At 36.3% G+C, this 68,325-nt stretch overlaps 3 protein-coding genes across 4 annotated transcripts; 2 read left to right on the forward strand and 1 right to left on the reverse strand.

Annotated features, from left to right (window-relative positions):
• Positions 1 to 1,377: 1,377 nt before the first annotated feature.
• LOC145764964 (cAMP-dependent protein kinase type II-beta regulatory subunit-like) lies at positions 1,378 to 11,779 on the forward strand. The gene is made up of 9 exons (XM_082576682.1): positions 1,378 to 1,508; positions 2,000 to 2,038; positions 4,094 to 4,227; positions 5,368 to 5,474; positions 5,787 to 5,946; positions 6,136 to 6,237; positions 8,361 to 8,507; positions 9,128 to 9,254; positions 9,742 to 11,779. Exons 1-9 carry the CDS (start codon positions 1,439 to 1,441, stop codon positions 9,879 to 9,881), a joined length of 1,026 nt encoding a protein of 341 aa, XP_082432808.1. The 5' UTR covers positions 1,378 to 1,438; the 3' UTR covers positions 9,882 to 11,779.
• A 10,116-nt stretch (positions 11,780 to 21,895) lies between these two features.
• Positions 21,896 to 26,337, forward strand: LOC145765363 (protein TEX261-like). Its single transcript, XM_082577172.1, has 6 exons — positions 21,896 to 22,061; positions 22,625 to 22,704; positions 23,191 to 23,344; positions 24,193 to 24,260; positions 24,665 to 24,782; positions 25,558 to 26,337. The coding sequence occupies exons 1-6, from the start codon at positions 21,992 to 21,994 to the stop codon at positions 25,665 to 25,667; spliced, it is 600 nt and encodes a 199-aa protein (XP_082433298.1). The 5' UTR covers positions 21,896 to 21,991; the 3' UTR covers positions 25,668 to 26,337.
• Positions 26,338 to 34,449: 8,112 nt separating this feature from the next.
• On the reverse strand, positions 34,450 to 49,872 carry LOC145788243 (E3 ubiquitin-protein ligase XIAP-like). 2 transcript variants are annotated; one of them, XM_082600019.1, is made up of 16 exons: positions 49,052 to 49,872; positions 46,297 to 46,451; positions 45,882 to 45,910; positions 44,620 to 44,912; positions 44,245 to 44,321; positions 43,719 to 43,812; positions 43,020 to 43,072; positions 42,625 to 42,707; positions 42,030 to 42,215; positions 40,998 to 41,109; positions 40,434 to 40,687; positions 39,325 to 39,493; positions 38,989 to 39,101; positions 38,098 to 38,252; positions 36,048 to 36,113; positions 34,450 to 35,417 (listed from the first exon to the last, which is right to left on the reverse strand). In XM_082600019.1, exons 1-16 carry the CDS (start codon positions 49,533 to 49,535, stop codon positions 35,218 to 35,220), a joined length of 2,523 nt encoding a protein of 840 aa, XP_082456145.1. In that variant the 5' UTR covers positions 49,536 to 49,872; the 3' UTR covers positions 34,450 to 35,217. The 2 variants fall into 2 exon arrangements, with proteins under 2 accessions (XP_082456145.1, XP_082456144.1); XM_082600018.1 differs by having other exon boundaries at positions 38,098 to 38,255.
• Positions 49,873 to 68,325: the final 18,453 nt, after the last annotated feature.

Genomic DNA, 68,325 nt, shown 5'->3' on the forward strand with positions numbered 1-68,325 from the left:
TTAAAAGAAAATTTCAATGAAAGTAAACAAAATTTTAAAATCTCACTATCTCAGTGATTTTAAGTGAAAGAAAATGTAACTTTGTTATTAGGTACTTTATAAGGTTGACTGGAAACTTGAAAAAGTACGTTTCTTAAAAATATCTATGCAAACGTTTGGCTTTATCAACTGAAAGACAGTGCACATCTCAAGCTTATTGTTTTCTTTAGTAAACTTTTATTTCACATAAGAATGACATCTCAATTGCGTGTACGTGATGGACTTTACGAGATGCTCCAGGTTTGAGTGTGAAAGATCACTAGATAGCACTAAGATTATACCACTTTCACATGGCTGGTCACAGCGGTAAACCATAATTTCTTCGTGGGAAAATTGTAACTTAAAGTTCCCGGATCCTTTCGTCTGCATATAATGACCGAAGAAACACACACTTGAACTTCTTTTCAAAAAGTGTATTTCTGTAAAAATTAGCCCACGGCTACCGAACACGAGGGGGTGCAACGCGTACACCACTGAAAACTGTCACTACAGAACAGATTACTTGGATAAAAGACGGAACCTTTGTCCAGCTAGCAAGCACTAAGCCAACAGTTAAATGTGCGGCCAACTTTCAAACAATCATTTTACGAATGACCAGAATAGATAGCAATATCTCAAATTCACGTATGCAGTACTGTGACGCAATAATGAAAGACAATTATGAAGTCATTCCAACAGGTGTTTAAAGCTGATGTAATATTTCCTGTTTAAACAGGCCCAAACAGGCCCAAACAGGCTTGACACAATTCTTATGAACGCTGGTGCAATTTTGGCACATGCTTTAGCAAGTTCCATGACGTAATATTCAGTAGACTTGAACGGTTTTATATGACGTTTGATTTGTACAGAGATTGGCCGTAACAATGGCCTAATGTAGTGTTACGACAAAAAACATCATAGCTACCGTATTTCTAGTTTTAGAGCTACCCTTAGCGAACTGCAAGACCTCTGGTCCTACTTCGTTTACTACTTCATTTACTTCGTTTAGTACTTCATTTACCATTTCCCACTGACCGCTAGGATTGTTGCTAAATGTTTATTACGTGCTATCGTACTTATTTGCTAATAGCGTGTATTTTTTATCAAAAATTAGCAATTTAAAAAATGTTTTAACTAAAATTTGTACTTTCCATGAATATATCAACTCCACCATTTGTAATAAGTCAAAGCGTGAGCCATTCGTGAGCTCATTTGCGAATCTGAAATGTGTGCGTTCCTCGATGAGTGTGTCATGGAACTAGCTTGTGCTATAAAAGACTTCTTTATTGTGTATAACTACTGAGCTGCAATCCAGTAATTCAACTTTTTAACGCAGAACTTTGTGGTTAGAGTTCTGAACATACTGCCGCACACCCTCGTAGAATACGCAAAGGCGTACTTTTGTGATTTAGCTGAAGGGATGAGAGACGATTCTTTAAGCGATTATGACACAAGTGATACGGATTACGGTGTAGAAGATATTGATGCGGGTAAGTGACATATTTACAAAAGATATTTACCTTAAGCAAAAAACAAATCAAAACTACATCATTGATTTTATAATCCATGCACAATCGCACTTGACTTGTTCACAACAACAAGAAATAGCTAATGAAATTTTTATACGATTTCGAATTTTGTTATGGTTTTGTTTTACAATAGTTTTTAGGTTATTTTATGTAACCCCATTTTAGTGAATAACTTATCACTATGTATTTATAGTGTATGGTCAAACACGACCGCAACAATCTACTGTAAGTAGAGTACGTAAACATTGCGGTAGATACATAGGTAAACCACAATCTCTAATCTATTAGGCAATTATTATAGCTTTTGGGTTTGGAGAATTTGTGCGCTGACGTCTAGCTGATAGGCTACTCGGTTAAGCTACGTAAATTTTTGTTTTATTTTTTTTTCTTATTTTTCTTTTTTCCTATTTTATTATTATATTTCTTATTCTTATTTTTATTATTTTTTGCAGAAGAAGACAAGAAATTCAAATTCCTCAGAAGGTCTTCAGGTATGCTCAGTAGCGTTGACATGGGGTGTAGGGGTACTTTTGGACTGGGGCCCGGAATAATTTTAAGGGCCCGAAAATATAAAGAAACTATCTCATATTCTTTGGATACAGTGCGTTTTTCTTATAACTGTCTTGATTTGGGGCCCAAAGATCTTATCGGTACCAGGCCTAAAATATCCTCCCGCCCTTGGTATGCTAACGATTGTCTCAGAAACTTACACTAAGCTTCATCATTCAACATAAACAAACATCCGACCTCATGAGGCACATTCCCTCATACATATTATTTGGGTAACCAGCAGGAGTGTTCCACTGTCTTAAGGTAATTTTATTTGGTTGTCACAAAATTCTTCATTCGGAGGGAAACAAAGTTTAGTTTCAGACAAACGTAGGTCCCTTTGATAAGAACATCTCAAAACAAGGTAGTGTAAGGCAATTTTGACAAGATTTGATTTTTAATAAGCTTCAATTTAAAAGCCGTGTTTGCAAGATGCTGTTTTTTTTTTCGAACAACTTTGAAACAATTATTTGCAACGGTAATTTAATCAAAGAATTCAGCAACAATTCAATATGTCTACACTTGAGGATATGGAAATTTACAAACAACAAAAGTTGTTTGAGAAGCAACATTAAAAAAAACAGGCCAAAAGTGCAGTAATTCTGTTCTACATCTGCATGTTTCTGAATCCAGAGACCCAGATGAACAAAAAAGAATACAGTTTGTTGTTACTGCGTAAACCTTTTCAACTCGTCGAATATAGCCTATTGAGGCCCTTTGGTTAATTTTAGAAAATCACTAGACTTTCAGAGTAGGCTACTAGTAGGCCTAGTTTGACTTTAAACATCTTCTTATATAGCTTGTGTTGCATTAGCAGTTTTCTTTTTATTCTAAAAATATATTGTTTCGAATGGATTTATTTCCTAAAAAAATTCTTGAAGACGACTGCCATTTTATTTGCTGCATCCGCATTTATTCTATGTAATAGGCAGTGGCGCACGGTGACCATTTTTTGGGTATTCACATTTTGTTTAATTTCAAACACATGCTTAATTTGCACAGTGACTCTCATGTGACATCAGTTTATTTTGCTATGATCTGAACAGCAGCATTAAGCAAACTGCAAACCTGGCGTGCAGTGGCCTACGCAGGGGGAGCCATTGGGCCATGCCCCCCCCCCCCCCTTAAAAATGGTTTAGTAGTTAACGACGTAGATTAAGGTATTTAATATGCTTTGCATTGCTTTGTCAAAGCAATCACTGTAACAATGTTGTTTTATAGACTAAGCCAATGCGAAATACATGGCCCAATCCACCTACCCCACCCTAGGTATGCCAATGTAGCATAGTGTTCTGTAAGCCTATTATAGTGATTAGTGAGAGAGAAATGGATAAAGTCTAAACTAAACCCATACTGGGATATCATGAAGACGTCTGGGATATCAATGGCCAGTGGCGTAGCCAAAGGAGGGGGGGTTGGGGGTTACAACCCCACTTTGGCACGCGTGTGACGTCACGATATTGAGAATGATGCTTTCTTGCCTAATTTTAAACAAAACTGCATTAAAAGAGCGAGTTTTGCCAATACCAAACATTCAAACATCTCAGCCAGGAACTAACAACAACAAAACATTGAGACTTAGCTTTATTTCCGAAAAATGCCGAAGAAAACATGATCTTATCCTTTTGCTATGCCACCTGACAGCACCATTTTACAGGAATATTCATACCCACATTTTTGTTGAAAATGCTCTCAGAATGCACCAAATTCAAAGTAATTTTTCAAAATCTTTTGGGGGAGGCCCCCCAGACCCCCCGCCGCTGGGTGTCCTCTTAAGAGAAAGCGCCGACGGGCTTTGCCCGCCAGTCGTCAAAAAAAAACCTTTCAAAATTCCTAGCTACGCTACTCTCAATGGCCCCCCCCTTGAGAAAATCCTGCGTACGCCACTGCTGGCGTGTGTGTTTAAAGCTTGCTGAAAAAAGTAAACAGCCAAAGAATGGCCACCATACGCCACTGGTAATAAGGTAATATATAAATTCATTCATTTTTATTAAAAGTGTTAGGAGAACGCATTGATCCTTCAACTGACCTCGTGGATGACGAGAGGGTGGTATTCCCTAAGGGTGAGAAGCAAAGAGAAAACTTGAACAAAATCATTAAATCGAAAATCTTGCTTTCTGGCTTGGATGTAGTAAGTATCAATATTCGGCACCTCACATTGTGTTTTTGCACGTCTCAGACCAACAGTGACTTAAAACAAAATGTAGCCATCATGGCTTCGTCTCTAAACATTTTAAGAAAACGTATTCTGAAAAGTCGACAGTTTATCTTTTTAGGGAGCTGGTGGTTTTGCTTTCCAAAAATGTTAACAATTATTTTCCAATACATGAACGTTTTTTTGGACTTCAGTGATGTTTTTGTTTGAACAAATACTTTGTAGTCTATGTAAGCACGATCATTAAATGGAGGAGTTATTCTGTATTTGGGTAGTCTGAGTAGCTTGAAAACAAATAATTTTACCTTTTTTATCAATATTGCTTAACCTTGTAGACTTCCAGATCAGATCTTACCAAAGGCTTAATACTGCAAAGGGTGGCGATTGCGTTCTTAAGTATCTAACGATCAAAGCAGTGTTTCAATTAAGGACGTTACTACACAATATTTTATTGATAAAACGCTTTGTTGGAGAGAAACTAGATTACTAGAGGTTATGGAGTTACATAAGATGTTTAAAAGAAAGAGAATATAACGTTACAAGCAGGTCTTTTTTTAACGGCTTCGACTCCGGACAGTGGACACGCCAAAACCCCTCCGACTTCGACCCCACAGTCCTGCTTATAACCAGCTTGTTTAGTATAGCCTACTTGGAAATCAAGAGGAAAAACTTGTCTGAGTTCATGACCTCGAAATCTGTGCTTGCTCACATCGTTAAAAATATTCTCGGTTCTTTGCAGCTTTTGTAGACGACTAGTTTTTCGGCAAATCAATAAAGCAGAATAACGGATGGTTACGCAATGTCAGACAAATGTTTATTTTTGTAGAAATTTAACTGCTCGTTTAAATTGTGTGTGCAGGTGCAAAACCGCCTTATAATTTAATCGACCACAAATAAACGCAAGACAGCGGTCATTGAAATTAATGGTTGAGCTGATGTTTCAAATTTTCAAAAATCTGAACTCTTCGCATCCTTTACATCGAAAATCAGGCATTATGGGGCCATCACTGTGATCGTCAAAAAGAACAAGCATGCTTTGGTGATCAATTGATTTTTTTAAGTCACTGCCGTCGTAGCTATTGCCATATTGCACATGAAATATGTTTGTGTTTCAAGGAACAGATTAACTACGTCATCGACGCAATGAGAGAGCGCAAGGTGACGACAGGCGAATGCGTCATTAATGAAGGAGACACTGGCGATCACTTCTACGTCATTGAAAGGCATTGTTGGACCGTTGCTATATTGACCTACTTTTATTAGATATGCATTCATTTTATTTTTCACTTGTGTAATGCAAAAACAAACTTTCATTGCAACAATAGTTGGAAAAATGAATGAAGTTTAATGCAGTGTGTGAAATTTAGATAAGCATTAGCCTAAGTAAAATAGACTAGGCCATGGCCATCTAAAGATGACTAGGCTATGGATTTTCTGTGAACGCTTTGTTTGAAAATATAAGCGAAAACGATCGAAGCTGAATGACTTCCTTTCACGTAACTTTCGTTTGTGTTAAAAAAGTGTTATCTTCGCAGTGGAAACTTCGACATCTTTGTCAAAGATCCGATAACAAAGGAGCAGATACACAAAGGAAGTTATGACGGAAAAGGCGAATTTGGAGAAGTCGCACTGTTGTACAATTGCCGTCGAAAGGCCACGATCACCGCTGCCACAGACGGATTATTGTGGGCCATAGTGAGGATTAGATATTTGATATTAAAAAGAAGTTAAGGATTATCGTGCATTATTAATCAATGGAATTCGCTGTAACGAACTCACTTCGATTTTTTCAACCGTAATGTGTGGATAGCCTACTTTTAAATTTGGTAGCCCATGGCCATGGGTAGCCTATTAGATTGCGCTTAGAAATTTTTTTTTAACTAGGATCGTCATACTTTCAACCGGATTGTAGTTAAAGACACTGCCAAAAAGAGGAAGCTGTACGAGGAATTCCTTGCATCTGTTCCATTGCTTTCTACTTTGACTGTAAGTATACGTTCGTGGTTAGCAGTCTGTTGCCTGAATAAACACCCGGGGGTGGTAATTGTGAATGTGACTTTTTTCCAGATATGACAGATGTTATTTTCTTGTCTTTGCTAAACAATCAACACTTTTTATATTTGTGCAACGTACAATTCTGTTTAAACAACGTAAAACCCTGAAAATATGTTTGGAAAAAAGCATTGGTGTTGTGGTGTTGAATTGTCTAGGTCTGTAAATTAGTAGTTTATCTAAAATACGTGATTTGTTTGTTTGTTAAAGAAACAAATCTTCAGTGCTTAAATTTTATTGCAATTTGTCTAAATGTAAAGACACTTGTCGTTAAAAAAGTATGGTAGGCCTGCCAACCCCGGTGACGTAGGCCTACGCAGAATTGTCTTGAAAGGGAGAGCATTTCTATTTTTGTTGTTTTAGAGAAACGCTAATTTGCTAAAATAATTAGCATAGGATCACCATCGTACATTAATGATACCAATTTTTGAATTCAGAACACTTAAAGCTATTTGGGAAAGATTGTGTATGAAAACGAATAATATGATAGCAAACAGGGCAAAGAAATTTGGCTAAATCATTAGCTCAAAATTTACTTATAAAAAATTGAGAAGGGAAGGCCATTGCCCAATAACTCCTTTGGGTATAGGCTACTGACCATCCCATTCAATTATTTTATGCCGTGGCGTACAGTGTAGTGCAGTCGCTGAATATTCAGGATTTGAATGTAGGTTTCAATACAATCGCATAAAAAGGCTTGATAAGGTTGGCGAACCAAACACTAATAATAACTATAAAGTAACATTGTCAATTAGCATGTAGTAGGCTATTAACGCTGCTATAGGCATACCACGACAGCACAACTTTTTTAGATTTGGAGTTCATTTAGTTGCACAACTTCACCAGATGAGCTCTTTCATGAATCGGAAGGCTTACTCTTTTTGAGTTTAGAAATTTTGCTAGGCTGGCCCTGCAGCTTTATTTAGTTCAAATAGGTCGTGGGTGTTGCTCTTTGAAAAGTCACAACTATTTCAGCATGCTTAAACACGACGAAAATACCAACCAAACTACAAGACAGATCAGTTTTGTGGGCAATTTTGTCTCCAATATGGGGCAATTTAAAGGTTGTTGTAAAATAAATAATGGAATACGTTTTGAGGTCCTGGAAAGGAAAATTTGAAAGAAAAGATGTGGACTGGAATAAAGAAAACGCCGCCTTTTAAGAGGACGAACACCTTTTGTAAATGCCTGGAAGCCACTCAAGGATGATAATGTGTAACGAAAAAGCACTGATGTAATAAAATTGTAATCGGGAAAATTTTCGGAGCGGTTACAGGAAAAGTTGTTTTGTAACGTCTGGCAACATTAAGACAAAATGATTGCGTGTGAATTTAGCAGTTGGTTGGTTTTGAATTTTTATCCTCGGCCTGATAAAGTTGATAGGGGATTCCTGGTAGTTTTGCGTACTTGCAGAGGCTTTTGACGCAGGCAGGCCCGTAGCCAGCCGGGGGCCAGGGGGCCTTGCCCCCCTGAAAAAAATTTTGCCCCCCTCTGGCAAAATCCTAACATTCTCGAGCAACAGCTACAATTATAATGATTCGATTTTTTCGGCCCCCCCCCCTAAAATAAGTTGGCACTCCTTGCTCTGCGGTCTGGCTACGGCCTGGACGCAGGGCTATTCACCGAGATTGGCAAAGCGAAACTTTCGATTGTTGAAATGTTGTTGCCAGAGAATTATTTCATCCACTAGGTGCCGCTGAATGGAGAGCAGTCCTGAAATGAGTTGCACAGGAGCACACCCCGAGAGTCGAACCAGCACCGCGTGATCTTAAGTCGGGTGCTTAATCACAGAGTTAACGGGGCGGCTTGTGCCTTTTGTAGGGTTCACTTTATACGAGAACCAAGAAGAAATATAAATTGATGGACTGACTTATCTCAACATCTGGCAGGCCAGATTGGAAAACCCAACTGAGCAGTTAATTGTCCATGGCTGGCGCTGGACTAAGCCAGTTCTCAAATTCTGTCAATCTAAATGAGTATTAAACTGAAGAAGAATAAGTTGTGTTCAACAAAACTAGTCAAATATTGCCACTTTATTTTTCGTTTGTTTCTTGCAGGAGCAAGAGCGCGCGTGCGTTGCTGACGTTATGAAAACGATGATTTACAAGAACGGCGAAGTCATCCTTCATCAAGGGGATTTCCCCCGTTACTTTTACATCGTTATCGAAGGACAAGTGATTGTCAAACGCAAAGGCGACGATCCGGTAAGTTTATCTTGTCCGGTCAAGTTAAAAAGTTCGAGTTACATGTTTTAATCAAACCTACAGTGGCTTACTGCATAGTTTTTTAAGTCGTTTTGATTCTTTTATATTGACCTGGGGCAGTATGGGACTTAGAGTCACGAGTCACGCAGTATGGCAATGACGTCACGACACAAGTAATCTCTCACTTGAGTATGCAAGTTGAATCTTGGCGGCTTGTGCGTAGCTACAGACTTACCTGAAAGGTGCATTTATTTTGTGGACTTCAAATGTTATATTGTACATTTTGTTTTACAAATTTTACTTTGTTGAAACTTTGGTCCTCTCTCCCAAATTGTATTCTAGATCAGCTACTGGCACTTGTCTGGGACATATTTTATTTAATAACATTGCAATGACAAAAGCTTTATAAAACATAGCTAAACATAAACATAAAGTAAGCACCTAAACTTTTTACAACCCCCACAACACAACGGAAAAGTGGACAAAGAGAAATGTGAACAAGAGCTTCGCGAATCACGCCAGAAGCCAACAGGTCGACTGTGCAAACTGCAAAGAACACGCAAGATCAATTAAACATAACCAATCTGAAGTTTTACAACAGTCTGTTTATGTTACCATAGAATAATCCAGACCGAGAGGTGATCTTAAATCGGTACGGCAAAGGAAAATATTTTGGAGAACTTGCTTTGATCACAAAGCAACGAAGAGCTGCTTCTGCTATTGCCGATGGATCGTGTTCTTGCGCAGGTCGGTTATACAATATGCTTGTATGTGGTTTACTTAAAAAAAGTTCAAGTAAAGTAGTCTTTCAATTAAACTAGCTTATATATGAAGGGAAATACTTTGCATCGATGCTCACCTTGAGCATGCAGCTGTGTCTAGACGGAACGCTTAATGATGTGCTTGAAAGTGAGGACCCCCTGTAGATTGGCTCCCTGCCTTTTTTCACTTTAACCTAAATGCCTTTTTTCACTTTAACCTAAATTCTTACTAGTGGTCATCAGCTTGAGTAAAATATCACGGTCCGATGATATACTGGGCTGAAAATAGCTTCAACATTTATGTTTACAGAGAAATGATAATTTACCTACAGACGCTGTTGGTTTAATGAATTCCTCCGCTAAACCACGTTTTCAGCTGGTGGACAATTGTCCATTATATGTAGCTTCCGTCTCAGCAGACTATACTACCGTATCTTATTGCCCGCAATATTGACTTTTGATTGTCTTTGCAGTGTTGGGAGTTCACGCCTTTGAACGTCTCTTGGGTCCCTGCAAGCAGTTGCTGATGCGGAATGTACCTCTGTACAAGCAACAATTAACGGAGATCAATAAGCAAATAAAAGAGAGTGGCAATGTTACTAACCACGTATAGTGATAGTGACGTAGGCTATATGTTGAAAGTTGTCATACATTTACCTGTTTGTGTACTTGGTTGAATTATTTGGTTATAGCCTATAGTCTATAATATACAGTATTAATTATTGGAATTATCAGGCTACGGTGTAGCCTACTACAATTTAGGCCTTCTGTTTAGATTTTACACTTCGCTTTGTGTAATACCGCAATGGTTTTGTCATATGAGCTTTCTTGTCCTAAAAGAGTTTGAAGATAATAAAGTAGGCCTAACAAGGCCAGGAACGTAGCCACTGAAGTGCTTGGGGAGACAATCGCTCCCTAAAAATTTAATCTTGTTTCCAAGAAAATGTTTTATTATAAGTTAGCCTACTACGTTGTACAGGGCCGTTGACAGGATTTCTCGGGCCCGGTACCAATTTATTTTCGGGCCCCCTAATCGACAATGTTATGAATATAAAGGTTGCGTACAAACTTTTATTGATGTCGTTTAAGCATGGTCATTTTACAAATCTTGCGAAATCTTAAAATTTCTTGAACCGCAAAACTTACTATCTCTATCTAGCGGTTGTTTTTTTGAACTTTTATTTGTCACATGGCGCTAGAGTATTATTTCTCGATTCCGTTGATGTTTCACTGGTCATTCTAGGCTCACTAGAAGAGAATTTTCAGCAAAGTTAGTGCAGACAGTCAGAAAGTTTTCAATTTGATTTGGGAAAGGTGTTTGGGCGTATAGGTCAACCATTTTCTCATTGCTGCAATCTGAAAAGCGGTTTGGTCTAATTTTTAGAGCAAAAATAGGCACAGCAATCTTCTTACCTGTGCCATTTCAGTTTTTGAGTTTGAACAAATATTAGCCTGTTTATTTTGAAATTCGTCTTTCGGAAAATATTTGTGGTTAGGGAGATCGCTAGGCTAACTATACTAGACTAAGTTCTTATTTTACTGTTTAGTGGCTGAAGTGGCTATTTTACCACCAGAAAGTTGAAGTGGGCCCGGTACCCAGAAGGGGGCCCGGTGCTTTACCATCTGACGGCTGAAATGGCTGTTTTGATCTCTGGTGACAATTCCTTTACATCTGATTATATTAAGATCTTGATAATATTTGAAGTCGCGGGGGTTATTTTAAATCATGGCCCCTAAAATATTCCGGGCCTGGGTTCAAAAGTACCACCTAGACCCCCCTGTCAACGCCCCTGACGTTGTAATACCATTACGATTCGTATTGAATGACGCTTGCTCTCCAAACAGTTGATTTCGCCAGACTAAAATTATTTTCTAACTACGGCTACGTCACTGAACAAGACATTGATGGGAATGTTTGATTTGAGTGGAAGCCTGTCACTGTGTAATCTCCAATCATGTTTTTAATAGGCTTACATTTAGAACACTTAACTGGATAGGCTAGCTATACCTCGTGATAAAAATGCTTTAAATTTTGTTATCAAATGAAGCAGTTCCGGTAGCATAACTTGCCTTCATGGCAATAATTTTCTTATATTGCACGAAAAACAATAGCGCTTGCTCTTTTTGTAATCTTGCAGTTTATAACTTCATTCTACCGCATCACGTGCAAACCTCTTGTTTTCGAATATAACATTTTTCAATCATACCCAAAGAACGTAGATCCAGTACGGTAGCTTATCAAAAATGTTCAAAATTTAACGTTTAGCCTACATGTAATGTTGAAAAACACTAGGCCTACAAGCTATAAGGCAGGCTAATAAATATTATCGTTGTAAATGTTTTCAACTCATTTCCAAGACTAAAAATAAGTCACTTTTCTTACTTTTCTTTTCTTGTGGGTAAAAGCAAACTTTTGTTAGGTATAACGCAATTTTTCAACAGTGAAACGTTTCGTAGTTCTCGCAGAGCGGTGGTAATTGTAACTTGTGTTTGTCAATAAATAGGTTATGAGCAGGCATTTGTGAGGCTGTTTACAATATTATCAGTTAGGCTTCAGCTTATGTCTTTTTATTTCTGATCATGGCAGAAAAATTTATAGGAATTAAACGTTTTTAATAAATGAAATGAAGCAGCGGTTGGTTTGGTGACAGAAAAAAAAAGGATTATTTGAAACTCAAATGCCTCGATACAATGAAACACCACACCAGATTAAACATGCGAGTTGAAGGAAGTTGGGAAGTTGTGGTGAGAGAAAGAGATCATCCTGAAACTTTTCCCTGCTTATATGCAACGACGACCGTAAAGTTGTGGTCACAACGGTAAACCATAATCTCTTCGTGGGAAAATTGTAACATAAGATTACCGGATCCGTTTGTCTGTATGCAATGACCGAAAAGAAACTCTTCTGAAAACGTCTATTCAAGAACTGTATTTCTGTAAAAATAGCCTCTGGCTGTCGAAATTGCGACGCAACACCGTACGCCACTAAAACTTGTCACTACAATACAAATTACTGAGATAAAGACGGAAATTTCGTCTAGCTCGCAAGCACTAAGCAAAACAGTTAAATATGCGACCAACTTTTCAAGCAACAATTTTAAAATGACGAGAATAGATTGCAATCTTCCAAACGCACGTAAACATCTTGTGTGACGTAATAATGATAAGCATTATGAAGCTATTCCAGCACCTGTTGGCTTTGGCTTACACCATATCTCATAATTCAAGATTTAACCACAGTTTAACGGTAATGTTTCAACAGGTGTGACCAGTGATGCAATCTTTGCTAATTTCTAGCAATAGTCCATTACGTCAGACGCCAAGATTCAGTAGACCTGAACGGTTTTATGTGACGTTTGATTTAAAAAATTGTCCGTAACAAGTTGATCGAATTCAAATACAGTTCTTGAAACTGATAGTTATGACAACCAGCTTCCGAACAAGTGGTGTGTGCTAAAAAATATGTGTTAAACAACATTGACCCCACTCGTCGCTATGCAGCTGCATGTAAGGACTGCTGTCTACCCAGATTATGGGCAATATAATTTTTATTCGATTGCATCACAATATTAGTTTATTTATTTGAAGGAATGCAACAATTGGCTGAGGATTGCTAAGCCAAGTCAACAGCAAAAGTTTGTTGAATTATGAACAAGTATACCCACTGCAGCTGAGATTTCGATAAAATAATAATCTCTTCATTGTGACAAAAGTTGGCAGAAAGCACTAACATACAGGTGGGCAATTCTTTTTATCTGCGAGGCAAATATAATTAAGTGGATTCCAAGACAGACATCTTATCAGGTCGAGATCTTTTCCAGATCGGGCACGGATCGGTTACAGTGGCTGTTTGGGTTAGACTACGGCCCACACCTGTATTCCATATAGCCTTTTTAGCCGACGTTAGTCGCGTAGCTATGCAGAAAAATTTCACAGGAGGAGTTTGAAAAAAAAAGCATCACAACATGTTAAACTATGGAAACCTAGCCTTCATTTAGGCCACTTTCCAACAGAAAAAGTAGGCCTATGACAGCCAAGCCACAAAACGTTGGCCTGTAATTGTGCTAATGATGAGAGCTACATGGTGGCTGGCGTAGCCTAAGCTTCGCTAACATTTGCCTACGATTTTCCGTTATAATTTTGTTCGTAAAATGGGCAATGAGAGAGAGAGAAAGAAAACTTTTATATCGTCTGTTGCAAGAATAGTATAATACTATATATAGGGGAGACCCAGGAGAGTTGAGCCGATTTTTCTACTTTGGTAAATATCTATCGAAATTTTTAGGTTAGGCCTACACAAATAATTCGTTTGGTAAACTGAAGGGTAACCATTCACCTTCATTCACAAAAAAGGAAATTAATCTAACATCATTGCATATATGTGTATTTTGTCGATGAAATAAAAAAGTCAGTTGGCTCAACTCTCCCGCCGATCGAGGAGAGTTGATCATAGTCTCAAGGTGAGTTGAGCCATTGCCTACCAAAACCATATAAACACAAAAGATCTAATACAAAATAAATTATCCAATATTATTCAGTACACAGTGTTACAATGTCACTTGTTAGATTTATTTTTTTCACTATTTAATTCAAAATGGTGGTGTTGCGGTAACATTATCCGCCATCAATGACGGGCCCCGATAGTTTTTTGGTCTAAAAAGTAGTTTAACCCATTTCAAATTGCAACCCAAGCGCTTTTCCAGCCGTTTGCGGTCACTCCAAGCGATAGGCTAGTGTAAAAAAGGAAGTGCCCCTTTGGAAATTGTTTGACAGCAAAATAATTGAATCAATAATAATAATAAATACTGTTATCATTAATATCCAATTATCATGACGTCACACACGTTTCAAAAGGGAAATTTTGAGTTCACAATTGCCCTCTGGCCCCCTGCTGTGAGCAAGTCTTTTGATCATTCACGTTATTCTGGTCAATTGCAAGCTTTTAATAAATCTAATAACAAAAAACTGATTTTGATAATAAGTAAACCAATAGTATTGAGGAGAGTTGAGCCATTGCCTACCTAAACTACGTAAAAGCCATGGCTCAACTCTCCTAGACACCAATGGCTCAACTCTCCTTATGTCACCTTGTTCGGTAAAACTTGAAAGTTTTATTAAAACAGCGCTGCAAAGTTGATAATACTTATCATGATAAAAAGGCATCACATTGACAATATATTACACATCTTAAAAGAAAACTATCTGCTGTTACTTTGTGGCTATAAGATGAAAGACTTGTAACTCAGCAATCCACTTTCAGATTTGATTTTCACAATGTGCTACTTCAACAAGCTATACTAGATATAACTACAAAATTGATTGAGTCAAAATGGCAGTAATGTTGCATATGTCACGCAGAGGAACCCAAATATTAGATTTCAATACTATAAATTGCATTTTTTGGGGGTGGATCAACCCTCCTTGCGGCTCAACTCTCCCGGGTCTCCCCTACAGTAGGCCTACAACCAATGGAACAACGGTAGGCTACAATGCAACGCAGAGAGCGTATCCTCAATGGAATCAAGGAAAACATTGCTTCCCCTGTCAAAATTGAAAAAAGAGAAGATATTTTTCAGTAAGACGATTTCGTAATTTCTTTACCTGAATACGAATTAGAACAGTTTCTAACTCATGTCCCCCTATGAATTCAGCTCGGTTTTAATTTAAAAAAAGTTGGAAGCTTACGGAAACAAAGATTTGTATCGCTTCCCTCGCTCTCATTTTTGCTATAAGAAGAAACAAGTGAGAAAGAAATAAAAAACAGCGCAAAGTTTGCTCGATTTACGTCTCTTTTAACTAATAAGTGGAAGCAGTTTTGAAATTGCTTCCTCGGTCGCAAGGTTGCCAGGTTGGCCAAAATTCTCGAATTAGGATTGTTTTAATTAACACTTCAAATTGCATAATAATCAATATTTCTCAAATATCGTAACCTTACCAGATGAAACCATATTCACCATTGTGCAGTATATGTTCTATACGTGTTAAATACTCGTAATATGGCGGATTAAAACTCATCTGCTATAGTCCTTTTATACTTGCTATTTTTCGGGCTACTTTCAGAATTAGTTTTGCTACAATTTATTAAAATCCGCTACAAGTCATAAAATATATGCACGTTTTATTATTTTTAATAGAAAAAGGTAAATATATCTATTTGTTTTTTTTTTGCCATATATTTTCCTTGTTTTAGCTTTTTTTGTATTATTTTGGCTTTAAAACCTTTTCATAGTCTGGCAACTTTGCTCTGTTGGATGTTGTGCCAGGTGCCAGTGGGCTATGTAGGTAACGCCTAGAACATCACACAACTAAGGCAAAAAAGCCATGTCCATTGAGTCCTGTCTTTGTCATGAGTTACCAAGGGGGGTGAGGGGAGACTTATATACCAGTCCCAGTGTAGCGATCCATTATTTCAACATATAAGTTTTCCTGCCTTTTACTAAAGTTTCTGTAATTTTCCATGCAACTGCTCCCAAAGAAAATAGAAAAAAGGGCGCACACAATAAAATGGTTTGTTCGTCCTTTGACGAGAGCTCTATCAAATTGGACCAGCTTTATCGAATCGGACGAGCTCTATAAAATCGGACGAGCTCTATCACATCAAACCAGCTCAATTAGACAAAGAGCTCTATCAAATCGGACTAGCTCACATCAAACCAGCTCAGTTAGTTCAGCTCTCAGAAAAACATTAAATTGATTGTTTAATTAAAATGTAATAACTCGTGATAATGTTTCACTATCCTATAATTTCATTATTCTGTACTGTTTAAATTCAAATTGTGTTGTTATAGACCTACAACATTATACGAACACCTTCTGATAACTTAAAATTATAATTCGAATATTAATTGTGTGGAAATTAGTTCATGGAGTCAGATAGCCAAACTAGATAAATTAGATAGATAGAAATTTCATCAGGCAGTTAGACAGCCTTCATCTTAATTCAACTTATAAATATAAACTATCCTTACACTTAAATAACCTAAATAATATATAACCACATGGGTTACCCCGCACGTAAGTAGGTTTTTAAAAATACAGTAAAAGTAAGTTTAACAAGATAACCAAAATATGGAGACTCTGGTAAGTACATTATGCTACAAAACTTTTATTTCTACGTCAATAAAAAAAAAAAAAAAAAAACACGAGCTCACAATTATTTTGTAAAAACATGTCACCTTTTATGATTTCACGCGTCGGTTTTCCAACAATTTTTCTGTAGCGTATTGTAGCCTACTTTTTAAAGCACCATGCCGGCAATTTATTGCTTGTTAAACGTAACTGATTTTTGTTCTTGTTCGCTCAATAAAGCGAATTGTTCAATGGCAGATTGATTGTTTAATTAAAATGTAATAACTCGTGATAATGTTTCACTATCCTATAATTTCATTATTCTGTATAATACTGTTTAAATTCAAATTGTGTTATAGACCTACAACATTATACGAACACCTTCTGATAACTTAAAATTATAATTCGAATATTAATTGTGTGGAAATTAGTTCATGGAGTCAGATAGCCAAACTAGATAAATTAGATAGATAGAAATTTCATCAGGCAGTTAGACAGCCTTCATCTTAATTCAACTTATAAATATAAACTATCCTTACACTTAAATAACCTAAATAATATATAACCACACCAGGTATACAAGTTCTCTCATTTTTGCAAACCATCATTTTTTCCCGATTAGTTTTCTTTTTTCAATTTCTCTTTCGCCTGAGTTGTGTGATGTTCTAGATTTTTCCGGTTATGTAGGCCTAAAGCAGGGTCGCCAACCTTGCGGTTTTCACGCCCAATTGCAAGGATGCCAGAGCTTGGTTTTTCCACCTAGATCTGGGTTTTTTGACCACATCTGGGTTTTAAGTTTTTTTTTTTCAAATTTAGGTGAATCTAGGTTTTTTTTGTTTTTAACTTTGTACAGAGCTTGCACGGTATTAAGGCACTGGGATCCTCGGTAAATGGTCCACACTGCAACACAAAAATGATTTTAAGGTAATGTTTTTTGCATCAATTACTGTAGTCAGTGAGGTACAGCTGGTATACAGTAGTCTAGCGAGTTGTTGTGAGCAGGTTTTAATTGATACATATATTTGTCATCATTTATTACGCTTCTCAGGGGTATTGGTATTAGGCTGCCTAAGCTATAAGACTCAAATACGACTGTTAGTGTAGATCTAATGTTATAAACTTAACTGAACTCTTCTACAGTGACGGTATTCTTACAAAAACGAGTGATAAAAATAAAAAACCCAAAACGAAGCAAAAATTGTGGTATGGACAATCATTCGAAAAGGACTGGCTAAAAGTTCCTGAATTCAAAGATTGGTTGCAAATGAAAGAAGATGCTTCCAATAAAAACAACAGTTATTGTAAATATTGCAAAGCCATACTGAAAAATGCTAATAAATCAATGTTGTTAGCTCACAGCAAGACTGAAAAACACAAACAAAACTACAGTGCTGCTAAGTCTCATGTGAAAATCAATACGGTACCTTTTTAACACAAAATTTAGCCACCCAGTCAGATCAAATTGCTAAAGCAGAAGCATTGCTTGCAGGTTATTTTTCTGAGCATCATGTACCATTCACTCACATTAATCATCTTGTTGATGTTTATAGGAAAGCATTTCCTGATAGTGCGATTGCAAAAAATAGATATGAAATAATGAAACGCAAGTGGTGCTAAAAGCACATCAGGCTTTTTTAACCGCTTTACTACATATTTTCTGGACCTGGGTTTTTTTTACCTCATCTGGGTTTTTTTCAGCTCACAATCTAAGTTTATTGGAAATCTGTCGCTGGCATCTCTGCCCAATTGAGCTGGCTTTCGTCCTGAGTTGCGGAATTTTTTTTGAAGGTGGCGTGTTGCGATTTTTTAAGCTGGTTTGAATAATGTGTCTCAAAACAACATGAGATTGCTAAAACTTCTTAAAAAGAGAGAATGAAATTGAAATTCTAATGTAGGCCTACTGTAGTTAGGTTGAGGTAGGTTGTATAGAATGCAGTAAGTTGCTGCTCTAGTACTGTCATGTCAGCCATTAGATTGGTCTCATAAAGAATTGATTGATTGAATTTTTATCCTCGGACTGGGAAAGCTTCTCGCACAGCTTAACCCTGGCAGTTTTGCATACTTGTAAAGGCTTTGAATCACTGACGCACCGAGGTTGACACGAGTGAAGTTTCCGATTGTTGAAGTGTTGTTTCCAGGGAATTATTCCATCCATTAGAGGCCGCTGAATGGAGAACAATCCTTAACGTGCGTTGCTCAAGCGCACACACCGAGAGTCGAACCAGTGCCGCTTGATTTTGAAGTTTCTTCGTTCCAGATGTCACGCGGACGCGCTAACCAACTGAGCTATCGGAGCAAGTTTATTTTGTGCTTGTTAGATGTATAAATTAATGTTTTATTATTTTTCTATTTTCATTAAGAAAGTTTACATAAAAGTTCAGTAGGCTTGCAAAGCTTTACTTAACGCTGTTGTATTCATAGCAAGGCATTGTTTTCCATGGGAAAGTGGGCAAAATATGGTCATCTCTGAAATTGTTAGATAAGTTTGACGTGAATATGTATGATCATAAACGTGTACAGTAGGTAATTTGTAATTGGTCAAAAATTGGACATACTAGGCCTGCTGTGCTGACCTGTGTTTAGTGAAGTTACATATTTGTTACGGTATTTTGTTTGCAATGTAATTATCTCAAATATTACACATTGATTGTTTTTTTTTTGCAGGTAGGCTACATGCTAAATTCAGCATAAAATTATAAGATCTATTTAGGTTAGACATCAGTATATATGACTGAATTGAGTCTGGCAAAAATATTTTGAAAGTGTGAAGCATATTGGAAATTGGGCTGGTTTCAAAAAGCGTTTGGGCTGGTTTTGAGCTGGTTCAGTCATCAGTTTGGGCTGGAAACATTTTCAAAGGTTGGCAACCTTGGCCTAAAGAGAAAATCTAAGGCGCTGTTATGGTTATAATATCGCATATCGGCATAGTAAGCAATAGTTTGAGCCAAATATTGGCTTTACACTGTTATCCTGGCTGGATAGACTTTGGCATAAGACAGGATATGTGAGGTCTAGAGCTAGGCTAGACTGAAATGAATTCTGGTTTAAGCTACTACAGCAGTATACCTAGGTAGCTGAGTTTTTGGTGTTCTGTTATAGTCGTCATTTTATTTACGTTGATTTTATGTAACTTGTGACCTGCCTTACTACATTCCAGGTCGGGTCAAACCGAAGACTTTAAAAACGGTACCGATTGTGTTCTATTCTGCATAGCGCAGTGAGAATGAGTCGGGTAATAATGTGATAACATCGTAAACCTGATATTATACAAATTAAAAATGAGCCCTGTCACTAAAAGACCTTAGCTGTTGTAGAGCGACAATAAATAAAACCATAACATTATTATTATTACACTGAATCAGTAAGTACAAGAGGTAAATGGTTTTCTCACTTGTAGTTGGCTACTATTATTATTGCTTATTTTATATTAAACGTCTGGAAATACAACACCTACGGTATTTTTAGCCGCATTTTTTGCCCATTTGTGTGTAAGAGCTACCTTTAATAAGCTAATAGCTGTTTATCTTCTAATAAATTTCACACAAATATTTCCAGAAGGCACTATAATCCATTATTTGAGTGTAATTTTGCAAAATTTTCCGGGGGACATGCCCCCAGACCTGGTTTTTTTTTTACTGAGACTTTTCGGTCATTAGTCCCAAATGACTTGAAAAAATTCGGTCAATTTTATTTATTTCGGTCATGTTTGGTCATATATAGTCAATTGACTATATATGACCAAACATCAATTGACCATATATCAATTGACTAGCCTATATATTTTTTCGGACATTTAGACCAAATTGACTATATTTTTTTCGGACAATTAGCTAAAAAATTGGTCAATGACCGATAAATGACCGAAAAAAAAACCCAGCCCCAGACCCCTTGGCAAACACGTGCCTTCGGCACACTCTAATCCCCTACGAGTTTTATTACTTTCCTTACTCAACCAACCAGGATATGCCACAAATGCAACGTTAATCAGGCTATTATAAATGCAATTCACTACATTGTATGCAATATATTTGACCGATCTATCCTGTGAAGTATGCCAACAGAGACGTTGTTCGTAAAAGTCACGCAAAGATTGCGTCTCGTAGCATATTAAGAGCAGGCTATTCTAAATGCTAGTTGCTGTGGTTTGCTATTGCTCTAGTTTTTTCTAGTCTATAATACTTTTTTCTCTCTTTTTTCCCAATAAATTTATAAAATTTTATTAAGGTGTTGCCACCGTGCCATATTTCAAATTGATTGTTCTGCTTTGGTATCATGCACGTTATAACATCTGCGTTTTGTCGCTTCTACCTCTTTCCAGACCTCTGCTATGTTTGGCATATATGATATTGTTTTTTCATTGTGATGATCAGAAATCAAAACAAACTAAACTGTGTCAGAAATTTTATAATAAAAGTATTTCACCACTCGACAGATTCACACTTTTTGTAAAAGTAGTTTACAAAATGATTAAAAAAGATTCATTTATAAAATACAAAGAAAAGTATAAATTAACATATTTTCTGAGTAATTTGTGGGCCCTGTGCGATCGCAAGGTTTGCACACCCCATAGACTAGTAGTACTGCTTTGATTGGTTGTTCATGTTTTCATACAAATAGAATGATTCAAGAGCAATGTGGTGCATTCATATGACTGAAGTGGAACAGGGTTACTCATAATAATATTTGTTTCACTGTGAATGTCGACTTCTGGAGCAACAGTTGTGTTGTTTCAATACGAATCGACGAATTTCAGTTTAAGAAATGTAATCACAGAAACTTTACTAAATTTATTTTTGCAATTTTTTATATTTTAAAACTGTGTTGGAATGTTGATGATAGTATGATGGAAGATTGTCTTTTATCCCATCGGATGCAAACATGCAACCTAGTTTGTACTCTGAACAGTTTGTACCCTCAGTTTGTACCCTGAAAAGATCAAGAGAAAAAATTAAAAAAAAGCGGAAGTCACTGATCGTAGTTTCCGCAAACATTTTTCCACAGTTTCCACTAACCTTTACCCTAACTCTAACCATAGAGTAATCTATGCTCTAACCATATCTCTGGTTCTAACCCTAACCCTCGCTGATTGCAGTTTCCGCTAACATTTTTCCGCAGTTTCAGCTTACCCTAACCATCGAGTAATCTATGCTCTCTAACCCTAACCCTCGTTGATCGCAGTTTCCGCAAATATTTTTCTGCAGTTTCCGCTAACCCTCGAGTTGTTTGTGGAAACTCCGATCAGCGACTTCGGCTTTTTTAATTTTTTCCCTCGATCTTTTCAGGATACGAACTGAGGGTACAAACTGCTCAGGGTACAAACTAGGTTGCACCCTATCCCATCATCCAAATCTTCTATTCCATCTTCTGTCGCCAATATGTCTTCCATCCCATTCCCTGTTTTTTGCAATTAACCAGTGCCAGAATTTTTTGTTTTCAAGTCTGATTTTTTATCTTGATGCATAAATTTAGCAATTTTGATCAATAATCAAGCTGAAGATTTTATTACGGTAATTCAGATGTATATATATTTTTTATCTTTTCAATTTTTGCAGATTTTAATCGTTGCATTTATAATCTTTAAGATAGAGCCGTGCAGAATTTTTGCGAGATAAGATTTGTCAATGTAAACTTGTTCTATTGGGAATCAACAGTAACATGTGGTTTTTATATGTGCTTTCATGGGTCTCATTGGGAGTGCAGTTGCTATTTGTCACATCAGCGATGGGTGAGTCAGTCAAGCTTAAATGCTCAAGGCAAACCGCATGATGTACAGCCTTGTATTTTATTACTGATGCCTTTTTTTACAATTTGCAAGTTTGTAAAAGTTGACATTGTGATAGATTATGCCATTATTTGTACAAAATGTGTACAATTGATATGCTGTCAAATGATAAAGCTGAATGGATTAGCTAATGATTCATCTGGAGGCAGAGTTCGAATACATATTTGAAACTAGAAAATACAAGCTTGTACTAACAAACAAAAGAACTAACCTACAACTGAAACTACACTAACTTTTTTGAATATATATGCCGTAAGATCATGTCAACTACCATCATAATTTTTTGCCGAATTGAAATTCTTTATTGAATCAATTTGCTTCAAACAGTCCCATCAAACAAATTTTAAATACAGCACTGTAATTGAACATAAATCTAAGACACAAATTTTTGTTCTATTACAAGATGTTAAAAGTCCATAATCGAATTATCGTACTTTAAATTTCAAGTATTTTTTGTTATGTATATATATAAATTTGTGTGTTGTTCAAAGAAACATACTTTTCAGTTGCTGCACTGTATTATTTGGCTGAAATTATTGAAGAATATACTGTCATAACAAAGAAAATTTTGAGATACACCCTTTTTGTAAGTATTAAACGAGTGTATGATTGCAAATCAAGTTGTCTTAATAACAATTGCTTAAGCATTTGGAGGAGCTTATCAGCAAACAGGTGATGTATGACTGCAGATTTTTCTGGTGTGTTGGACCGCAACTTATCAGGTGTTGCGATAACAAAGTCATAATTATATGTGCTGAAGTAGGCGCTGATGTCTCTTAACTTTTGTTAGGCTATTGTTTCTTTATGGTAGAGATAATTTTAAGTCGCACAAGTAGGCCTTTCTTTATTTAGGATGAAACTGAATGATTGGGCATAACAAGTAAATCAAATAAGCCAGGTTTGAAAACTGGTATAAATATACATTTCATTAATAAAGCTGTTACCGCCGTGATGATGGCTTCTTCGGTATCTTATTCAATTAATCATTATCATATCTCAGTCAATGATTTTTAAAATACCTAATTCAACAATTTGTCTTCATTTGCGATTGATAAATCGACTAATTTTTCAGTGTTCATGTGGAATATATATTGGATTGTGGTGGATTGAAGGCTTTCCCTCCATGCTCATTGGAGTTGGGCTTTTGACAAATCTTGTAGAGTTTGCTTTGCTACAAAAGTTTCCATTCATTGAAGTTACGTCTCCTGCTTTTTTGCTTACTGTTGGTAAGTACAAAATCAACCCAAACAGCAAATCAATCATTTTTTTACATTGAGACGTTAAATCAATGTAAAAAAAGCAATTGATTCATGCTGTCTGGGAAACTTTCTATTTATAGGAGGGCAATGTACCAAAAACTTAATTTTCTTTAATATCAGGAAAAACATGTCCCTCTTTGTGTATTCATCAACGATTCCTCCTTAAATTTTGCTTTTCAATACCGTACGGTACTTGATAAAATTGTTTAATGAAATCCCAAAAGAAATTCATTGAAGTGATGGGTCTTTTTGCTTTGCTGTCAAGTTGGAGAACATTATCACCCATGTAATGATTTAGCGCAGCAGAGCTTTCCAAACTATTGGTGCCAACTCCAAACGGAATTTCACAAATCGTAATCTTAGAGTTACCAAACAAAAGTGGCTCTACAGTGGGGTCTGCTACTATTCGGTGAGTCCGATTCGGTGAGTTCCTAACCTCTAACCCCTAACCCTAAAACGGCAATGATAATTAGGCTACGGTACCCAATAATTTTAAAAAAATTGAAAAGATCACCGAATAGGGATCAGACTCACCAATCGGACTCACCGAAACGGGCCATTCCTCTACAGTGAGTACCTTACACTGCCCACCAGGGAATCGTATAGAAATGGGGTCACACGATAAAAAAGTTTAAAAAGTCCTGATTTAATGTATATGATACAGTATAATAATTTTGACAAGTTTCTAAAATAACCGATGAATCATTATTGGATTTGTTGCTTAAATTTCTTTCTGCTTTAAGATTTAGAGTGTGTGTTCACTGTTCAGTGTTCAGCATCGAAACTCAATTAAACTTTTATCATATGCATTTTAGTTTTTGTGTTCATCAACCACTATTTGGCTTTTCAATACTTTCGGGACGTCTTGTATTCATTTTCCGAGGTATGTTGGTTCCCCTCATGATATCGAAATTAGTTCTTGTGATTAACATTTCGCTTCGACTTTGTGACTTAACCATTTAAGCAAAACCGGCACCCACTACCTTAAATGAGCGCACTGCACTCATCCACTTTTGGATTAGGAAAGAATGCAGGACGTTGTATGCTGCATTATGAAACAAGTTATTGGTGATGCTATCGTTTTGTTCTATTTAGTTTATTAATTCGTCATCGTTTTGTTCACAATTGAAGAAAAAATTTTATGAACCCTTAGAAAAGCAGAACCGAACGATTCGGAATAAAAAAGATTATGTTCAAAATTCAGTGCACAGCCACTTCAACTAAGAAATTTTCTAATCATTTGATGCAAGCTGCAGCATTTTAAAGTGTTACATTTTGTCGTTTCAGGTTCTTGCATTTTTTACATTATGTTTGTGGACGATACCATTCACATTCTTCATTTCTCTCTCCGCTAGTGACAACGTTTTACCATCCACAATGCAACCGCAGTTATATCATAACCAAGGTATTTTGCATCACCTGAGTGGCGTGAGTGTCTTTGCACTCAATGGTTGATGCACTTTGGAATGAGGAATATACGTAGCGAATTTTAAGCAAGCAACAATATTTTCTTTTACAACCTCTGGAAGCTTATTCTTTTAAATCGATAAAACACTTTCATTGCGAACAGTCGCTGTAATGATTTCAGTTTCTGGTTTTACTGGTGGCAACACGTGACATCACGTGATGTCCTCTTTAGGACTAACATCCAGTAATTTTATCTACATTTAAGCAAAATACAATGCTTAAATATTAAATTTATCAAAACGAAAAAACTAAAACTGCGCAGTGCTAGTCGTGCACAGTAACGCCGCTTAATGGAGTTACTTTTGAAATTCTCTCGTTTATTGTTGAATGTTGAGCTAGTCAGTACTTAGAAGCACTGTGCAGTTTTTTTTTTTTCTGTTGATAAATTTAATATTAAACCATTATATTTTGTTAGACGTAAAAGTACTGTATGTTATGTCTCAAGACTTCATGTGATGTCGAAAACGTTCGAATTTTGTTTCGATGTAGCTTTTTTTCTGTAAATTTTGCTATAATAAACTTAGATATGTTAAATCTGATTACGTTACTCGGCTTCGTATGCCTATGATTCACTAAGACAAACTCACGAACAAAGCTCTTGCCTCTTTATGTATTATATATATACCATTCGAACTAATTCGTGTACAATAAACGTTCTAGTGTTTCAATCTTGAATGTTGAAATTTTGATTGAACATGGTTTTTGTTTTTTAGACGTGTTATCCCATTATATGACAAAAGGCAAAAAGAAGCGCTCTGCACTGCTTGCCCTGTTTGAAAGTTGCAGAGATATCATCATTCCATCAAGATCAAAAAGGTTTTAGTCACGTTCATCAGCATGAGTGATGTCGATTGCTTCAAGAACGATATTCTTCTGTCCAATGTTTCGTTCTCGTCATTGTTGTTAATTATATAAAACTTATTAATCCAATTAACAGTATTCATGTCTTTAGAGTATGTCCTTTAGACTTTTAGAAAATGTACCAACGTTCAGAGATGGGCAAGATCACCAGTACTGGTGATCTTGAAGATCAAGATCACCAAACTATGTGATCTTGAAGATCAAGATCGTGATCTGGAAGATCAAGATCGTGATCTTGAAGATCAAGATCACTTTCAAGATCACTTTTTGTGTACCGGTACTTGAAAAAAAATGAAGGTTTTGATCAATGATGTTGCAAAAAATAGTTACTATGAGCAACCTGGGTAAAGGTATATAATTGGTATTGGCATTGCTAACTTTTACTTTTAACTACTCGATCGCTGGCCTAAGAGTTATAATAAGTTAGTGACTGTTGCTATTAGGCCTATCAATAAAATTGTTGACGTAGTTTGCGTAGAATCGCAACGTCACACCCAAGGCCGAGGTTAATTACAGTAGTTCTGAAAAAGTCGCAAAATTTGCCATTAGTTTTATACTTTTTATTTATAATAAAGAAATAAAAATAAACTTTGAACTGTATCATTTTTTACCAAATTTTTGTCTGGTTCATGTGAGAGTTTTTATTCGTGTTACTAAGTAGTTTTAACTTTCACCCTATTATGTCAATGTTTATTGAACCATTTACCCATCTGGCAACCTTGATACTGTTGTCTGCTATCAAAAAAGTTTAGAGGTTTGCGGTCAGACAAACCGCTCCATACTCAGACCCTAAACAAGTCTTGGTCTGGTTGATTTGCTGCAATAAACCAGTTTACATGACCAAAGTCGGCTAGAGTCCAGATTTTTTAACACCGCCATTCTAGACTTTTGAAACATCTAAAATTGGGTCAAAGAAAGCAAATATTTCTTTAAAACTCACGCATGGAAATTGTGAACAAAGTTAAATCATTTTTTATTATGCGTCAACATAAAGTACACGGAAGTTGACTTCTTTATTATGACTAGAGATGTAAAAAAAACGTTTTTTTTTTAAAAAAAAAAGAGCTCGTTTTTTTTGTTTTTTATCGTTTTTTTTGTTTTTTATTCGTTTTTTTTGTTTTTTTTACCTATGTTGACATTAAATGTCACAATATGCAGCAATTAGGGTAAACTCATTGCAATAGCGTCTCAACAAACAAACAGTCTCATAACTCGTATAACTTATTTCAAATCAGACTATATGTCTGGTATATTGTTTCATTGCAATTTTGTAGATCTCAAGTCTCATTACACGAGCTATAAGAATTTCTCATCGTTTCAAATAGTAGTAACAGTGTCCTGTCACTCCTATGGTCAAGTATTGTCTGTAATTTGGTCCAGCCAGTTGTTAAATGCAGTACCACACTCGTGTACAGTTTCGAAGCCACCTTGGATTTTGGTTAATGGGCATGTTAGGACCAGGTGGTCAGTGTCCTGTTTCTCTGCTTCACAAAGGCACTTTTGACCAGCACACCACATCTTTTCCAGTACAACGTCTAGAGGTTGTTCCAGTTGATGTTCATTTGGTGCAAACTTGATGAAAACCACACAAGCGGTTCTCGAGTTATAAGTGAAATAACCTTAGCCACTAGGCGGCTTCATAGATAAGGAGCAATAGAAAAACGGCAATATCTCAAGAACCGCTCAACATATTTGGATAATCTTTAGCTTTACCCCCATGTTTTCTGGCTGAGCTTTCTGTTTATGAACATTAAAACAAGTTTTGGCTACTACTTTTTGAGATAAAAAGAAATTAACCTCTTGTCGTTACGCACCGATAAAACCATGATGCGTAACTTCAAAAAACATTTTTTTTTAATTGGGTAGAGAAAATATTGATGAAAACTTTGGCAAAAGCAGTGTAGTGCTAAAGTCCCAACTTTTAGCCCAAATCAAATTTAAATGTGGTGAAAGGTGGAAACATTTTGATGTTTTTTTATTTTCCCTGAAGAGGTTCAATACTCCTTTGTGATATCATAGTCATGTTTGTTTTCCCTTAATCACACCATTGTGCTGTCATAGACATGTTTAAAAGAAGTATGGTTGTGCTTAATTCATCCAATTTGAACCAGTTTGCAAGACTTTGAGACTTTAGAACTTTTCTGTTTTTGCCAAACTTTTCGTCAATCTTTCCTCTACCCAATAAAAATTTTTTTTTTAAGTTGCGCATCATGGTTTTATTGGTGCGTAACGACAAGAGGTCAATTTATTTTTATCTCAAAAAGTAATAGGCTAGGCCTAGTTCCCAAATAAAATAAGTTTTCATCTTTGATGTTTGTTTTGTATTTTTATCCTGCATTACGGGAATATGCGTAAAACTTTATACTTGTCAGGAAAAGTGTTATGAAGCATTTATTCACTACGTGAACACTGGGCAGTGCTGAAAAAGTCCACTTTGAAGGGAAAATTTCTTCATTCAGGGTTGGTAGTTACTAGCAATAGTCAACATGGGTGGTGGGCATTTGATAGGAACATCAACCTAAACCTTTTCTGACAAATGCATTTACTTTTGACAGCTAAAAATATCAGTGATAAGATCTCGTGCATTATTTCACAAATGATCTGCAAGAAGCATCAATGACAAAGTGTCTAAGACCTTACAAGTTACAACACACGAAAAGAATACTTCTGTTTCAACATTTATAAAGCATATACATCGTTGTTAAGCTATCAGTTAAAAAACATGTTTAAACAAGCTATTGGCAATAGCTTGCATTAGTAAATTACCACAAACAAGGTAATGTGTGTTCTGAATACTGCCATCTTGTTTTTGCCAAAATTTCGTCAACCCATTGAGTGTGTACAAGAATAACCAGTCCCGGTATACTAACATCGTAGGCTAACTTCCATAAAAGGAAAAAGAAATTAACTCATCTACATTATGTCATGTATCAAATTGCATTAATTCAATGTTTGTCAGGTCTACTACCACAAACATGCCTGAGAATGAAGAAGAAAGCGGAACAACGTAGGACTATGTAAAAAGCTATTTCTGCTGCCTAGCACAAACACTTAGGAATTTCAGCACAACCATAAAACCATTTTTACTAGTTTAATGTTTTTCAAGAGCACTATAGTAAAACTAAGCTGCAAATTGTAAAAAAATTGCAACTTTTTCAGAAAAATATAAAAAAAACAAAAAACGCGTGTTCTTTTGGCCCAAGTTTTTTTTTGAAAAAAAAAACGGTTCTTTTTTTTGCATTTACATCTCTAATTATGACCAACACAGAAAACTTTTTCAATTTTGAAATGGCAACACTGACCAGATGAGATGGAGACTTTAGTTTAAATCGTCTTTTGTTGGACATATATCATATTAACAGTGGCTTATGTTAGTAGTTGCTACTAACTACTTTTTGCAGTACGAGTTCTAAAAAATGCCTCTATCTAGTAAGTAAACTTCAATTTTAAAGTGATCTTGATCTTATTATTCTTCAAGATCACACAAAAAAAGTGATCTTAGATCAAGATTACCAAAAAAAAAGTGATCTTGAAGATCAAGATCACGCCCATCTCTGCCAACGTTGTACATTGTAGTTATTTAACTGTTTCTCTACTGCGCAGTTTCAGCACGGCATGTTCAGTTTATCCCTATATCTATATCATCAGACGCTACCGCACGCCATCGTATCTTTTACCTAGATTTTAAACATTTCAGCTTGATCACAATTTTTCCTTTGCTTGTAGGTGCATTAGACCAGGGGTGTGCAACGTGCGGCCCGCGGCCAAATGCGGCCCGCGAAGATGTGCCAATTTTGAATTGTGTGCGGCCCGCGAAACGTGTTTATAATTTAGTTTAGTCTGGTACATGTGAACAATTCATTGTGGAGTGGATTATTGCAGATTTCGCATCTTCTGTTAACCATTTTAGAAGTCTCCCACCGGCCACCGCTAATCCATTGTATTTAATTATTTGTAACGTAAAAATGTATGGTCACATAAAAGGCATTATGAACAAAGTACGACTTTGGAAAGCTCACGTACAGACAGGAAATCTTTTCCACTTTCCAACTTTAAGAGACTATGGAATGCATCCTGAGAAGAAAACTGAATTTGCTGACCAACTTGAAAAATTGTTGTATGAATTTTTGGCTCGTTTCAAGGACTTCAAATCTCATGAACATTTGTTTGGTATATTCGCTTCGCCATTCAACACAGACATTAACAAATCACCAGAAGATATAACTTGAACTGATTGATCTTCAAGAGAAAACGGATTTGAAAGCAAAGTATTTAGAAATGAATCTTGGCGATTTTTACCGAAAGCATTTCAACTAAGATGACTTTCCACATTTGAAAAATCCATGGCTTCAAAAATGGCACTTTTTGGCTCAACGTATTTGTGCGAACATTTTTTTCTAAAACGGGCGTCATGAAATCTCCCTATTGATCGGTTCTGACAGACGAACACTTGGAAAATGGACTTCGAATTGCGATCATTAATGTAAAGTATTAAAGTAAAGTATAGTATCCATTAAAGTAAATTTGGAAAAAGCCGTCGGGAAAAGAAGCCAGCTGCAAACTTCTCACTGAGGTCGTTTAAAGACGGTGTGACAATAAATTTGAATAGCAGTTTTCTTCAGAAATGTATGCGTCCTAACTTATTATTTCTGGAAGGAGATAACCCCTAATATAAGAATAATATGAATAACAAAAAAAATACTCTTTTGTGCCTGCAACTACTAAAAATCATGTTAAATAAACGTGCGGCCCGCGGTTTCACCCAGTTATTCATATCTGGCCCTCCTGTAATAAAGGTTGCACACCCCTGCATTAGACCTTATTGGTATATTAAGCAGCTGCTGGTTGGTTACTGTGGGCTAACTGCCTACATTTTATTTAACATTATCTCAGCATTATCTTCCTTCCTTACATGTCCCGACGCGTTGGTTTTGTTGTGCATTACAATTTGTTTATTCATAGCTGGTTCTAGCTTATATGGTACTTGCTTATTTTTATCAATGTTATCAATTTTATTATGCATTGTCGGTGCAATGCTCCCAAATGTACTTTGTCCATTTTGTTGTTTTGTGTTACGAATGGTGCTCTTTTATCGTTTCTTAAATTAAATTATTCTAGGACCTAGGTCAATGCATTCACCTCTGGTCATGCCATGTCAACTTAGAAACTAGCTTAAATACGAAAAGTTAGATAGCCTTTTGGCCTCAATTTGATTACTTCGCATATTATACAGTACTGTAAACCTTTTGGCTAAATATTACACCAAGCAATATTCGCAACCAATTGCATGCAATGAAAGAATTTTGTTAGCCCTAAAGTTTTCTAGACCCGAACAAGCTTCTGCTGGTAGCGTGGCTTGATTGTCATGACTTGCCAACTTCTGGCATGCAAGACTCGCGGTTTTTGTGATTAGCATACCTAAGGTATAACATGACCAATGAGAAGAAGGTTTGTTTAAAAAGGTGTAGCGGCACTACTAAAGATAAGCCACCCATAGAGAGGGAAGTTTACTCCTCGAAAAGTGTCTCGTTTTCTTCCAAATTGGAAGCCCACACACGACACCACAGTTCATAGGCCACACTGACACTGTTTAGTTGTTATTTGTATGAAGCTTTTGAAAATGTGCTGTTCTTACAATTTCGCTTCTCAGTTGCGTTTTTTTGACCAGCACAACGAAAACAACACATATGACTAATGTAACGGAGGTCTAGAAAAAAGTGGAAGCGACAAAACGCGAACGTTATAACGTGCTTGAGACCGAAGATCAGTTTCAATGTTGGCACGATCGTAACAGGAGTTTGTCGTCGTTGGCTAGGGAAAGTTTTCTATTACCGTACTAAAATTCACCGACGTCATGAACGCCATCTACAGTAGGCTATTGTAATCTAGCCGAATAACGAAACATCGAAGTCTCATCCTATTTATAGCGTAGAGAACGTATCAGAAGAATCGATTGTCTTGTTTGAGTAGGCTTTTGATTTTAGCCCATTGACAAAAGATAACTGGGATAAATTTACAAAAGATAAAGATAAATGGGGCTCAAGTTGTCAACCTCCTAGTGGTGAGCCCTGGTAATTGATTCTTGCAATCAAGCGAATGACAACAAATCAAGACAGCAATTGTAGCTCACAGAGCTCCATCCTGTACAGAGTGATGTCGACCCAGAGCATGCGCCCTTCATGTCTAATAGCTGTTCAGGGCGGGCAACTTCGGTTGTCGTATGGGAAGGCATCACCTTGCTGCAGTTGAATGTGGAAGGCCTGACCAAGTCTAAAATCGACATCTTAGAACAAATAGTGAAGGCCAACCAAGTAACGGCTATTCTTCTACAAGAGACACACGCCACCACAAAAGATAAGTTAGTTTGTAATATTCTTGTTTTGAGACACAAAATTACAACATATTTTCAAGTTTTATCTATACAATCTCACGTTTCTTGTTCAGTTTCAATAACTTTAATGAGATAGACATTAGACAAATAAAGATTAGAGCATAAAACCATGGGCGTTATTATGATTAAATAAAAACCCAAGTAAGATTTTATAATGGCGCCACAGTAGAAAAATAATATTTGCCACCTAAACATTAGCATAGCCTATTAGGACAGTAAACTGATTGCAAAATGGATGAAAATCATTGATATGCAAATGCTTGTTTGAGCGATATAAGATGACAAACTTTGTAAATATAAAGGTTAGATACTAAACTACCAGTTATCGTAGGCCTACCTAATAGGCTACTGTACAGTCCAGTAGGCCTATAGCCTAGGTTCTTAACGTATGAAAGTCTTTTTCTGTGTTATGCTAATAAAAAGATAATATAAATACAAATAGAGAAACGGATCGATGCGATCGAGCTCTATAGACATAGGCCGACCGGCAAATGTTAAAAATTTCACGGGAACAAAAGATCACGCACGATGACGTAGTAATTCAATTCAAGCAAAATTCTCTTACAAATAGTTAAAAGAAGAGAGAGAGAGGAACCTTTTATTTTGTCTGTTGCGAAAAATAGTATACGGTACAAACATATATATGTATTCAACAACAGACAGGAAGCAGCGAAAGACTATATTAGTCATCGAGTCAGCTGCTTCCCATGTTTTTAATGTGACAAATGTAAAGCATCAGCATTACGTTGAAAACAAGACAAGCTTTAGTTCCGTGAAAATAAAAACAAAAAGGTGAATCCCTGTGGTTTTATTCAAACATCAAAAGTATCATGCTCTACAAAAGTAGTATGAGGAAAAACAACAACTGTTGACTGCTCGCATAAAGGACAAAGCAAAAACACTAAAAGCAGGCCTAATCATAATTTACATCTTAGTAGGCTACTTTAATAAAATCAGTCAGTTTATAGGCCGACTTAAGTACAGTTAATAAGATGACAGCCGTTAATAAGTGCAAAGTGGGGCGTGTTGTCACAATTTTTACAAATCAGCATATATCTCGCCTTAAAAGGTTGATTTCAACGATTTTGCATAAAATATTATTTTATATTAGCTCCGTATCTCGATTGCGCCCCTTCGTGGGTAGCCTACAGGCCTACCCTTTTTTAAAACTACAGAATTTTCAATTATTCTGAGTTCAGGGCACACAAAATGTTTAAATTTGCGTGCTGAGGTCGATTTTGTATTAAATATTGTATATAAAATAATATAATTGTAATCCTGTTGGAAGTCTAAACGTAATCATGACAAAGACCAGCGGCCATGTCTACCGGCAAGGCCTGCGTAGCTGAATGTGGCGGAAATGTTTGCCAGAGATTTGGAGGGCTGTAGGCCTATGTGTGTTTTGTTGTGAATATTTCAGTGTTTATGTTTAACGCAGATATTGCAGTGTGAGTGAATATTTCAGTTTATTTCAATGTTTTAATTTCAGTGTTAGTCTGGGTGCTTTAGTGTGAATATTTGGGTGTGTATGTTTTAATAAGCAATTGATTGAACAGGTTAGGTTAGACCTACAGTCATTACGCAGAAGGTATTCCATGCATTTTTCTGACGTCTTGTCAATTTATGACATAAGCAAGCAGTGATAGTTATGCATAATCATGTTGAACTGGTACAATTTTAGTTTTATATAATCTTGTTTAGTGTGATATTTTATGAGTTCAGAAAATAGTAAAAAGTATTGAATATTAATATAGTTAGAATTGCTGAGCAAGAGGTCGTCACTGTAACTTTTTCAATACAAAAATGTTCAAGTGTTTTTTGTGGGTATTAATTGTACTGAATCATGAAACTTCTTTGATACACAGTGCATTATTTTTGAGTTTTTAGGATTTGTTGAATCATTTTGTTATATTGGAATGCAAGCAAGTTTCATGGAGGCATTGCTGGAAAATAATTTTGTCCATGTAGCAGGGCCAAATGTCATGACAGTCTAACAGAAATTGAAAAAAAAAGTTATGATTAGTGAAAGTGTGATCTTTGAATAAAAAATCATAAGTCTTCACTTCTGTTGAAGTACAGTTACGGTACTTTTAACTCTAGATAGAATCAGAAGTGTTTTAATTGTAGTGCAACTTACTTTTTTCAGCACTTCAGAAAGGCGCGGATTTTCAAAAATATGCGTAGTAGCCTACGTAAATAAATATTTTTTTTTTAGTTTTCCTTTTTGTTTGTTTTCACTATTTATTTCTAAGCAATCTTCTCCGGCCAAGCCATTCCAATCTTATTTTTGCATATCAGGCACAGTCTCAATATTGACTCAAAACAGGCATTCTGTAGTTATCCAAGGTGTCTGTAAAGTCTCAACACATAGTACAGTGATAAATGTAGGTAGCACTTGAAAATAAAAATATATTCAACTTTGTTTTCTACTGAGTAGGCTACTGCCCACTTGCTGTGGAAATGAAGAGACAATGACCCTCAATCCTACTTGAATGCAGTTTCACTCAAACAAACACAAAAAAGCAAAGGAATGAAAATACGAAGCAACAGCCTATTGATCCTGAAATGAACTTGGTATTTCTTAATGTCATGAACCAATAGCAATGCATTCATCCTAAGTTTGCTCCCCTAGTCTCTGCAGATTTTAAGGTCAGGAATGGTATTTTATGTTAATATAAAGCTGTATGCACAGTTGCACACATATTCAATGCTATGTCAGCCATGCCGGATAGTAGGCCTATTGCCATTTTTATCCTTGTATGTAACTAGTATGTATCTGTGAATTTAAAGTTGTAAACACCACTGCAATACTGCATTCTTTGGGAAGTAATGGAGTGTTAAACCTAATGTATTTTTGTACTATTTTTTAAACAGCTCTGGTTTTAAAATAGAAACACTGTCCGGAACACCATGTGTGCATTGACCTTGTGAATTAACGAGCACCGCAAATTTTGCTTGTGACTTGTGAGATATCACGCGATATGTTGCGCCGGGGGGCCCGGGCAGCAACATCTGCACCGGGGCCAGGCAGGGCTCTTGGAGGCCCTGATGATGACCGGGAAATGAAAAATTAACGTCATCCTGCTCAGCACGGAAAATTAGCCTACACAAAGTATCTCTGTCAAGACTGATATGTTCGTATTGCTTTTGCAATTTTCATCCTACATATCGGACATTGCTTAAGTGCTGGTGCGCAAGTCATACAGCTACATAAATGACCACACGGCGTGAACACAACATCTGCCATGCTATCTAAACAAATCTTGCATCTCCTCTGTTCTCTTAGTTCTTTGATTTGCTTCTGCAATATGCGGCTGGATTCTGAAAAAAAACAAGCGGGATTTACATCAGACAAGGCTCGTCCACGTTATAGTAGCCTAGGCAAGGAATACTGGGCCAAGGTTATAGAAAAGGGAAAAATGGGTTGTAAAAACAAATGTATAAAGCAGTCACTGGCTAGGCTAGGCCAATTAGTAGCGGCCGCAAGCACTGGATTCAGCCTGAGTGGTAAAAAGATAACTTAGCCTTGATGTTACAAAAAATACTTAGGCTATGGGCTACTTGATTACTCGTGAAGTTTTGATTGCATTCCGACTCATAGAAACAAAAAGACCAAGTAGAAAGCATACGAACAGTTTGTAGGCTAATAGCTGAAAACCTTGGAGGCATGGACGATAAGAGTGGTTAGGTAAAATCCAGAGTTCAGTGTGACAAAGACATCCTACTCTGAATTTGATGACATTTTTTTTTTTGAATTAACAACAGAAACTGATCTGACACCTGATAAGCTAAGTTACCTAAAAATTGTTCCATTTTTTTAGCTCAGACAGAGTCAGTAGCCTAGCGACCAAGACTACAAAAAATTTCCGCGTTGAGTCGATGACGGTTCAGTTTTCCAAACCAACAACTCATCGAAAGACAAAAAGGGATTGCATGGAAGTTTCATCTTACCTGGTGACATTGGTTCGTGTGCAACAGACGAAGAGGTTCCTTGTTCAATCGCAGAAGGCAGAGGCGCTACGATAAAAGCGAAGTGTTTAATGCCTAATTACTGTAGTCTATCACTAACCAAGAATAAGCTCACTGATTTATGACCAGGCGAAGTAGCCATGTTTCTAAGGGCAATTAAAAATCCATTAGTTTGGGCTAATATGCTTTTTGTAGCCTTATATATATATAGGCTAGGTTTTGTTGTTGTAGCCTACCCGTAGGCTACGGTACTACAATACATTGTTAAAACATATAGACTAGACCAGTGGTTCCCAACCTGGGGTTCGCGGACCCCTTGGGGGTCCGTGAGAAAGCATTTGGGGGACCGTGATTACCTTGATGAATTTTTGAAAAAAAAAAATTGTTCTATATGCACGGATAGAGCACCAGCTATGCTCGGGAACAAATCCGGATTTGCTGCTTTAGTAAAAAACGAAGCTCTTTGCGCGGTTGTTTACCCATCGCTTCTTGCACAGGTACGCCTTAGCAGCAAAAACTTTACTAGCAAGTCTCAAAGAAATTCCGACGAATTGCGTGAAAGTTGTTGATTTCATCAAAAGCAGAGTTGTAAACCACCGTACTTTTAAAGCGCTCTGTCAAGAAGTAGGGTCAAATTAAGAAGTACTTTTGTATCATTCTGAGGTACGTTGGTTATCTAGAGAAGGTTTAAAACGACTGCAGCAGCTAAAAAACGAGGTATCAACTCTTTTGAAAGCAAAAGGAAGTCCCCTCTCAAAATTGTTTGAGAGTAAAAGTTTTCTATACGGCATGGCCTACTTAGCCGATATTTTCGGTCATATTAACAATGTCATATCGTGGCATTCATATCGTGGCATTCAAGGACCAGGTGTGACAATAATTGATGCAGCTGAAAAACTGAAAGCGTTTTTAGCCAAGTTGCCGGTTTGGAAACGCAGATTGGAAGCAGGTAATTACGCTATCTTGATGGATCTTATCTTGATGGATGAAACTCAAAGAGAATGTACTCTTTTGATCTCTATGAGAGAAAAAATTTGCGCACACTTGGAAACCCTGCAAATCTCATTTCAACGTTATTTTAATTTAGAACACCTGCCGCACGAAGTTAAAACAATAGATTCGAAATCCTTTTCTTTTTGACTTGAGCAACATTAGCGATGACGATCTCAGTAAAGATGACTTAATTGCTTTGAGATCAAAAGAGTTATTACGCATTGAGTTTCATTCCAAAACTGTGGAAGAATTTTGGTGCTCACAACTGCAAACTTACGCATTCTTGGCAAAGCAAGCGATTATTGTTTTGTTACCATTCATAACCACTTATCTTTGCAAGGCAGGATTCTCAGCTCTTGTTACAATAAAAACTAAACATCGAAATCGCCTGGACGTTGAAGATGACATGGGTGTTGCGTTGTCAAAAACTCAGGCACAGTTCAGTCGTTTAGTTCAGGAAAGGCAACAACAGCCCTCTCATTAAATTTGCTTACGTTAAAAAAGTTTCGGCATGGCACTTTGGGTCACCTTAATATTCAAATACTGCTGACATTTCTTGAACAATTCATTCATTTTCTTATTTGAGCAACTGTTTAACCTGATATTTGCCGCAGGAGTCATAGCGACATTGCAATATAACACACAACACAGTACAGTAGTTGAGTAGCATAATTATTACAATAGTCAATAGTATGTTGAGTTTCAGGCAAAATTTAGGTAGGGGTCCGCAGAATTAATAATTTGTCTAAAGGGATCCGTGACAACAAAAAGGTTGGGAACTACTGGACTAGACTAATGTTTCACAATTTCTACGGTACGATTATATCCTCAGATTTTTGTATCAATTAAATTTAATCTCACTTACTAAAAAGTGTAGTTAACAAGGTAACAAGTAAAAAGTGTAGGTAACAAAGTGTAAAGGTAAAAAGTGTAGGTAACAAGTTCAACTACATAGCGCAAATAGTTGACTAGCGCTTGATAGCCTACGTTGTAGTCTGGTCTACAGTAGGTCTACATTTGAAAATAATAGCATACATACTTGCGGTGTTCACAGCAACAGGAGCTTGACAAAAATGCACTGTTTCCATCTCTGAATCGCTTTCATCTGAATCTTCCATTGACGAGTCGCCATTTAATAAAATTTCTACCATTTCCGAAGCAGAACCATACATCGTGTTGCTGTTTGTCTTCAATCTCCTTGAAATGAAACATGTTTCAACAGTTTCGCAATAATTCTGATTTGAATTCTTTCATTTGATGCAAAGCAACAAAATTGAATCATAAAAAAGTCATTTTTGCCTAAGTTTTAAGTTATAAATTCTAGCCTACTGACCATATGGCGCTTTCGGCGGAAGGATTGTCAAAACCGTAAAATTGCGTTATGGATGTAGCCTATATGTCACATTCAGCATTTTACAGAATGTAGCCTATTGGTATAAAAAAGCGAGGAAATAAAATAGGCAAACCAAATTCAAACAACACCTTTTAGACTACGATTTACTTTCCGTGCACGGAGGCAAACAGCGACAGTGTCGTGTGGCCGCCACTTAAGCATATAAACGTAGCACGTAGGACAGCATATGGAGTCACTTGCTGCGAATGAAAGTAATGAAACCACTTGATCCACAGTATTTATACTACGGACATCGCAGTCTTCGCGTTAAAGACCAAGGTCTATCCTTTTGCCACACCTTTTTGACGATATCACCCGGGCTTCACTGAGAGGCTATTGGAAAATGGAAAGCAAAAGTTTGCTCGAATTCGATTAATATTCAACCTTGACGCGAGGTCACGGAGTAACATCGTGCATTGTTGTGCCGAGTTTTATTTGCATCCAACGGAAAATAGCTGGTTGATTCATCACTAAGCAGTATATCCAAGTGTGGCAGCTCGCAAGCTACTGTGCGAATGCACGCATTGCACAACAAACCTTTTAATGCAGACGAAAATACTCTTCTTGTCAAAGCCCATTTCTTCAACTTCTTTTACAACTTTCGAAACCATTGCTTCATTGAGCCTTTTTTTCATTGCAACTTTCTCAGCCTGTTTTCAAACCAAAACGAAAACTTTGAAAAATCCAGTTGATAAATAGACGTATAGCAAAAAGTAGCCTAGCCTACATGGTGGACGTCATCTATTATCATCAACCTGCTGTACAAGAATAAAGTTTGCGCCAAAACTAACCTACAGCCTATGTTTAAGCAGCCTATTGAAGTGAGACGATACACCACTTTAAAGATGTAACCAACATAGAATAGTAGCCTACCTGTGGATCAACGATAGGAGGAGGTGGCGATGGAAGCCTCGACCGTTGAACTCCATTTTGTGACTGCCCGTTGGACTGGCCGGACACTGTTGGTCGAGGTAAGCTTGGAAATGCACTGACAATAGAATGAACAAAATCTGGACCTTTCAATTGAAGCAAAAACTCGCACCTGCAAAGTGCAATCAAAAAGAGATCAGTTAAACGTAAAATAAATTTGTATGATGTAATTAATTAAAATTGAAAAAACGAGCATGTTACATTCATGACAAAACAGCCGAGAATCGATATCCTACAAACAATTAGTGGCGTTCCTTTGAGTTTAAACACTTGCACTGCAATTGTCGGAAATATAGACACTGCCAGAAGTCAGAGTTAGTAACTATTTAGCAGTGTAAAAAATATTGGGTCGGTTCTGCGCATCACTTTTGTCCAAGTAGTAGGCTTACCAACTATTTATGCTTTCCTACATCTCTAATGAGGTCGCGCCTTTGCAAGTCGCGTACCAACCGGTTACCCCACCGGCGCACCTGATGTGATGCCGCAGCCAATTATTTAGTGGATTATATAAATTTTTGAATGTTTACCCTCGGACTGACAAAGCCTTGATTGGTTATTCCTGGTAGTTTCGCATAGAGGTTCTTGACACAGGGCTGGTTACCGAGATTGGCAGAGTGAAGTTTTCCGAATGTTGAAGTGTTGTTGCTGGAAAATTATTCCATTCACTAGGTGCCGCTGAATGGAGAGCATTCAGCGGCACCTGAAATGCGAACATTCAGCGGCACCTCGAGCATTCAGCGGCACCTCGAGAAGTCCTGAAATGCGTTGCTCAAGCGCACACCCCGAGAGTCGAACCAGCACCGCGTGATTTTGAGCCAGGCGCGTAACCACTGAGCTAACGGAGCGGACATAACGAGAAAGTAATAAATCTCAATTTTGTGTGCTTTTTGTAAGATCAGTAGGCTACATTTTGACCAGTAAACTCAACGCAAATAGGAATTAGGCTATAGTATACACACTAACACACGCGCCCATGTATTGCTTGCACAGCTTACAGATGACGTTACCGAGAGTTGAACTATTGCTATGATTGAATTGGAAACCAAACTTACATTGGAAACCACTTTGCATGTTCTGTCCACGGATTTTCGTTTCGTTCCCAATTTTGTAAACCTCCGTTGCAATACCAGCACTTAACTCGGTCTCTATCTCCAAGAAAGAAGAAGCCAGCCTGGGCTAATAGCCTTGGAGTTACATTCATAGAGATTTGTTTCCAACGAGAGTCAAACGTGTCGCATCTCGAGGCCTCACTCCTCATGTGGGGATTCACTGCATGTTGGCATGGAAACATGCTTTGGAGGTTAACCTAAAAAAATAATTTTAGAAGAAAATTGGCATAGCCTACCTCTGAGTCAGTCTGAATAAAAATTACAAATACATAAAAATGTGGAAACTGAATTCATCTTCAATGTACGTTTCAAAATTTTAAGCTTTCAATTTTACAACTAAAATTAAATGGTAACAAAACTCTCGAAATAACCAAGCGTTTAACTTCAAATGTGTCTGATAAACAATCAGTAGCCTAGTAGGTTACATCATGAAATCAAACTGTTCAATTCTCAGACTTCATATAATTCAATTGTTTAGTAACATAGAGTAGCCTATCAAATGCCTACTATTTCTGCTTCAGTTAAGCTGTAACTTTGACTATTTGTAGCACTGCCATCTGATGGTGAATTCATGCTATTGGACAAAGGAACGTTTCTTGTCTCTGTTTTCAGCACCATTCTGCAATGAAAGCTAAGTTTAACAACAGACACATCAAAAGATGAAATGTCGGTAGCCTATTGTGCTAAAAAAACTGGTAGCGGTAATTAACAATTAATCATTAGGCCTACTGTATTCTTACCTAACACTTGCAAGGTAACTCATGCAATTAAAATAAAGCAGTTGATTTATTCGAACAGTACTAACCATCTAAAAAGAGTTATTGAAAAGTTTGCTGCTTATTCAAAATTTTCGATATAACGTGGTGTCTGTTTTTGCAGGTTTTTCAGTTGTTAAATGAAAATGAACCTCTTTTTTATTCTTCTAAAATCTAAACATACGATAAGCTACATAGAGTCGCACTTCGTCATAGCCTTAAATAACCAAAATTTTCCAATCCTTTTATCCACGGTGAATAGTTTCAGCGATCCAAACAAGCGAACACTCAAGACTCAACAAAGGCTACTCATGGAGTACCACATGGGTTGCGCTTTTGTCAAAACTAACCAATAAATTCGTTTAGATCTGAGCGTGATCTCGAAAAAGCGTGATAAAAACTGGCTTTTTATATTTTTGCATCACCAGACCTTTCGCCAGGGGTGTAGTTAGAGAGGTAAGGGGAAGCAACTGCCCCCCCCCAAAAAAAAGCATCTTAAATAAACATTTCCCACTCTGTCACAGCATCATTTAACAATGTTTTACTACTGATTTGGCTGAAAGCACTCACAGAATGCTCAGTTTTGAATTTTTGTTTTCAAAATTTTGTGGGAGACCTCCACGCCTCCCATGGGTGCTCCGTCTTTGATGACTGATTGCCGGTCTTACTGGCATGTGCAATAATAGCCTACTTATTTGCTTCTCTCCCGAATTTCGTGCTGGATTCGCCACTAGTAACTTCACCCGACCGACACAATTTCAGAAATGAATACAATGCTGCTGACCTGCAACGAGGAAATAAGTTTCTGTGCTCCTCCTCGGCGTTGTCACTACTTTTCCAGTTTTTTGCAACTTCTTGGCATGAGAAACATTGAACACGGTCCAAATTTCCCAAATAGAAGAATCCAGATTTAGCTAAGTGGTGAGGACTGACACAAGAAGGTTTCACAGTCCAATTTTTAAATGTTTTTCTACAAGAAAACAATGTTTAATAGTTATAAAAATATCAAACACAGTAGAATGAAACCTCATTATAATAGCTAAGATTGTTATGACACAAAAGCCGACAGAAGAAAAATTATGTCAAGGACTCTAAAATTCTGTTTGTTTAAACTGGAATGTGTTACTTTATCTGAGTCTTTGGTAAATAAAAAGTATAAACGAATAAATTTTGCGTTATATTGTGGTACTGATGAGTTCTCCATATACAGTATTTCATGACCCATTGTTATTTTCAGGATACTTCGATGGAAAACACAATACTACTGTTTGCCTACGGCAAGCCTACCAAAAAGCACTATCACTATTTTTCTTTTCTTTTACAGGTGTAGCCTACGCCACTAGCACTAGTTACAGCAAGTTTGATGAAATCAAAATTACAATCTGTTTTCTTCTTTTCGTAAATCCAGACTTCGTAAAAAATCTTCATAAAAACGAGATGAAATTGTGGCAAATCGGAAAACCTGAAAAAGCAAGTTTGTTTCAAAACTTTTGTGGTTGCTCTTGAAACAAAAAATCTTTGGAGTTCGATAAAGCTCTGTGCTCTGGTGAACAAACAGTGCCTTTTTTAATCCAACCTATACTGTATTTTTCTATTGAATTATATTGAAATAATTTGCTGCACAGTAGACCTAAGTTAATTTTTTTACATTGGTCTGGCTTACGGAATGTAGCCTATCGCTAACCTGTGATCTAAATAAAATTATTTTTAAGTTAGATTGATATTTCAACAATGAGTTCGCCAACAAAAGTTGAAAACGTCCAAAAAAACATACTGTATTAAAGTTTTGTGACGTTTGTGGTCCAGGTTCCACCTTCTTCAAGCTAGCTGAAAATAAGAAAAATTGCATTGCCTCATGTTGCACAGCGTAGTGATGGCAATTCTAACAAGGTCGTAAGTTAATTCTTATGATGTTGCCTACATCATCTTGATTCACTTGAGCGTTCTCAATTTGTTAATGATAATAACAGTAAAGCTGTCGTTTATCACTTCTGTGTGAACTTGAATTAGCCTATGTCTTCTGTAGTACTTTTAGGTTTTTTGGCCGTGCAAGCTGAAGGCACGAGCTTTATTCTGTCAGGTAACATGACGTTGAGCGTTAGGCAAAACAAACGTAAAACTCGAATCGTTTTTATACAGTAGGCTACCGTACTTTGAAACAAAGTAGACTTATTTTTTGAGTTTTTACTCTTTTGACATAAACAGCGAGTTTCTCTGCTATAGGTCATTTCTCAAACAGCTATTGGTGTTCATCATAAATCTCAGGCAATTTCATCACCTTCGCGCTCATTTAGTGCTGGTTCAGCGCGTTCTGCTTGTGGTATTATTTTTTTCTTGTCGTTTTAATAACAAAAACGAAATGAATATCAGATTATTAAAAATTAAGCGTTTACTTAAAATCTGCACATAGGCATTTATCCAAATAGTTACGTGTGTTGAAAACATAACACGAGCTTAACAAACATTAACATACTTGATGTCACTGGCTGAGCGCTGGAAGCCATGGCAACATTGTTGGTGAGGTCATCCGAACGGCAAGGACGACCACAAGATGGAACGGCGACAGCCTAGACAAAATTAAATTGATTTTATCGACAACACGATGAATGACAATCAATCAACATCATGATAACGTGATAAGATATATCACTTAAAATCTACCTTTTGAAAGCAAACATGGGATTTTGTCTGTTCTAAACCAAATTAAATTAGTGTAACCTTGCCTGCATAACAATATGTTTTTTACTCTGCACAGAGTGCACAACGTGCACAACTGCACATACCAGGAAGCTTGTACTTAGTGCTTCATATTATCAAAATTCGGGTCATAGTTAAAGTTATGCTGTCTTGTTTTTTTATTTCTTCTCTTGTAGCCTATCTAGCCTACTCTTGACAATACATTTTTCACCATGAATAGGCCTATACACAATTTGCAAAGTAGGCTACACAATATCGTGAGTTGTTCTAAATAGACTTTTGAAGAATAAACGAAACCTTACTGATATCGCTTGTTGTGAAAACGTCGAGTCTTGGCTGCGATTTTGGGATTGCAGAAGTAAGCTTTTGAACATTCGCCCTGGCAATGAAAGCAATTTAATTTTGAACCATAGCCTATAGCCTAGGTACGGTACGCTGAAGAATTAGAATATGACAGCATAAGTTGCAATACTTTTAGAAAAATTTTGAAGTTTTTCTTTACTCCATCATTGTTTGCGCAAGTGACGACTGAGTTTTAGGAAACTAAACGGGCCTATGCCAAAATTTTAATCGTTGCAATTTCAAACAAAACCAACGCTTTTTATAAAAAGCTATAAAAAAGTACGGAATCTTCAAAGTTTGACAAGTTTAAAAAAAATCTAAAAAAATTATCTTACCAATTAAAGGCACATTTAATTCGTCTTCACCTCTCGCCATCCGACAATCAGAGCGATGCCATCTCGCAGATTTAACATCATCACCAATGCTCCAATCGTAAACGTTTATACCGCATGAGAAGCATTTCACTCTGTCTCGGTATCCAGTGAACAGAAATCCTGCTTCGGCCAGCAGTCGAGGATCCACAGGAGCAACAAGAGGAAATTTCAAGAAAGTACTTAATCTGTATGACTCTTTAGCGCCATCTCCCGGATGAATATACACAGATCTTTGTCCGGGTGGATCTCTGTTCCTAGTAAGAAAAGATGCAAACACATCATATGAAACTGATAAACATTGATTGAATTGGGTTTAAAAGAAAAGTTTTTTTCCTTTGATGAAATAAAAAGTCGGTTCAAACTCTTGGCCAGTTAGTCAACGATAGAAAGGTCTCAAGTTCGAATCCTTTCTCGGGCAGTTGTTTCTTTTGCAATTACAAAATTTTCGTCTATTCAAAGCTCACGTAATAGAAAAACATACCCTAAACGCGACAATTGCTAAAATAGGTGTAAAGAAAATATGGAATCAATCCAACGTTTGATTAAACTCATTAAAGGCGTAGCCATAAAATATGTACTAGCCATAAAAGGTTATGAGCATCAAAGTTTATTGTTGTCGTTGAACATTGAAAACATCCCATGCAAAATAAAAAAGTTTATTGGAAATAGATTTGGGGAAGTAATTCAGTCATGCGTTCACTGGAGCTAAAAAAAAATCCTACGAATCTACTCCCTCACTCTGAAACCCAGATTCTGTACATCACACTCAGCTTGTACGTTCACGTTCGTCCAACTTATAAAAAATAAAATATTGTTGCAATGTTGTAATTTACTTGATGGATGATATATGTTCATTGTTCATGCATTTCTTGAATTTTGTAAAAGTACATTGTTGGAAATCGTGGAAGAGCACCAGGTTAAGGTTTAGGCTTGCAGCTTTTGATTTTAATATTATGTAACCATCTAGCCTATTTAAAATATAATTTTTATGCGTGTTGATAATATCGGAGTTTGCTTTATTTGTTCGTTTTAAGTATTTTTCAAACTTTCTTTTTTACATGTGCTAGCTGAAGATGCTATCACCATAGTAAATCGATTCTTAATAAATTACACCAAGAGGTTAGATTGTTGTGCAAATGCAAGCATTTGATAAATGCAAAATAGCAGTACCATCATTGCAAAGTTGACATGAACCTAAAATATTTCACCGAAAATGGTCTTACCCTGTGTAGATCCTTCCGTCGTGAAATATCTGAAATAAAGATTAAGGAATACAATGTGACTTTATCGTTTGTAACCAACCATAATTCCTCTCCAAGCAGGACAACATTTTTCAAAATATTTCAAAGTACAGTAATAAAATGTTTACCACATGTCCAGAAAATCAATGCCCTAAAGGGTGTTTACTAATGGTCAAGTTTACTAATGGTCAAGTTTTCTAATGCACCTTAAGACAGTTTATTCACACTTTCCACTTCCGTGAGCGGGGTTGCTAAGTGGTTTGAATGTTTCCAAATGGGTTGTTGGACGGGAACAAGACTAAGCTTTAAAAAAAAGCTTTTTCAAACTACAGTAAAAAATCAATAAACTGCGATCATTCTTCTTAAAATTACACAATTTTAAATGTCGTTTACTAACCTCGATTTCTTGTTTGTTATTGCTGTCTTGTGACGGGAAAATGCGTTGTTCTCCACTGGTCCGAGAAGCGCGTAACTTTTTTGACTTGAATGACAATCCAAGGTGGTTCGCGCATGCTTTCAAAAGCTTCAGCTTTTTTTCATTGTCCTGATGTTCTATTTAGAAATTTGAAGCCAATATTACAGTACAAGTATACGTTGTCAGTGCCAGATTTATTGTTTCAAAACATTAGTCCACTTTCTTATACAAGAGGTGCAAGCTGGAACGCTAACCTTTCGTGCATCACACTTATGAAGGCTACGTCTTCATTCATGGTAATAAATAAAAGGAACCGATTTGTATGCAAGAAATATCCATTATACTTCACAAGAAAAATTATGTTGATAAAAAATATTTTCAACGAAAATTGTAACTCAATTGAAACATAAAATCAAAGTAAACCAGTGCGAAATTCTGGTGAGTTATCTAGCCCAACTTGCTGTATTCTGAATGTAAGGAGATATGACCAATAACACCTGCCTGCAACTACAGTAGAAAGAACCCATTTGCTATCACGTCCGTTTATCTTTGTGTTACAATGCTATTAAAGTTAGTAATCGCACAGTCAAATAAAACAACAAAAATGCAACATTTTATTTTTGTTCACTTCAACACAAGTAAGGTCTTTTCACGAACGCTCGTTTTCAATCTTTGTGGAGATACTTGTGCAGTTATATCTACGTCGCGCATTTATTATGTACAAATTACAATACCGACTAATTCATTATTACTCAATGCAAATAGATCACAATCAGTAACGTTTTTTAAGTGTTCAACTAGAACCAATCTAGCATCAAAGCCGCATCACTCAGAATTCAGAAAAAGTTGAAAGTTGAAGACTCTTCAATTCTAGGCTACCGAAACAGTTCATTTCTTGTGATGCCATGGTGGCAGGCTGGATTGAAATTGATTATAAACTGCAGTAGCAAGTATAGCCAGGGTTTGTAGCGTAATGTGCTCGCCTATAGGCTACTGCTACTATAATAACAAAGACAATCTTTGCGTCTTCGAGTCGTACAGGAACAAACGTTGAAAAACAGTGAAAAAATAGGCTATCTGCAACACTAAAACCAGCTTTCTCTTTGTGAAGAATTCCAAAACTTTTTATCGTGCCTCATGAGTATTAAATATTAGACCGAACTAAAAATTTTAAGCGTAATACAATTTTGATAAAAACTAGTTCGTCAAGAGTTTTTAACAACTTTTCGAAGATGCGTGCCAATGTGATGTACCAAACGTAAGCACTTCAATAAACACAGGCACACAAGCAGCTAGCATTCCGGCTTGGAAATCTGACCTTTTGTACATTGATTTGACGTGTGCAGACATAATAATTAATATATATATATATAATTTTACTGCTATATATACTTTTAGCACGGGCATGAGAACACAATACTTTGAAAGGACATAGACAAAGTAAATTCCAAAAACCTGTACACTAAACACTGGTTTTCAGTTGCAAGCTAAATATTATATACATGAAAAATTCCACCTTGTGACAAGGAAGAGAAAATTTTTCATGCAGTTCTGTACATCCACAGAAAAACTCGCAAAACGTAAGCCAACATTCCATCATTTCCATGCCAGCCACAACAACAAACAATGTTTTAATTTTGCTTACATTTGCTGAGTTATGACGCTCTCGCATTTCCCCACGCACACGTGTCAGCACCTCCTCAAGCACACGTGCCAACATTAGGCGATCATCACTGCGGTTTTGTATGCAATTAGTTTACTTATTCACAATAATAACAATGTGTGTTTATTTCATGTTTGCAGTATCCATCACAGATCTACGCAGTTCTCAGCAAGAGGCAGATAATTTCAACTACGGTAGTGTAAATGCAATTCAACAATTTACAACAAAACACATAAAAACATCAAGCTGCTAAGCATTCACGGCTTCACACCAAAAACAAACTATAAACAAGCCAAACCAAATCAAACCAAAAACATGCTCTAAAACAGGGATGTCCAACCTGCGGCCCGCGGGCCACAGTGCGGCCGGCCTGAGATTTTTGTGCGGCCCGCCAGTCATTTTCACTCCAAGTAGTATTTTGAACTTTGAATCTTAGCCTAATTAAACTGCACCAGTCCGCTTTTAGGGGCGCAGTAATAGTGTAGTATGGGAGCATCAGGATTAGATATAACTATATGGCTAGAAGAGTTAAAGCACGCGTTTAGTACTTGGGTAGTCTAGTGTTATTTGTTCCTATTTCCAACGATGAAATTAATGCTTTTTGTTTGACTCTTTATGTACCAATTTTTCTTGAAATTTAATAGGTTTTGCGGCCCATTAAATTATTTCAAGTGACAATGCGGCCAACCCTGATAAAAGGTTAGACATCCCTGCTCTAAAATAAAAAAAAATGAAAAAATAATGAAAATGACAAGATTTTGATGACGATCATTTTCTGATGCAAACCATGACTTTAGGCTAATATTGTAAACTTACTAACTAAGTTAGCCCATATAATAGTTGAGTGAGCTACTGCAGACTTTGCCAGCTATCCAGACAACAAATCAGTCTTTTTTACATCAAATAAACGTTTGCAGATGTTGTAAAAACTAATTTGCTGACAGATAGCTTAATACAGATCGTCAAATCAACTAAACTCTGTTGGTGGTAAAATATGTGTGTTACACAACACAACAGCAACAACTTCACAAAATCTCGCAACTCTAAACCAACAAAATATACATATTCGCTTACCTTTACTTTGACTAAGTAAGAAATTTTTCATGGCATTAAGCTTGCTTTCCAAAAATTCACTACTCTCTTTTGAAATTACACTAAGTACTAGATACCAATTTCCTTTCCTTAGCAACAAGCAGCAAATCATAGTGATGTTAACATGATGACTTGTTTTTTCTCCAAATGAAGCTTCCACATGCTCCAGTAAAACCGACATTGAACAAAAGGCAACCAGATAAATGGCAGATTTAACTTCTTCATCAGCAGACATCCCTTTGAGGCTTAATGTTTGTCTAAACGCACTTTGAGAGGAAGTTTTAACGTTGTTGAAAAACAACTCTTTTGGTTTTTCCAAAGAAATGGCTGGAATTGAGGTTTCGAAAATCTCACCCATGGAGCCTACTGTTTTTAATACAAGTTCCAACGTTACTGTTACATCTGCCAGTTTCGTTTCACTAGCACTACTATTATTTTGCATCCAATCCAGCTTTTTAAACTCCATTTCTGCTGGTAATGATAAATGTTTCTCAACAATTATCTGTTGTGGAAGGTGTGGAAAAACTTGGTTATTGCAATCACTTTGAGCTGGTTTTACAGGATGCGTCGAGAACTTTTTATGTTCAGTTTGATTGTTTTTTTGGATAAAAAAATCGCTCAAGGATAGAGTTTTGAGTTTTCAAATTTAAGCCAATAACTTAATGAAGGTATTGCCCATATAAGTGTTGTCTCTTAAATTCCACATTTTTTTGGCAAAGGCATATTGCTGAGTATGAGGTGTTGCATGTTTACCACACAAAAGCATTTTCTTTCTTAACAACCTCATCGAATAGATTTCAAATAAAAACTATCCTTCAAAAGAAATATAAAGTTATAAAAGTATATAGAAAAGTTGTAGAAAATCACTAGCTCATTGTGCATTGTTCATAATTGCAGAAACAATGAAATGAACAATGAATAGCTTTGAACTTAGTCGTTTCTTTATGGACGTCTGTTTTAAGTGACTTTGCCAATTTATCTCACCAAGTAATTTTCAACCAAAATCGATGATAAGATACACTTTTAGGAGGCTTTAGCTGGATCAACAGAGTAACTCACTGACCGAAGATGCATTTCGGCCAAATTAAGCAATAATAGGCCAAAGCCAAGCACAAACGTATGTACCGACTACGGTATTGGTGGGAATGTATAAGCTTTACGAACGTACGTAAACATCCGCTATAAAAATATCCACTCGGAAAAAAATACCCTGATAAAGATCCATATTGGTAAATATTTCCCAGAAAAAAATCCATGTTGATCAATATCGTCACAGATAAAATCTTTCAGGTAAATATTCGTCTCTGTGGAAAATCAAAATTATTTAATCAGGGATATTTTCTTGGGGAAATGTTTCCAGGTAAACTTCTACCTGGGTTATATTTACCATGGGGCATATTAGTTTATCGTCATAATTAATTCAAGGATTAATTTATTATGTTTTTGCAGAAGCGAAAGTATATACTATAAAGCGGTAGGCTACAGTAAAACTCACTGAATAAATCAACTCCGGCCTTCAACGATTTTAATTTTAATAAGCGGTGAATGCCATATCTAAAAGTAATAAAAATTCTGTCTCAAAGCAAATTGGATTTAATGCACGGATGGATTTATCATCAGTAAATTTATTAATGGATCCTACTGTTTTATATCATGACAAGGCAGAGCAGTTTCTGTACAAAATCACTTATTTGATTGATAGCTTATCAGTTGGAAGAGCTAAACGATTTCTCATTTTTTCAAGAGTTTCGATCAGTAGAATCATTCGGTTATTTACCTTTTGTTATACTTCTCTTACAACTACGTCATTAACTTTTCCAACGTCTCTACGTATTAAAGAAAATACAGCGACCATATTCTGGGGGATCGACCGGAAAAAATCAGCAACACAGTAAGCAGTCAAAATGATGAGTACTGTCAGAACAAAAATGCGAACTTACGAGCTAAGCTAAACGAATGGGACTGAATGAGAATCAGTAGTTCCAGTTTGTGAAAGGAGTTTCTACTGATACCAAAGTTTCTAGGTCACCCAAAGTGGTCAGCCTATTGTTACCATAAAATATTGGATTAAATTCTGGCATTTGTGCTGAAAATCTAAAATTCATCTGGCACTACTGGTAATGAGGAAAGATCGATTTTCAGTTGGCACGTTAGCAAGGCGTATGTATAATATAGATCGCCATGTAACAAGCCTACATTTTTAACCTTTCATAAGCCCACATTTGTTTCTGCAGCGGAAGTAAAACCTTTTTCCAAGGTTTATGGCATAAGCTACGTAAACCAATCGGCGAGTGGAATGCTCAGTAGCCAACTCCATCTTTTCGTGACATTAAGGAACTGTAACGCACTATCAATGTAATTCATGTTTCAAAACTCGTTTTCCAAATTCAAGAAAATCAAGAATCCCTGGCGAATTTCGCATCTGTCTTCATTTTTGTCTGCTATTTCATTTTTGTCTTTTTTGTGTTGTGCTTTGTATGTATCTGATCATAGGCGTAGCCAGAAGGGAGGATGAAAGGGGCCATGGCCCCCACAAAATTTTTAAAGTTTGTATTTCGAAGTTGAACCTTTTGTTAAAAATATAATAAAATTTGTAGAAAATTATATCGTTTTTCAAGACATCTGGCTATTAACACCCCCAGAACTTGTTTTAGACACACAGAAAAATACCAATAAATTTTATAGAAACAAATGAACGAAATATTTTTAAGCCACATTTTGGCTTTTTGCCGATTGTGTCATTTCACTATCGGTCCTAACTCCTGAAACTTGTGATTTTGACTTAAAATATGTATGTCAAGAGAAACAATTAAGCTATATTTAGGGTTAGATTGCTGGTTTGTGTCATTTCAATTAATTCAAGGTCATATTTTTGTGCTGGGCGTCAGTGGCGCTCGTGTCATGGGGCTGCAGCCCCACCTGAAAGAAAAAGACAAGGGAAAATATGTTTTCCTCTGTGTTTGTCTGACTCGGTTACTTTTTTCACACACATAAGAATTGCGGATCGAAAATTAAAATATTAAAAGTTTCGTTCGGCAACACCGATTTTGGGCAAACTTCTTTGCAGCCCGAGATTCTGGATTTCAAGCGCTCTGATTGCCTAAAAATTATTCTTGAAGGTCCACCTCTTTTGGTATTTTACAGCAATTTTTGAATTTGTTAGGGCTGCATGGAAAACAGCCCCACTTAACCGAATAACTTTACAGATCTTTGAAATTTAGTTTTTATTTCGCAGAGTAGCGATGAGCCATGAATGTAGAAGTGTTAGGTTATTCAACAGATTATAAGTTACGAAGTGCTAGGGCATCTCAAAATTACTTGAACTTTGTATGCAACGGCTAGGCTAGTCAAGACTAAGCTCAATACTAGTAAAGTTTGTCTCCAAACCATTACTGTTATTTTTTTTAATACAGTTTAGAAATACATCAACTTTTCAACAAAGTTTGAATGCATTTTTTAAAATTTGGCCTAAAAACATGCTCAGAACGCACCAAATTTAATGCGATTTTTCAATTTTTTCTGCTGGAGACCCTCCAGACCCCCCGCAAAGTTGTTTGCACCCCCACTGCTCACAAACAGCACCACCGCCACTGCTAGGCATTATGAAATGTTGCAGTTGTACCTTATTTGGTGTGCATGTTTTTCAATAATTCTTTTTATATGGACTGTGCGTCTGAATTAAAAAAACAATTAATTTGCAAAAGCTTTCAGCTTAATTTGCCTACTAATCAACCCCTATAAGTTTTTGTGTCTATAGGCTTCTATATCAGGTGGCAGTCTCTTAAAACAAACACTTTGTAGTTCCCTTAAACTCATCAAATATTTGCCCCCCCCCCCCCAATTTTTTTTTCTGGCTACGCCACTGTATCTGATGATTATAGTTATTGAAAATTTGCATATAGCCTATCATTATTGCAAAAAGGTTAAATTACAAAGAAAAAACAGCCAGTGTTTATTACAAATGCGTTTATCACATATAAGCAAAATTTGAAATGTTTTAGATCAAAAATTGCCTATGGCTAAATTTTCATATTAAGTTGAATATTTGTGCTTCTGGAGTGCCCCCTCCAATCAAATGAGTTATGTTACACCACTGGTATAAAGTATATAGTATAATATAAAAAATCTGGATTGTGATTTATGGTTTGCGCTCAGAATTGGAGTGGTTTGAAATCAATATCTCCAAAATATATGGAGCAGGAGTGGAGTTTGGAGTCTCAGAGTTCAAAATGGAACAGGAGTTCAGAAAATGTTACTTCGTACACTGCTGGCTCTTTGTAAGTATTTAGATAAACATATTTAAAATCAAGTATACAGATTGAAATAAGATGAATTATTACGTCAGATTGATAGGGTTAAAATGGATGAGACTTACGTCAAACGCAATAAACTCAGTTATCTTTTAGAACAGAAATATTTTTTAATTTAATCTTTTTTCCTTTTTTAGAAAAATTCATTTCAATTTTGCAATTATATTTAAAGATATCCATTGGATCTTCATTGACTCCTTTAATCTCGTCCGCAAATCTTATAGAAATTACACAACTCGGTTTAAGAAGCCCTATTCTAAGCATTCTAAAGCAGTGATTCTCAACCGGGGGTCCGCGGTTCAGGGGGTCCAACCGGTCCATGAAAGTTTCCTATTTTGCAGCACGATTGATAAATTACGAAATTGGTTGGTTGTGCTTTATTTGAATATTACCGTGATTTTCAAGCTGTACTTCCCAACAAACTGGTGCGATGTCTTTTGAACTTTGAAAGAACATTGCACAAAGGTTTGGTTTCTTAACTAAAAAATGTTATTAAATGAATTAATTTTTTAATAAGGCTATGTTCAACTTAATTCTTTTGAGACAGCAGTTTATTAACCAATGTCTAACTTGGAAATGTAAACTCTATTCTATTGATTGTTAATAATATTTATAGAAAAACATCAAATCAACATAGCCTATAGATTACTGATTTTTGATGCTGTGAGCCAACATAATACTCATAACATAATTTCGTCAATGTCATCAATCGGCATAAGTGCGTCTTGAGTTCAGCAAATTCTTCTAAGTGTGTCGTTTCGGAACTTATGAAACATTTGATTCCATTATAGGAGAAGCGACATAGTACGGTATATAATATATCTACTAAGATCTCAGATAAAACAAATTTAAAGGTCCACGACCGCTTCGAAGGTACCAAAAGGGGTCAGCCAAAACAAAAAGGTTGAGAACCACTGTTCTAAAGTATATATCGGACGTGTCAATTTTTAAAGCAGTCAATCAAAACATTTGTGGACAAGTGCCTCCCTCACTCTGCTCTCAGTGCTCTGTTAACTCAGCTTATTGAACTGCTTCCAGATTTTTGCGCAATCCGAATATATTTTCAACAATAGGCTACTGTAACTTTTTGAAGTATTATTATTGAAATAATTTGTTTAGTTTCGAAACACATTGTTTGAATTCAACATAATTGTTCTTAATGTCGTCTCATATTACATTTTTTGTGAAAAAAATTTGTTTCGTTTCGACCGAAAAATGTTCCATTCAAACAGCTGTAAACTAAAATCTAGACCATCCATTATAATTCTCTTCATAAGCAAAAGATTCCTGATATACACAACATTTACTTGAAATTAAAAAGTTGTCACATCATTTGGAATGCACACTTTTATAACATACCGTATCTCTTTGGTGTTTTTTTTACTTTTTTCTAGTCATAAACTCACCTTTTATGCACAAACGCAACAGCTTTAGCTACACCTTACTGTAGGCTGCTGTTCAATTCAATCAAACAAACTAATGGCCAGACCAGAAGCCCAGAATCCATGGTTACACAATCCTTTATATCATCAAGTTCCGCTGTTGCAATCCTTGTTGCAACACAAATAGAATAAAAATATTTCCTAAAGCAAATTCCCCACATCGTTTTTTTACCCAGACGACAAATCTATTGTTTTTTACATAGATTCAACGTCTGCACACGTTGAATCAATGTAAAAAATCTGGATAACACCTGAAAACGTCACTGATTGTCACCAGGGAAAGTACCAGCAGGTGACGACAGCGTCTCTCTAATCTAGTGTCAACTCAACTCACTCAGTAGCCTACTCAGTGGCGCCGCCGGACGTTCAACAATGGGGGGGGGGCAAAATATTGACAGTGCAAGACAGTAGCGTAGTCAGGAATTTTGAAATGGGGGGTGTTGACGGCCGGCGGGCGAAACACGATGGCGTGTGCTCGCCGAGGGCGAGACTTAGCAGCGGGGGGTCTGAGGGACCTCCCCCAGAAAATTTTGAAAAATTACTTTCAGTTTGGTGCATTCTGAGAGCATTTTCAACAAAATTGCGGTCATGAATATTCCTGTAAAATGGTGCTGTCCAGTGGCATAGCAAAAGGATAAGATCATGTTTTCTTCGGCATTTTTTGGAAATAAAGCTAAGTTTCTATGTTTTCTTGTTGCTAATTTCAGGCTGAGATATTTAAATGTTTGATGGTATAGGCAAAACTCGCTTTTTCAATGCAGTTTCGTTTAAAATTAGGCAAACTTTGTTTTAGAGACATCGGTTGATTGCTTTTTTTGCGAGATTATTAGGCTACAGTTTTATTATTTATCAATTTTCTTCTTGGTTGATCCAAAAAGCGATCTTATTCCGGTACCGTAAGTCACTAACTTTTATTTAAAGTCAACCCAAAGTTTAGAAAATGTAACGTCATAGACGTCATACATCTTGATGAGTGTCAAACAAAAAGCTTTGAGACAATGAAGTTACTTTATTTCTGATATATTTAAGTTTTGTATAACGAATAGGATAGCTGTTTAAAGACGTTAACCTAGATCGAACAAGCGATGTCAGCAGTTACAGATGGTTTGCATCCCTGCAGTGGCGTAGCTATGCACTTTCTGATTACCCAACAGTCTGTCAGTTAAATATGCCTCATGATTTTGATTAGTCTGTTAGTTGACAGAAAAATTATCAAATACCGTACTGTACTGAAACGCTGTGAAAACATTTTTCCATGCTTGGAAAATACAGATGTCAAAACATGGTAGATAATTATATCAAACGCAGAGGCGGTCACATGCGAATTGCGTAGCCCCGTAGCCTATGACAGGGTTGTCCAAAGCCTGGCCCGCGGGCCGCATGCGGCCCGCGACCTCCTTCAATGCGGCCCGCCGCCTCTTCTAGAAAACTTTTAAAAATTACCGTATATCCACTCATATAAGCCGACCCTAGAAAAACAACCTTAAAATGGTAAATTTATAAAAATCCGCATATAAGTTTTATGTTTAATTTGTAATGAAATGATATCTGTTATGAAAGAGTACAATGTACAACGACACTACAGCACTCTTCATGTCACTGGCTATGATAAATACACTGGTGAGGCGCGGCGAGCCCTACTCAATGATCTCAAATCAAACCTGCGTAAGCGTCAAGAAAACATGTTTCAGTTAGTGAAGCCTTCGTCTTCTACAACCATTGCTTCTTATGATGTATCACTTTTGATGGCTAAATCCAAAAAACTTCAATGTATTCAATGCTCCGCTGACTATAACTATATCAGAAGCCGATGAGGATTTGCAGCTTGAATTGTGTGACTTGCAAAGTGACCAGTTTTTATTAAGCAAAGCTACACTGCCAATCACTCAATTTTGGCCTCTTCTTTCTGAAGAGCATTATCCTAATTTACGCCGTTTTGGATTGCACTTGCTGTCAATGTTTGGCAGTACCTACCTTTGTGAAGCAGCATTTTCCGCAATGAAGTCGATTAAATCCAAAGAAAGGAATCTACTTAAACAAACATCTCTCGAAGCCTGCCTTCGTTTAGCCTTAACCTCAGTTGACATTGACACAAAGGAGCTGGCTTCCAAAATGCAGGCACACCCATCTCACTGAATTTTAAGTAAACTGTACCGTTTTACGTACTTCCTTAAATATTTTTTACGAATAAATTTATGGTTTATTCTTATTCATACTTGTCAGTTATTTATAAGGTTTCCTGGTCTACTGACGTTGCTTAAAATTTCCAAAACTCTCTTATTCGTAGTATTCACATCTTAGCTTCTTTAATCTATTCCCCAATATGTTTTTATGATAAATATAAAGATTCATTTACACATGTACGTGTTTTACTTTACATCTGGTACGGTGAGACAGTGTATAAGAGGAAAAATGTCAACTGCGGCCCGCGATCTAATTTATTTGCCGAATGCGTCCCGCGTCCCATAAAGTTTGGACAACCCTGGCCTATGACATTGTGAGAATTGAGGCTAATAAAAGTTAATGGAATAAATATACTGTGACTGCCACCGGGCGTAGTTCAATTGCAATAAATACTCAGCCGGTGTTAAATGATTTTTTATTCTTAATATTTCTTTTTCCTATCCACGAAGATTTCATCAGGAAAATGCACAATATCAAATGATAAGTTTAAAACACAAAATTAGAGAACAATTTTTATATTTCTTTTTAAGATGCCAAAAATGCAGTAACTTATGACGGAACAATACAGTTAAAGTCAACATGTTTCTAAGTTTATTAGACGTAAAAACAAGCTTCACTGAAAGTAAAAATAATCAATTAAAACGCCAACCCCAGCCAGCTAAATCTTCTGATTTTACATCGATTCAACGTTGTAGGGCGTTGAATCGATGTAAAAAATGCACAATCTTGCTCGCGGGGACACAAGTCTTCCAATTAAAGGCAATAAGCAAAGCAATATCCTCAGAAATAAAAGAATGAGCAGTGATGGGCATTACCGGCGATAATTCATCGGCGATAAATTTTTATCGCTTATCGTTATCGCTCAATTATTTTTTCTGTTATCGTTTATCGTTATCGCCAAAGGCAATATTTGATTATCGCCGATAATTAATCGCCGATAAATTTTATTTTGGATCAACACACAAGTGGAAAGATCATGAAAAGTAGCCTATTATTTTTACTAGTCACCTAGTTAATGATACTAAAATTAAAACCAGTTCTTGTTCAGTGCCTGAAGTGTGTGTGCACAGGTCGTTATCAGGGGAGGGGGCACGCCTCCCTGCAGCGACGGCCCTAACAACACAATAATTTTTAGAGTTGCAAATTGCAATGCAATGAAATGCAGGCAACAAGTCTCTTGTTGTTTTGCTGCAATGGGCAATCGCGAGTGAACTTTACAATTAAAATGTAAGCGCACAGGCAGGACAACTTCCTTTGAAGCGAAGCGAAAGAAATTGGAAAGTGGTTTGTGAAAGTGTCGCAATACGAGGCCGCTTTTACATCGGAAACATGGTCTTTCGCGCCACCTCACGATCAACTATTTTATTCTTGTGTTTTTTTGTTTCGTTGGAAGTGTTAGTTCTTAGTAATTGTCGTAAAAAAATAAAATCTCTCTCGTCAAAACATTGAACTTACTATTTTAAGCGCATTAAATCTTTAGATGAGTAGATTAACTAAAATTGCAAGAACTTGCCTTGAGACGTGCGGTTACGTCACAAACTCAGATTAAAAGACAAAATTCACACACAATAACAACACAAGATCGGTTATAGACTGTAAGATCGATTTTTTTCTAGCTTGGCGATATAACTTTAATCCAAAAATAATAACCGAATGCATAAGTGCCATTTAACTTAGAAAGTTAACCCATTTGTGCCGAAAGTGAAAGTACTTAAAAAAAAATTTCGAAAAATTTAAATATTGCATAATTATGACCTAAAAAACATATCACAATTATTTTTTTCCTAATTGTGTTTGTACTTTTTGAGAAAAAAGCCGTCCTATATATAAGAGGCTAGGCAAATCCGTTATCAAATTTCACAAGTTTCTTGTGCGTAATGCTTAAGCGTTATTACATTTTACTTATCGCTCAAAGTGATAAATGGGAAATGTCTTGTTCATGTCTTGTCACGTCATTATTGTCATCGAGCATTTTATTGAAATGAAAGTTCAAAAAATATGAAGATGAAAATTAGCAAAGTAACACAACATCACTGAAACAAGTCATTGCGGAATATGATATTGCTTGAAGCATTTAACATGCAGACCAACACCACATTTTTTGCGTCTTGTAGTAGTTTTTGCATGACAATAGGCGGATCGAGTTGCGTGGTAAAATTATGCTAAATACAGTATAACCTTTCTCATTTACTGTAGCCTACCTATATACGACATAGCCTACCTCAATCAAATATTTTTATTCCCACTAATACAGTGCCTACATTGTAATTCTTATCTCAACAACTCAGCGTTCTGCCATTGCTTTAATGATGGTGTTTACAAAAAAACAAAAAAACAAATTATCTGAAATTATCAGTAAATTACGATAATTATTTTATTGTTCTTAAACAAACACGACTAATGTGACAAGCTTGATAGATTTCACGGTATGCGCATTTTTATTACCAATAACGCTTAAGATTACTGATAAATTTTCAAGCATTTTACGTTTGTGGGAATTTTTTCAATTATTGCTGACTTTGCTGTAAACAGCCCTTTAAGCAGAAAGCAAAATACAAAATTTGGAATTTTTTATGGTATTTTCATTTGATTTAATTATTTTGCCTACTGCACGTAAGCGGCAGTGTAACTCAATTGATAAAAGCATCCAACTGGTATCTGAAGGTATAATTATAAGCACGGCGGTTACCTCAGTGGTTTGATTCTGGATCAAGAGGTTGAAGAATCGATACCCACTGCCGCTATTGCGATTCTATTCATGCATAACTTACAAAAAGTTTTGTCCCTTTATAGTATATTATGTTCGACTTTTCGTCATGTTGATGAAAACAGTTCGTGCTGCATGGGATGGGGCAGCGCTAATCAAAAAAAAAAAAATTATCGTTGTCGGACATTATCGGCGATAATTTATCGTTTATCGTTATCGCTTAACTTTTTTTTAATTTATCGTTTATCGTTATCGCTTTAGGCATTTTTCGTTTATCGATTATCGTTATCGCTTAACTGAAAAATGAGTTATCGCGCCCAACACTGAGAATGAGAAAAGAATTTTACTACAAGTGCAACGTATTTTGACGTCTAATAAACGTAGAAACATGTTGACTTTAGTTGCATTATTTCGTCATACTGCATTTTTTTGCATCTTAATACGTATATAATATAATTGTTCGCTCATTTTGTATTTTAAACTTTATCGTCATTATATTGCACATGAAATCTTCTTGGATAGAATAAAGAAACATTAAGAATAAAAAATCCTTTAACACCGGTGGAGCATAATTGCAGTTTAATAGAATAAACTTTAACTAATATTAACAGGACTATAACATACCAAGCTGTTGAAAACTCGACAGGGAAAGCAAAATGTGGCATCCTTAGCTTCTGAGTACTCCAGCCAGAGATAGTCATCAAACCACTGGTTACTTACTGTATTACTTTAGTAGACTTCGTTGAGTTAAATCTACATTATATCCTTGAAACATTGAATGACCCACTGCTACATGCACGGCCACCACTCAAGAACCAATCTGCTGAACAGCCGGTAACAATTGCTGCGTGACAGGCAGCAAGCGAAGTAGGCTACGCAAATAGAATCACAAAATCGTAATAGTAACAGCAGCAAGAAGAGCAAGTTTAAAACAAAAAACAAAAGAGAAAGCTCACGCAGACATGTCTAGAATCTAGATGTCTGCGTGTGACGTGACTCTTGCATTGAATAGCTTTTCCCACCTGTCACAATCAATATGCGAAGCCTCACGACAGGCTACATTTTGTCTTGACTAAGCGTATTGTTTTAATTGTGAAATTGTTATACGATATGTTATTATCGGTTAGGGGAAGGTATGGACCCATGACCATACCTGACCCATGAACCACCCCCTTCCAAATTCGAATAAAACCTTATAGTAGATTTTTTATCAACTAAATAAGTTGCATTTAGTTCAATAATATTTCTTGGAAAGTTCTGGATAGAATCTTTTAAAATTTTGCAAGTTAGAGGGAGGGGTGTGCTTTTGAGGTGTTTTAGTAAAATTTCTCAATAGCGTTTAGAGTTTTACAGAAAGTTAAATACAGCTAGCATCGTGATATAAAATTCAGAAATTGTAATGGGCTATAGTGCAGGATTTAGTACAGTTCACTTAGACTTTAATTCATTCTAATTAAGTAAAGCTAAGATGGAACTTTGTCACCAACAGTTCTGACCGATGATCCACCAAAAGTGTTGTCCCTTGAACCACATAGTTTATGGGTTAGCACAATGCCTAATATAACATGTTTCATTTATTTTTTATTTTAGAAATTATTATGTACTGTAAGTGACTAGCGAAGCTGGTGATGCCTTATCAATTGTTTTTGTCCTCCCCCCACCACTTGCAGGAAAGACAAAACAAACAGTTGACATTAAAAAGTTTTGAACCGACTTTTCGCAGTTTAATATTGCTTAATCTATTTCTGCAAACTGTTAGCAGTGTACGGCTGTACGCATTTGACAGTGTATTTATTATATCATAAAAGTTTGCTCTAAACATATTTAAGGTCACACTTATCAGAGTGGTTCAAGGGTCCATACCCGGTGGTTCAAAGGTCCAAACGCGTTTGCACCCTTGAACCACTCTGATCACCGTCAATGTCGTCAAATATTTTTGTTGATCCTATAATTATATGTGGTTGAATTTTTTACACAATATACTGAAGTGATCACACTATGTTGTGTGGAAGTTTCGTCATCATAGAGTGATTAGTTAACCAACTATAGCTTTTAATGTGAAAAAGTGGCTCATCAGTCCATACCTTCCCCTACTGTCCTGTAGTGACTTCTGATTGCGAAATCTTTATTATGTGCCGTATTTCCAGAACATTTTGTGGACGTGCAGGTCGGGAATATTCTTTGCTTGACTTGCCAGGTGTTGGGTGTTGTGACATCATAAAGATGTTTGCCATTATTAAAACTTTACAAAACAATGAGTTTTTATGATGTAACGTTATCGTACCTTCTCGAAGTTACTAGATAACTAGACCATCAAACCTACTATAAATAGTAGCGTAATTTGCGTAAATGATTATTATGAAAGATTGTAGTTAGAAGTAGAGAGTAGCCTATAGTGAGACGATTGTTAATTGAAGTTGAAGCTATTGAATACGTGTAGAAGAGAGCTGGTGCTATTATAAATTGTGATCAAAATTATAATCATATGAGAAGCTGTAAGTGAATCACGAAGTCGATTAAGAATTATAAGCGTTGGAATTTATTGTTACTTTGATTATTTGCTGAAAGTGTTGAGCTGTTCGTTGGAGTCCTTCAAGTATTTTCATATATCATTTCACTAGTAGGCTACTTTCACAGAACTATTCGATATTTAATTGACTGCTTTTCGGTGATATCCTATTAAACTATGTCATCAATCCTTTCCAAGTCTCTTTCCTGGTAAGAGATAGAAAGAATCGTGACACCACTCATGTGCCTCAAAATTTAGGAAGGAGGGTAAAATTTTCAATGTGCGTTCTGTTGCGTCATTACATCGTGGTATCAATGCTCTGAAGAATAGTTTCCCAGCATTGTATAAACCAGGGGTTCCCAACCTTTGTTACACCCTTGCCCCCCTTTGAAAATTTGAAAAATCAATGGCCCCCTCTATTTTTTCAACCTTTTGAAAAAATTAAGAAACAACATTTTAATTAAAAAACTTGTTTATACAGTAACCGGTAGTTAGAATGACAAAATGATATACTGTAAATACAACCCATAATAAACATAATAGTAGGCTATGTTAATTAGTTATTACATGTACATAATTATGCGGTTAATGTGATAGTTGAGCTTGTTTTTTCTCTGACAATGTCAATTGCTGGTTTCGTGGTGGAAAGCGCAAGCCGCATATCATATTGAATATCCAAGACAAAGCGCTGCTTTGTCTTCAGAAGAAACATTGTTGAAAACCTACATTCACAACGATATGTTGATGAGAAAGGCAACAGCAATGGCATGACAATTTCATTAAGCTTAGGGTACGCTACAATTTGCTTACCGTAGGTTTGTCCAAAATGTGGTCAAACTATCTTTCTCAAAGCTCAATCGGGTTGCCGTCTCTTCTTGCAGCTTCAAGAGTTTGCTTTGCGCACCATCGTTTGTGTGTGTCTGGAATATTAGTAACAAGACAATGCAAAGGATCTTTTACTAGTGTAGCAGCTTGATCTGGTATGTCAGGGAATAACTTGCTGAATTCTTGCATCAAATCTCCCAAGTGGGCATTTTTATTACAATTTAATTTATTTCTTTTGTTATATAGTGTTGGAGTGGATTTAGAGATAATAAATTTAAAAAATCATTACTTTTCAAAATTTTTTATGAACCCCTTGAAAAAGGCTTTTATGGCCCACTAGGGGGCCATGACCCCCAGGTTGGGAACCCCTGGTATAAACACTTCACAGCCCTCGCAGAAAGGAAGAATATTAGAGAAACAGATCGGGCCATGTTCAGAGATCTCTGCATCAAAATGCCCACCAAGGAATTCGTAGAAGATTTGGAGCTTTTAAAAGATTGTTTTCGGCAATTATCGCTTTTGTCAGAAACTCTCCAGACTGAGAATAGCAACTTCGCAGCAGCTAATCCAACCAACCGAGGTGCAAATTTTGACTATCATTTACTTTTAAACTGCTTATCAACCAACAGCAATATGAATTACAGAAACTGAAAAAATTTATAACTGTTATTATTCACTTCATATAGGCTACAGTGAAATATTGAGACAATAAGGGCGCAGAAATTGAGCCTTGTCTACGGTGGAAAATAGCCTTGTGCCGGTTCTGATTAACTTTGCCAATGTCATCAATCGTCATAAGCGCGCCGCGAGTTCAGGAACTTTTAAGTAAGTCGCTGTAAAACTTATGAAACATTTGTTTTCCTTTGGAGACGCGATGTAGGCTACCGAAATTTCTGATAATGTTTTTTAAGGGGTTTGCGACTCTTTGAAGGCACCAAAAAAGGTCTTCCAAGACAAAAGGTTAAGAAGTACTGTTCTACGTTACATTTACAATAGGAAAAATTGCATTGGTTTGTTTGTCGGCAGTCCAGTGTAGCAAGAATTGACAGCGATAGACACCGTGAGGCTGGGCTCATTACTCATTAGTATCGCACCATTAATTCATGCCACCTAGTTTTCAACCGCTGCTTTTGTCAGTCAATTAAATCTTTACTTTTGTGGAAAGAAAACAACTAAACTAACTGCCGCCAAGGATATGCTCAGTCGAGAAGAAGCAATCTTCCTGGCGTCAGCAATACGTGACTACTCACTATACTGTAACCATAGACTCCTTAAGTAAAGGACTGGAAGCTCCCATGCTCGGGGTTTGTAACTTGAGTCCGAATGATTAACTTGAGTCCTCAGTTCAGTTCAGTTGTTTTTTTTATTTCTGACCATCATATCAAAACAATACACATCAACATAGCAAAGGTCAAGAAAAAGGTAGAAGCGACAAAACGCGAACGTTAAAACGTGCTTGTGATCGAAGTAAGTTATTGAGTTGAAAAAAATTTGGCACGGTCGCAACACCTTCAGAAAAATTTAAGATATAAAGGGAAAAAAAAAATGTTACAAAACAAATAAACATATATAGGCTACAACTTTATTAGCCTACATAACTTTAGCTGATATATTGAAGATTTGTATGGACAGTTGCTATGAAGATCAGCCATGGTGCGTTATCAAGAGTGCTGATGGTCGTAAGGGGAACACGTCTTGATGCGTTTAGCTCATAGCAAAGAGCAAGGCAGGCAAAGAAAACCCCACAAAGAAATCCTACCACGGGCAAAGCCATTTCAAGCGCAACGCACCAGGCCTTGCACGACTCACAAAATAGATAGGCTATAACTTGACGACATGAAACAATGACAAAAAAACAAATAAAACAAACTAGCAAAAAACAACATCATCATCTTGCGGAAATTCAATTATACCCAGGGAAGTTATGTCTTAAAGATATCAAGCGTGCTTTGATAAAAGTTGCGTTGATAAAGCGATAATTTTAGACCCCTGTCAGCTAAACTCGCCACTTCCACACCGATCCAATGTTGGCTAACGTTGAATTAATGCAAAAATGACAGTCATCGCCAGCTGGGATGTAGTAGTGGTATGTCCCAGTAATATGATAAATTTGGGTTACCGTATGTTTTACACGTTAAACCATATTAAAGTGACAAAAAATATCCAATTTGGCAGATTACGTTAAAAAAAAATAGATAAACAATCAGACAATAGCATGACGATCCAGTCCAAGATATTGAAATAAAACAACTGGTTGGAGCACATGGCCACCGCTTCACCGAAAGATGGAGATTGGTCAAAAAGGATGGAAAAACTTCTGCAGACTCTGTAGAACTTCTGTGGACAAAAAAACACAAGAACCAGAAGGCCAGTAGGAGTACTTACAATCTTACTATTTTGCTAATAAATCTACACACATTGGCTAATCATTGCTGGGCAATAAAAAAAAAAATATTAGTATGTTTGGTGCATGATGTAATACTTAGATGGGATCATTTCAAGGAAGATTTAGCTTGTTTATTTTTGATTTAAAGCCTTTTACAGTTTTACATTCATTTCTTATAGTAGTTGGAAGCTTGTTCCAAACTGTTGGCCCCGTGTACCGTATTGATTGTTTGCAAGTGTTAATTCTGCAATATATCGGAATATAAGGAGAATTACTTCTTGTTGTTAGGCTACTTGATTGTTTACACATAAGTATATCATTGAATGTTGTGGGAAGCAGCTTTTTTGAATATTTAAACATGAAAGTTGCAATCTCTGTAGATTTCATGTGGTTAATTGACTTTAAATTATTGAGTTCCATTACACCTTTTATGCTTTCTCTGCGGTCAATGTTAAATACAGTACGAAGAAAGTTATTGCATGTACGTTGTAGCTTTTGCAATGTAGTTTTGTTTTCATGACACCACGTTGAGATACAATATAATATCTGACTCTCAACTAGAGAATGGTAAATGGAGAGAAGTGCTTGTTTGTTTAGGAAAGGCTTAATTTTTTTTGTCACGCAGAGTGTTGATCTTATTTTTTGAAGCAAGATTTCCATGAGATTTCCATGACAAATGCTCGTTTACAATTATTCCCAGAAACTTTATTGAGGCAACTTGTTCTATGTTGCTTTTTCGAATATTCAAGGGTGGGTGGTATGATAGTGTCTTGCTTCCTTGACTTGAAAATAATATATGTTTGGTTTTGGTGACATTTAGAGACAAGCGATTTGTTGATAGCCATTGATCTATGCATACAAGCTCTTGATTTGCCGTATCATATACTGTAGAAACGGTTTTATTTTTATATATAATGGTGGTGTCATCTGCAAACATAATTGCAGTTCCGTGTTGAAGGCAGTTAGGAAAGTCATTTACATAAATCAGGAATAGAAGAGGGCCTAAGATAGACCCTTGTGGGACACCCAAAGATATGTTGTTAACATTAGAAGATAGTGTGCCATTGAAAACCACTCTTTGTTTTCTATTACTCAGGTAACTCATGAACCAATCATAGGCCACGCCTCTTATTCCGAAATGGTATAATTTAGCTAGCAATATTTTATGGTCAATGGTATCAAATGCTTTAGATAAATCAAGAAAGATTCCTAATGCAAGGTGGTTGTCATTGAGTATACTAGTGATACTATCTATTAGCATTGAAGCAGCATGGCTTGTGGACTGATTTTTTCTGAAACCAAATTGATTGTTATAGAAAAATTTATGTCTAATTAAAAACGAGTATAATCTGTTGTACATGAGTCTTTCTAATATCTTTGAAAAAACAGGTAGTAGGCTGACTGGTCTGTAGTTGTTTGAATCTTTGCAGCTACCCTTTTTAAAGATAGGTATCACCTTCCCCAACTTAAATGAATTTATGAATTTTCCACTCGTTAAAGATAAGTTAAATATATGAGTTAAAGCATGCAGTATGTTGTTTGGGGTTGACTTTACAACTATGGATGGTATTTCATCGATGCCACTGCTAGTTTTTGTTGGCATAGCATGAATAATATTGTTTATTTCATTTAAAGTAGTTTGATAAATATAAATTGTCTCAGAGCATGGAGAATCAAGATATGTTGAAAATATTGTATTTGATTTGGGAATTTTTTTTGTAAGGGAATGGGCAACACAGGAAAAGTGATCATTGAAGTGATTTGCAATAGTTGATCTGTCAGTGACTGTACTATCATTTATTTTGATGCCATGGTTAGTCTTAGACTGGGATTTACCTAATAGATTGTTGATTGTTTGCCAAGTAGCTTTCATATTAAACTTTTGCTTTTCAAATTTAGATTTATAAAATTCCTTCTTTTTTTGCTGAACTGTATGGAAGTATAAGTTTCTTGCAGAGGTGTAGTTCTGTTTGGAGTGAATAGTTTTATTTGATATGTACTTTTTAAACAAACGCTCTTTTCTTCGTAATAGATGTAGTAGTTCTTTATCAAACCAAGAATTATTCTTTTTTAAAGGTGTTTTTTGCAAAGGAAAATGCTTATTAAATTGACTGGTATATTCTCCTATGAATGACTCATAAGCTTCATCAGCATCAGTTTGATTTAAGCAACAAGTGATGTCCATATTTTCCAGAGCATTTGAGAAATTCTGTATGTTTGAGAGATTGAATGATCTGGTATATTGATGACATGTAACTGACGGTTTTCCAATGTTTGTACAATACATAACTGGGAAGTGGTCTGAGATTTCATTAATTAGAATTCCACAGCGAGTTTCATTACCTGTTTGCACATTGGACCATATTTGATCTAAGACTGTTGCACTGGTGTCAGTTATTCTGGTAGGTTTATTAATTAGTGGGTAAAAAGAATTTGAAAACATCAAGTCTGTAAAATTGCCTACATTGATGTTTTCATAATCCAATAGATTATAATTAAAATCTCCCATTATATAGCATTGTTTAGATGCACCTATGTTATTTATGCACTCACTAAGCAGATCAAGAAATTCCAAATTTGACTTAGCTTCCAATACAGGTGCTCGATAAACGCTACCACAGGTCACTTGTTTACCACCAACAAAAATATCAATAAAAATAGACTCAAATACTTTTTCTTTCATAATGGTTAGGTCATCACGCTTGGTATACATAATATCACTTTTTAAGTATATTCCTACTCCTCCACCGCGACTGTTTTTTCGAGCATTTGATATGAATGTATAGCCCGGTAGGTTTAAATAAGGACCTTTTGAATTAGGCTGAATCCATGTTTCGACTACAGAAATTAAATCAGGACTGATGTTTATAGACATCAGCAGGGCCTCAAGTTT

Source organism: Aplidium turbinatum, chromosome 2 (assembly GCF_918807975.1).
Source record: "Aplidium turbinatum chromosome 2, kaAplTurb1.1, whole genome shotgun sequence".
NCBI lineage: Eukaryota > Metazoa > Chordata > Ascidiacea > Aplousobranchia > Polyclinidae > Aplidium > Aplidium turbinatum.

Bases quoted from the DNA above. Each gene is read 5' to 3' on its own strand.
- LOC145764964 (XM_082576682.1), top strand. From the start codon at position 1,439: ATGAGAGACGATTCTTTAAGCGATTATGACACAAGTGATACGGATTAC. The intron at 4,228-5,367 runs GTAAGTATCAAT...TTGTGTTTCAAG, and splicing joins TGCTTTCTGGCTTGGATGTA to GAACAGATTAACTACGTCAT. The intron at 8,508-9,127 runs GTAAGTTTATCT...ATGTTACCATAG, and splicing joins AACGCAAAGGCGACGATCCG to AATAATCCAGACCGAGAGGT.
- LOC145765363 (XM_082577172.1), top strand. From the start codon at position 21,992: ATGTGGTTTTTATATGTGCTTTCATGGGTCTCATTGGGAGTGCAGTTG. The intron at 23,345-24,192 runs GTAAGTACAAAA...TATGCATTTTAG, and splicing joins TGCTTTTTTGCTTACTGTTG to TTTTTGTGTTCATCAACCAC. The intron at 24,261-24,664 runs GTATGTTGGTTC...TTGTCGTTTCAG, and splicing joins TCTTGTATTCATTTTCCGAG to GTTCTTGCATTTTTTACATT.
- LOC145788243 (XM_082600018.1), bottom strand. From the start codon at position 49,535: ATGGAGTTTAAAAAGCTGGATTGGATGCAAAATAATAGTAGTGCTAGT. The intron at 40,688-40,997 runs GTAGGCATTTGA...TTATTTTTTTAG, and splicing joins GCTTAACTGAAGCAGAAATA to GTTAACCTCCAAAGCATGTT. The intron at 39,494-40,433 runs GTAAGTTTGGTT...TGCACTTTGCAG, and splicing joins CATGCAAAGTGGTTTCCAAT to GTGCGAGTTTTTGCTTCAAT.